Here is a 72089-nt window from a genome sequence, read left to right on the forward strand (position 1 = left end):
CAATGTTCCTATGGAAGCCTTGAGTCAAGGCCGCCATCCGTGCACACATCAGTCCCCTCCACTTGAGAAGGATTTGTCCTCAAATATGGATGGAAATGAATGATACTAGCAAGAGTTGGAGTACGAAACCTCAAATCTAATGCCACCACATATTGGCCCTCTTAGATTGAATGATACTTGCATACGTCATGATTATTATAATGCGGTGCACATGTCTCTTGGTCAGTTTGAAAATGCTCACAGCCAGCCAAGAAAAACTCATGGCTTTACTCCAATGACTCCTCGAAGATAACGCATATAGCTTCGGTTACATCTTTTTGGATCCTCCAAAATGCAACTGATATAATGAAGAGCACTTTGAACACGTTCAACTGCATTAGACTGATCATCACTTGGAACACTTGTTGCAAAAGGGTAAGAAGGCATAGGACAAGATTCAAGCGCAAGAACCCCCATTGAAACTCCATTACTCCTCCCAACAAGCAAAACAGACTCATGGGTGAAGTTAAATACCAATGGATCGTAAAGGGATACAACACTTAAGAGGCAAACTTCATGAAGATTCTGATACTCACCAATGGAGTTAGGGATGGAGCATGCCATGATCAACTCATTCTCTCCTTGCTTAACCTGCGACAAAGCAACTACTCCCGAAGGCAATGCCCTATCGAGTTCATCAACATTCAAGAGTACATGTTTGCAAATCATGAGTAATACAGGCTGATCAGAATTCACACATTTCCTAACTTCCTTAGCCTTGATTATCATGTTTTGCTTCCTAGTGCTTGATTTAATCAGTGTATGACCCTTGGCCGAATGCTCATTTGTGGAAGTGGAGCAATTTCCAGATTCGGCCGTCTTTTGTTTCCTCTTTTGTCGGTCTAAGTCACATTCTCGTTCCATTGTGCAAGAGAGTGTACTTATTAGATCTACCATCAAAAGTGACATGCTTATCAAATTGCCAGGGTCTTCCTAAAATTACATGGGTAGCATGCATGGGGACAACATCACAAACAACTTCGTCAATGTGGTTGCCAATGGAGAAAGGAAGACGTACCTGTTTGTAGACACGTACTTCACCATCTTCGCTTAGCCATTGTAGTCGGTACGGGTGTGGATGTCTAGTCGTTGGAAGTCCCAAGCTCTCTACCATGGGCAAACTTGCTACATTGGTGCAACTACTACCATCAATGATGAGACTGCACACTTTGTCACTTCCAACTCCCGAAAGAACAATTCGGTTGGAAACCTTTTGTACGGTTGGAAGGTAGGCTATTAAAGACCCACCCACGTTAGCCTTAACTTGCAAGCACAAGGTCAAGCTCGGATTTTCTGTTCAAACACACCCAAGGAAGGCAGTTTCGGATGTTTGTTCAAGACAATAGCAACTAGATGGAATCTCAACAACGTGACGCAATCAACCCTCCTCAGGCTCCCCCCCAATGGGTTACCCAAGATATTCCCTAGATAGAAGCAAAGACTCCAAGAAAGCCTTTCACCAATGCTCGAGAGTACAAGAAATTGTTCGCTAGACGGACGAAACAAATTTCCAAGAATCAAGAGGTTCAAGAACTTCAAGAAGTAGTAGTGGACCGAAACTTTTGAAATTTTTTTTTCCTTTTTGTAGTCTTGGATACAAGATGTAATCCGTGATTGATTTTGGCAATAAACTTCGGACTTTCTTTCTTGTTTTTCGTTTCTTTTTTTTTTTTTGACTTATACGAACAACACAACACAAGCTTGGCCGATTGGACTATTTTCCGGATTTGGTTCAGCCAATTCACACGCACAAGGAATCTTCAAGAACTTCAAGATCCTTCAAGAACTTTCAAGGAAGTTATCAAGAACTTCAAGAATTTCAAGATTGTGGTCGAGAAACTCAAGATTCTTGTAGGTTCTCTCAAGATTCACAAATACCAACAAGTTTCACCACAATTCAGATTTGAAAAACCAAGTAAACAAGTTGGATAACTCAAAACAATGATACCAGAAATTATGGACAGCAATAGACAAGCCAACGATGGAATTCAAGGCACTATGGACGGAACTAGAAGACGCACTTGGACAGATTTGTGGACACAATTATGGGGAGATTCAAGACAACGAACCAACACAAGAACGGACAGAATATTGACGACTCGCGACAGGGTACAAACACGGACAGAAATTCGGCGCAACAAGGGAATAAACTCGGACAGATTTGACACATAAGTAAAATCCAACTACGGCCCGATTGCAAAACACAATGATTGAACACAAAACGGACAGAAATTGACGACGCCAATGGCAAAACAACTTCGGACAGATTTGTGAACAACGAAGAAACAACTAGCGATGCAACAAACAAACAAGACAGCGGAAAAATAGGAACCCTAAAACGAACTAGACAAGAACAAGTACGAGGATATAACGACTTGATACCTCAACCAGCTCTGAAGCCAACTGATACGTTCCTCGGTCAACTCGTTCCGAGACACGTAGCACGATTGCCCAAGGACCTAGAGGGATACTCAACCGTTTGGATTACGGAACCTAGAACCAAGAGGGACGACTCAACTCGATTCAAGGCGGTAGAACGGCGACTCCAATTGAGGTGGTTACTCAAGTAGATAGGCCGGATGAACAACCAAGGACGTCACGCGTGATTGCTCAAATAACCCTTGCCAAGCAAGTAGGAATGTACTCTCGAAATTGTAAGAGAACAAATTGAAATTTTATTATCAAAAGTGTCTAACCTTTGCTGGTACAAAAGGCGCCTTTTTATAGGCTAGAAACCTTTGTGGTCAAGGATTGGCGGCCCACCAACCTAAACTAGAAAAGATGCTCACAGCCAGCCAAGAAAAACTCATGGCTTTACTCCAATGACTCCTCGAAGATAACGCATATAGCTTCGGTTACATCTTTTTGGATCCTCCAAAATGCAACTGATATAATGAAGAACACTTTGAACACGTTCAACTGCATTAGACTGATCATCACTTGGAACACTTGTTGCAAAAGGGTAAGAAGGCATAGGACAAGATTCAAGCGCAAGAACCCCCATTGAAACTCCATTACTCCTCCCAACAACCAAAACAGACTCATGGGTGAAGTTAAATACCAATGGATCGTAAAGGGATACAACACTTAAGAGGCAAACTTCATGAAGATTCTGATACTCACCAATGGAGTTAGGGATGGAGCATGCCATGATCAACTCATTCTCTCCTTGCTTAACCTGCGACAAAGCAACTACTCCCGAAGGCAATGCCCTATCGAGTTCATCAACATTCAAGAGTACATGTTTGCAAATCATGAGTAATACAGGCTGATCAGAATTCACACATTTCCTAACTTCCTTAGCCTTGATTATCATGTTTTGCTTCCTAGTGCTTGATTTAATCAGTGTATGACCCTTGGCCGAATGCTCATTTGTGGAAGTGGAGCAATTTCCAGATTCGGCCGTCTTTTGTTTCCTCTTTTGTCGGTCTAAGTCACATTCTCGTTCCATTGTGCAAGAGAGTGTACTTATTAGATCTACCATCAAAAGTGACATGCTTATCAAATTGCCAGGGTCTTCCTAAAATTACATGGGTAGCATGCATGGGGACAACATCACAAACAACTTCGTCAATGTGGTTGCCAATGGAGAAAGGAAGACGTACCTGTTTGTAGACACGTACTTCACCATCTTCGCTTAGCCATTGTAGTCGGTACGGGTGTGGATGTCTAGTCGTTGGAAGTCCCAAGCTCTCTACCATGGGCAAACTTGCTACATTGGTGCAACTACTACCATCAATGATGAGACTGCACACTTTGTCACTTCCAACTCCCGAAAGAACAATTCGGTTGGAAACCTTTTGTACGGTTGGAAGGTAGGCTATTAAAGACCCACCCACGTTAGCCTTAACTTGCAAGCACAAGGTCAAGCTCGGATTTTCTGTTCAAACACACCCAAGGAAGGCAGTTTCGGATGTTTGTTCAAGACAATAGCAACTAGATGGAATCTCAACAACGTGACGCAATCAACCCTCCTCAGGCTCCCCCCCAATGGGTTACCCAAGATATTCCCTAGATAGAAGCAAAGACTCCAAGAAAGCCTTTCACCAATGCTCGAGAGTACAAGAAATTGTTCGCTAGACGGACGAAACAAATTTCCAAGAATCAAGAGGTTCAAGAACTTCAAGAAGTAGTAGTGGACCGAAACTTTTGAAATTTTTTTTTCCTTTTTGTAGTCTTGGATACAAGATGTAATCCGTGATTGATTTTGGCAATAAACTTCGGACTTTCTTTCTTGTTTTTCGTTTCTTTTTTTTTTTTTTGACTTATACGAACAACACAACACAAGCTTGGCCGATTGGACTATTTTCCGGATTTGGTTCAGCCAATTCACACGCACAAGGAATCTTCAAGAACTTCAAGATCCTTCAAGAACTTTCAAGGAAGTTATCAAGAACTTCAAGAATTTCAAGATTGTGGTCGAGAAACTCAAGATTCTTGTAGGTTCTCTCAAGATTCACAAATACCAACAAGTTTCACCACAATTCATATTTGAAAAACCAAGTAAACAAGTTGGATAACTCAAAACAATGATACCAGAAATTATGGACAGCAATAGACAAGCCAACGATGGAACACAAGACAGAATTTCAAGGCACTATGGACGGAACTAGAAGACGCACTTGGACAGATTTGTGGACACAATTATGGGGAGATTCAAGACAACGAACCAACACAAGAACGGACAGAATATTGACGACTCGCGACAGGGTACAAACACGGACAGAAATTCGGCGCAACAAGGGAATAAACTCGGACAGATTTGACACATAAGTAAAATCCAACTACGGCCCGATTGCAAAACACAATGATTGAACACAAAACGGACAGAAATTGACGACGCCAATGGCAAAACAACTTCGGACAGATTTGTGAACAACGAAGAAACAACTAGCGATGCAACAAACAAACAAGACAGCGGAAAAATAGGAACCCTAAAACGAACTAGACAAGAACAAGTAAGAGGATATAACGACTTGATACCTCAACCAGCTCTGAAGCCAACTGATACGTTCCTCGGTCAACTCGTTCCGAGACACGTAGCACGATTGCCCAAGGACCTAGAGGGATACTCAACCGTTTGGATTACGGAACCTAGAACCAAGAGGGACGACTCAACTCGATTCAAGGCGGTAGAACGGCGACTCCAATTGAGGTGGTTACTCAAGTAGATAGGCCGGATGAACAACCAAGGACGTCACGCGTGATTGCTCAAATAACCCTTGCCAAGCAAGTAGGAATGTACTCTCGAAATTGTAAGAGAACAAATTGAAATTTTATTATCAAAAGTGTCTAACCTTTGCTGGTACAAAAGGCGCCTTTTTATAGGCTAGAAACCTTTGTGGTCAAGGATTGGCGGCCCACCAACCTAAACTAGAAAAGGAGCTCGATCCACTCTTGAACATGAGTGGGCCGATTGTTTGACTCCAATAACTAATAAACTATTAATTAAAACACGACTAACAAACCAACTAACAACTAATGACTCGATAATGATCAAAACCAACTAACAACTCATACGACTAACAATGCTAACATTCCTAGTGCTCGGCCCAAGTAGCTAAGGCCGCGCTTGATGCTTCCTTGACTTGGATCAATGTGTAGATGCCTTGATTAGCAACTTCCAAGCCTTCAATGTTCCTATGGAAGCCTTGAGTCAAGGCCGCCATCCGTGCACACATCAGTCCCCTCCACTTGAGAAGGATTTGTCCTCAAATCTGGATGGAAATGAATGATACTAGCAAGAGTTGGAGTACGAAACCTCAAATCTAATGCCACCACATGGGTAAGAAGGCATAGGACAAGATTCAAGCGCAAGAACCCCCATTGAAACTCCATTACTCCTCCCAACAAGCAAAACAGACTCATGGGTGAAGTTAAATACCAATGGATCGTAAAGGGATACAACACTTAAGAGGCAAACTTCATGAAGATTCTGATATTCACCAATGGAGTTAGGGATGGAGCATGCCATGATCAACTCATTCTCTCCTTGCTTAACCTGCGACAAAGCAACTACTCCCGAAGGCAATGCCCTATCGAGTTCATCAACATTCAAGAGTACATGTTTGCAAATCATGAGTAATACAGGCTTATCAGAATTCACACATTTCCTAACTTCCTTAGCCTTGATTATCACGTTTTGCTTCCTAGTGCTTGATTTAATCAGTGTATGACCCTTGGCCGAATGCTCATTTGTGGAAGTGGAGCAATTTCCAGATTCGGCCGTCTTTTGTTTCCTCTTTTGTCGGTCTAAGTCACATTCTCGTTCCATTGTGCAAGAGAGTGTACTTATTAGATCTACCATCAAAAGTGACATGCTTATCAAATTGCCAGGGTCTTCCTAAAATTACATGGGTAGCATGCATGGGGACAACATCACAAACAACTTCGTCAATGTAGTTGCCAATGGAGAAAGGAAGACGTACCTGTTTGTAGACACGTACTTCACCATCTTCGCTTAGCCATTGTAGTCGGTACGGGTGTGGATGTCTAGTCGTTGGAAGTCCCAAGCTCTCTACCATGGGCAAACTTGCTACATTGGTGCAACTACTACCATCAATGATGAGACTGCACACTTTGTCACTTCCAACTCCCGAAAGAACAATTCGGTTGGAAACCTTTTGTACGGTTGGAAGGTAGGCTATTAAAGACCCACCCACGTTAGCCTTAACTTGCAAGCACAAGGTCAAGCTCGGATTTTCTGTTCAAACACACCCAAGGCAGTTTCGGATGTTTGTTCAAGACAATAGCAACTAGATGGAATCTCAACAACGTGACGCAATCAACCCTCCTCAGGCTCCCCCCCAATGGGTTACCCAAGATATTCCCTAGATAGAAGCAAAGACTCCAAGAAAGCCTTTCACCAATGCTCGAGAGTACAAGAAATTGTTCGCTAGACGGACGAAACAAATTTCCAAGAATCAAGAGGTTCAAGAACTTCAAGAAGTAGTAGTGGACCGAAACTTTTGAAATTTTTTTTTCCTTTTTGTAGTCTTGGATACAAGATGTAATCCGTGATTGATTTTGGCAATAAACTTCGGACTTTCTTTCTTGTTTTTCGTTTCTTTTTTTTTTTTTTGACTTATACGAACAACACAACACAAGCTTGGCCGATTGGACTATTTTCCGGATTTGGTTCAGCCAATTCACACGCACAAGGAATCTTCAAGAACTTCAAGATCCTTCAAGAACTTTCAAGGAAGTTATCAAGAACTTCAAGAATTTCAAGATTGTGGTCGAGAAACTCAAGATTCTTGTAGGTTCTCTCAAGATTCACAAATACCAACAAGTTTCACCACAATTCATATTTGAAAAACCAAGTAAACAAGTTGGATAACTCAAAACAATGATACCAGAAATTATGGACAGCAATAGACAAGCCAACGATGGAACACAAGACAGAATTTCAAGGCACTATGGACGGAACTAGAAGACGCACTTGGACAGATTTGTGGACACAATTATGGGGAGATTCAAGACAACGAACCAACACAAGAACGGACAGAATATTGACGACTCGCGACAGGGTACAAACACGGACAGAAATTCGGCGCAACAAGGGAATAAACTCGGACAGATTTGACACATAAGTAAAATCCAACTACGGCCCGATTGCAAAACACAATGATTGAACACAAAACGGACAGAAATTGACGACGCCAATGGCAAAACAACTTCGGACAGATTTGTGAACAACGAAGAAACAACTAGCGATGCAACAAACAAACAAGACAGCGGAAAAATAGGAACCCTAAAACGAACTAGACAAGAACAAGTAAGAGGATATAACGACTTGATACCTCAACCAGCTCTGAAGCCAACTGATACGTTCCTCGGTCAACTCGTTCCGAGACACGTAGCACGATTGCCCAAGGACCTAGAGGGATACTCAACCGTTTGGATTACGGAACCTAGAACCAAGAGGGACGACTCAACTCGATTCAAGGCGGTAGAACGGCGACTCCAATTGAGGTGGTTACTCAAGTAGATAGGCCGGATGAACAACCAAGGACGTCACGCGTGATTGCTCAAATAACCCTTGCCAAGCAAGTAGGAATGTACTCTCGAAATTGTAAGAGAACAAATTGAAATTTTATTATCAAAAGTGTCTAACCTTTGCTGGTACAAAAGGCGCCTTTTTATAGGCTAGAAACCTTTGTGGTCAAGGATTGGCGGCCCACCAACCTAAACTAGAAAAGGAGCTCGATCCACTCTTGAACATGAGTGGGCCGATTGTTTGACTCCAATAACTAATAAACTATTAATTAAAACACGACTAACAAACCAACTAACAACTAATGACTCGATAATGATCAAAACCAACTAACAACTCATACGACTAACAATGCTAACATTCCTAGTGCTCGGCCCAAGTAGCTAAGGCCGCGCTTGATGCTTCCTTGACTTGGATCAATGTGTAGATGCCTTGATTAGCAACTTCCAAGCCTTCAATGTTCCTATGGAAGCCTTGAGTCAAGGCCGCCATCCGTGCACACATCAGTCCCCTCCACTTGAGAAGGATTTGTCCTCAAATCTGGATGGAAATGAATGATACTAGCAAGAGTTGGAGTACGAAACCTCAAATCTAATGCCACCACATATTGGCCCTCTTAGATTGAATGATACTTGCATACGTCATGATTATTATAATGCGGTGCACATGTCTCTTGGTCAGTTTGAAAATGCTCACAGCCAGCCAAGAAAAACTCATGGCTTTACTCCAATGACTCCTCGAAGATAACGCATATAGCTTCGGTTACATCTTTTTGGATCCTCCAAAATGCAACTGATATAATGAAGAACACTTTGAACACGTTCAACTGCATTAGACTGATCATCACTTGGAACACTTGTTGCAAAAGGGTAAGAAGGCATAGGACAAGATTCAACCGCAAGAACCCCCATTGAAACTCCATTACTCCTCCCAACAAGCAAAACAGACTCATGGGTGAAGTTAAATACCAATGGATCGTAAAGGGATACAACACTTAAGAGGCAAACTTCATGAAGATTCTGATATTCACCAATGGAGTTAGGGATGGAGCATGCCATGATCAACTCATTCTCTCCTTGCTTAACCTGCGACAAAGCAACTACTCCCGAAGGCAATGCCCTATCGAGTTCATCAACATTCAAGAGTACATGTTTGCAAATCATGAGTAATACAGGCTTATCAGAATTCACACATTTCCTAACTTCCTTAGCCTTGATTATCACGTTTTGCTTCCTAGTGCTTGATTTAATCAGTGTATGACCCTTGGCCGAATGCTCATTTGTGGAAGTGGAGCAATTTCCAGATTCGGCCGTCTTTTGTTTCCTCTTTTGTCGGTCTAAGTCACATTCTCGTTCCATTGTGCAAGAGAGTGTACTTATTAGATCTACCATCAAAAGTGACATGCTTATCAAATTGCCAGGGTCTTCCTAAAATTACATGGGTAGCATGCATGGGGACAACATCACAAACAACTTCGTCAATGTAGTTGCCAATGGAGAAAGGAAGACGTACCTGTTTGTAGACACGTACTTCACCATCTTCGCTTAGCCATTGTAGTCGGTACGGGTGTGGATGTCTAGTCGTTGGAAGTCCCAAGCTCTCTACCATGGGCAAACTTGCTACATTGGTGCAACTACTACCATCAATGATGAGACTGCACACTTTGTCACTTCCAACTCCCGAAAGAACAATTCGGTTGGAAACCTTTTGTACGGTTGGAAGGTAGGCTATTAAAGACCCACCCACGTTAGCCTTAACTTGCAAGCACAAGGTCAAGCTCGGATTTTCTGTTCAAACACACCCAAGGCAGTTTCGGATGTTTGTTCAAGACAATAGCAACTAGATGGAATCTCAACAACGTGACGCAATCAACCCTCCTCAGGCTCCCCCCCAATGGGTTACCCAAGATATTCCCTAGATAGAAGCAAAGACTCCAAGAAAGCCTTTCACCAATGCTCGAGAGTACAAGAAATTGTTCGCTAGACGGACGAAACAAATTTCCAAGAATCAAGAGGTTCAAGAACTTCAAGAAGTAGTAGTGGACCGAAACTTTTGAAATTTTTTTTTCCTTTTTGTAGTCTTGGATACAAGATGTAATCCGTGATTGATTTTGGCAATAAACTTCGGACTTTCTTTCTTGTTTTTCGTTTCTTTTTTTTTTTTTTGACTTATACGAACAACACAACACAAGCTTGGCCGATTGGACTATTTTCCGGATTTGGTTCAGCCAATTCACACGCACAAGGAATCTTCAAGAACTTCAAGATCCTTCAAGAACTTTCAAGGAAGTTATCAAGAACTTCAAGAATTTCAAGATTGTGGTCGAGAAACTCAAGATTCTTGTAGGTTCTCTCAAGATTCACAAATACCAACAAGTTTCACCACAATTCATATTTGAAAAACCAAGTAAACAAGTTGGATAACTCAAAACAATGATACCAGAAATTATGGACAGCAATAGACAAGCCAACGATGGAACACAAGACAGAATTTCAAGGCACTATGGACGGAACTAGAAGACGCACTTGGACAGATTTGTGGACACAATTATGGGGAGATTCAAGACAACGAACCAACACAAGAACGGACAGAATATTGACGACTCGCGACAGGGTACAAACACGGACAGAAATTCGGCGCAACAAGGGAATAAACTCGGACAGATTTGACACATAAGTAAAATCCAACTACGGCCCGATTGCAAAACACAATGATTGAACACAAAACGGACAGAAATTGACGACGCCAATGGCAAAACAACTTCGGACAGATTTGTGAACAACGAAGAAACAACTAGCGATGCAACAAACAAACAAGACAGCGGAAAAATAGGAACCCTAAAACGAACTAGACAAGAACAAGTAAGAGGATATAACGACTTGATACCTCAACCAGCTCTGAAGCCAACTGATACGTTCCTCGGTCAACTCGTTCCGAGACACGTAGCACGATTGCCCAAGGACCTAGAGGGATACTCAACCGTTTGGATTACGGAACCTAGAACCAAGAGGGACGACTCAACTCGATTCAAGGCGGTAGAACGGCGACTCCAATTGAGGTGGTTACTCAAGTAGATAGGCCGGATGAACAACCAAGGACGTCACGCGTGATTGCTCAAATAACCCTTGCCAAGCAAGTAGGAATGTACTCTCGAAATTGTAAGAGAACAAATTGAAATTTTATTATCAAAAGTGTCTAACCTTTGCTGGTACAAAAGGCGCCTTTTTATAGGCTAGAAACCTTTGTGGTCAAGGATTGGCGGCCCACCAACCTAAACTAGAAAAGGAGCTCGATCCACTCTTGAACATGAGTGGGCCGATTGTTTGACTCCAATAACTAATAAACTATTAATTAAAACACGACTAACAAACCAACTAACAACTAATGACTCGATAATGATCAAAACCAACTAACAACTCATACGACTAACAATGCTAACATTCCTAGTGCTCGGCCCAAGTAGCTAAGGCCGCGCTTGATGCTTCCTTGACTTGGATCAATGTGTAGATGCCTTGATTAGCAACTTCCAAGCCTTCAATGTTCCTATGGAAGCCTTGAGTCAAGGCCGCCATCCGTGCACACATCAGTCCCCTCCACTTGAGAAGGATTTGTCCTCAAATCTGGATGGAAATGAATGATACTAGCAAGAGTTGGAGTACGAAACCTCAAATCTAATGCCACCACATATTGGCCCTCTTAGATTGAATGATACTTGCATACGTCATGATTATTATAATGCGGTGCACATGTCTCTTGGTCAGTTTGAAAATGCTCACAGCCAGCCAAGAAAAACTCATGGCTTTACTCCAATGACTCCTCGAAGATAACGCATATAGCTTCGGTTACATCTTTTTGGATCCTCCAAAATGCAACTGATATAATGAAGAACACTTTGAACACGTTCAACTGCATTAGACTGATCATCACTTGGAACACTTGTTGCAAAAGGGTAAGAAGGCATAGGACAAGATTCAACCGCAAGAACCCCCATTGAAACTCCATTACTCCTCCCAACAAGCAAAACAGACTCATGGGTGAAGTTAAATACCAATGGATCGTAAAGGGATACAACACTTAAGAGGCAAACTTCATGAAGATTCTGATATTCACCAATGGAGTTAGGGATGGAGCATGCCATGATCAACTCATTCTCTCCTTGCTTAACCTGCGACAAAGCAACTACTCCCGAAGGCAATGCCCTATCGAGTTCATCAACATTCAAGAGTACATGTTTGCAAATCATGAGTAATACAGGCTTATCAGAATTCACACATTTCCTAACTTCCTTAGCCTTGATTATCACGTTTTGCTTCCTAGTGCTTGATTTAATCAGTGTATGACCCTTGGCCGAATGCTCATTTGTGGAAGTGGAGCAATTTCCAGATTCGGCCGTCTTTTGTTTCCTCTTTTGTCGGTCTAAGTCACATTCTCGTTCCATTGTGCAAGAGAGTGTACTTATTAGATCTACCATCAAAAGTGACATGCTTATCAAATTGCCAGGGTCTTCCTAAAATTACATGGGTAGCATGCATGGGGACAACATCACAAACAACTTCGTCAATGTAGTTGCCAATGGAGAAAGGAAGACGTACCTGTTTGTAGACACGTACTTCACCATCTTCGCTTAGCCATTGTAGTCGGTACGGGTGTGGATGTCTAGTCGTTGGAAGTCCCAAGCTCTCTACCATGGGCAAACTTGCTACATTGGTGCAACTACTACCATCAATGATGAGACTGCACACTTTGTCACTTCCAACTCCCGAAAGAACAATTCGGTTGGAAACCTTTTGTACGGTTGGAAGGTAGGCTATTAAAGACCCACCCACGTTAGCCTTAACTTGCAAGCACAAGGTCAAGCTCGGATTTTCTGTTCAAACACACCCAAGGCAGTTTCGGATGTTTGTTCAAGACAATAGCAACTAGATGGAATCTCAACAACGTGACGCAATCAACCCTCCTCAGGCTCCCCCCCAATGGGTTACCCAAGATATTCCCTAGATAGAAGCAAAGACTCCAAGAAAGCCTTTCACCAATGCTCGAGAGTACAAGAAATTGTTCGCTAGACGGACGAAACAAATTTCCAAGAATCAAGAGGTTCAAGAACTTCAAGAAGTAGTAGTGGACCGAAACTTTTGAAATTTTTTTTTCCTTTTTGTAGTCTTGGATACAAGATGTAATCCGTGATTGATTTTGGCAATAAACTTCGGACTTTCTTTCTTGTTTTTCGTTTCTTTTTTTTTTTTTTGACTTATACGAACAACACAACACAAGCTTGGCCGATTGGACTATTTTCCGGATTTGGTTCAGCCAATTCACACGCACAAGGAATCTTCAAGAACTTCAAGATCCTTCAAGAACTTTCAAGGAAGTTATCAAGAACTTCAAGAATTTCAAGATTGTGGTCGAGAAACTCAAGATTCTTGTAGGTTCTCTCAAGATTCACAAATACCAACAAGTTTCACCACAATTCATATTTGAAAAACCAAGTAAACAAGTTGGATAACTCAAAACAATGATACCAGAAATTATGGACAGCAATAGACAAGCCAACGATGGAACACAAGACAGAATTTCAAGGCACTATGGACGGAACTAGAAGACGCACTTGGACAGATTTGTGGACACAATTATGGGGAGATTCAAGACAACGAACCAACACAAGAACGGACAGAATATTGACGACTCGCGACAGGGTACAAACACGGACAGAAATTCGGCGCAACAAGGGAATAAACTCGGACAGATTTGACACATAAGTAAAATCCAACTACGGCCCGATTGCAAAACACAATGATTGAACACAAAACGGACAGAAATTGACGACGCCAATGGCAAAACAACTTCGGACAGATTTGTGAACAACGAAGAAACAACTAGCGATGCAACAAACAAACAAGACAGCGGAAAAATAGGAACCCTAAAACGAACTAGACAAGAACAAGTAAGAGGATATAACGACTTGATACCTCAACCAGCTCTGAAGCCAACTGATACGTTCCTCGGTCAACTCGTTCCGAGACACGTAGCACGATTGCCCAAGGACCTAGAGGGATACTCAACCGTTTGGATTACGGAACCTAGAACCAAGAGGGACGACTCAACTCGATTCAAGGCGGTAGAACGGCGACTCCAATTGAGGTGGTTACTCAAGTAGATAGGCCGGATGAACAACCAAGGACGTCACGCGTGATTGCTCAAATAACCCTTGCCAAGCAAGTAGGAATGTACTCTCGAAATTGTAAGAGAACAAATTGAAATTTTATTATCAAAAGTGTCTAACCTTTGCTGGTACAAAAGGCGCCTTTTTATAGGCTAGAAACCTTTGTGGTCAAGGATTGGCGGCCCACCAACCTAAACTAGAAAAGGAGCTCGATCCACTCTTGAACATGAGTGGGCCGATTGTTTGACTCCAATAACTAATAAACTATTAATTAAAACACGACTAACAAACCAACTAACAACTAATGACTCGATAATGATCAAAACCAACTAACAACTCATACGACTAACAATGCTAACATTCCTAGTGCTCGGCCCAAGTAGCTAAGGCCGCGCTTGATGCTTCCTTGACTTGGATCAATGTGTAGATGCCTTGATTAGCAACTTCCAAGCCTTCAATGTTCCTATGGAAGCCTTGAGTCAAGGCCGCCATCCGTGCACACATCAGTCCCCTCCACTTGAGAAGGATTTGTCCTCAAATCTGGATGGAAATGAATGATACTAGCAAGAGTTGGAGTACGAAACCTCAAATCTAATGCCACCACATATTGGCCCTCTTAGATTGAATGATACTTGCATACGTCATGATTATTATAATGCGGTGCACATGTCTCTTGGTCAGTTTGAAAATGCTCACAGCCAGCCAAGAAAAACTCATGGCTTTACTCCAATGACTCCTCGAAGATAACGCATATAGCTTCGGTTACATCTTTTTGGATCCTCCAAAATGCAACTGATATAATGAAGAACACTTTGAACACGTTCAACTGCATTAGACTGATCATCACTTGGAACACTTGTTGCAAAAGGGTAAGAAGGCATAGGACAAGATTCAACCGCAAGAACCCCCATTGAAACTCCATTACTCCTCCCAACAAGCAAAACAGACTCATGGGTGAAGTTAAATACCAATGGATCGTAAAGGGATACAACACTTAAGAGGCAAACTTCATGAAGATTCTGATATTCACCAATGGAGTTAGGGATGGAGCATGCCATGATCAACTCATTCTCTCCTTGCTTAACCTGCGACAAAGCAACTACTCCCGAAGGCAATGCCCTATCGAGTTCATCAACATTCAAGAGTACATGTTTGCAAATCATGAGTAATACAGGCTTATCAGAATTCACACATTTCCTAACTTCCTTAGCCTTGATTATCACGTTTTGCTTCCTAGTGCTTGATTTAATCAGTGTATGACCCTTGGCCGAATGCTCATTTGTGGAAGTGGAGCAATTTCCAGATTCGGCCGTCTTTTGTTTCCTCTTTTGTCGGTCTAAGTCACATTCTCGTTCCATTGTGCAAGAGAGTGTACTTATTAGATCTACCATCAAAAGTGACATGCTTATCAAATTGCCAGGGTCTTCCTAAAATTACATGGGTAGCATGCATGGGGACAACATCACAAACAACTTCGTCAATGTAGTTGCCAATGGAGAAAGGAAGACGTACCTGTTTGTAGACACGTACTTCACCATCTTCGCTTAGCCATTGTAGTCGGTACGGGTGTGGATGTCTAGTCGTTGGAAGTCCCAAGCTCTCTACCATGGGCAAACTTGCTACATTGGTGCAACTACTACCATCAATGATGAGACTGCACACTTTGTCACTTCCAACTCCCGAAAGAACAATTCGGTTGGAAACCTTTTGTACGGTTGGAAGGTAGGCTATTAAAGACCCACCCACGTTAGCCTTAACTTGCAAGCACAAGGTCAAGCTCGGATTTTCTGTTCAAACACACCCAAGGCAGTTTCGGATGTTTGTTCAAGACAATAGCAACTAGATGGAATCTCAACAACGTGACGCAATCAACCCTCCTCAGGCTCCCCCCCAATGGGTTACCCAAGATATTCCCTAGATAGAAGCAAAGACTCCAAGAAAGCCTTTCACCAATGCTCGAGAGTACAAGAAATTGTTCGCTAGACGGACGAAACAAATTTCCAAGAATCAAGAGGTTCAAGAACTTCAAGAAGTAGTAGTGGACCGAAACTTTTGAAATTTTTTTTTCCTTTTTGTAGTCTTGGATACAAGATGTAATCCGTGATTGATTTTGGCAATAAACTTCGGACTTTCTTTCTTGTTTTTCGTTTCTTTTTTTTTTTTTTGACTTATACGAACAACACAACACAAGCTTGGCCGATTGGACTATTTTCCGGATTTGGTTCAGCCAATTCACACGCACAAGGAATCTTCAAGAACTTCAAGATCCTTCAAGAACTTTCAAGGAAGTTATCAAGAACTTCAAGAATTTCAAGATTGTGGTCGAGAAACTCAAGATTCTTGTAGGTTCTCTCAAGATTCACAAATACCAACAAGTTTCACCACAATTCATATTTGAAAAACCAAGTAAACAAGTTGGATAACTCAAAACAATGATACCAGAAATTATGGACAGCAATAGACAAGCCAACGATGGAACACAAGACAGAATTTCAAGGCACTATGGACGGAACTAGAAGACGCACTTGGACAGATTTGTGGACACAATTATGGGGAGATTCAAGACAACGAACCAACACAAGAACGGACAGAATATTGACGACTCGCGACAGGGTACAAACACGGACAGAAATTCGGCGCAACAAGGGAATAAACTCGGACAGATTTGACACATAAGTAAAATCCAACTACGGCCCGATTGCAAAACACAATGATTGAACACAAAACGGACAGAAATTGACGACGCCAATGGCAAAACAACTTCGGACAGATTTGTGAACAACGAAGAAACAACTAGCGATGCAACAAACAAACAAGACAGCGGAAAAATAGGAACCCTAAAACGAACTAGACAAGAACAAGTAAGAGGATATAACGACTTGATACCTCAACCAGCTCTGAAGCCAACTGATACGTTCCTCGGTCAACTCGTTCCGAGACACGTAGCACGATTGCCCAAGGACCTAGAGGGATACTCAACCGTTTGGATTACGGAACCTAGAACCAAGAGGGACGACTCAACTCGATTCAAGGCGGTAGAACGGCGACTCCAATTGAGGTGGTTACTCAAGTAGATAGGCCGGATGAACAACCAAGGACGTCACGCGTGATTGCTCAAATAACCCTTGCCAAGCAAGTAGGAATGTACTCTCGAAATTGTAAGAGAACAAATTGAAATTTTATTATCAAAAGTGTCTAACCTTTGCTGGTACAAAAGGCGCCTTTTTATAGGCTAGAAACCTTTGTGGTCAAGGATTGGCGGCCCACCAACCTAAACTAGAAAAGGAGCTCGATCCACTCTTGAACATGAGTGGGCCGATTGTTTGACTCCAATAACTAATAAACTATTAATTAAAACACGACTAACAAACCAACTAACAACTAATGACTCGATAATGATCAAAACCAACTAACAACTCATACGACTAACAATGCTAACATTCCTAGTGCTCGGCCCAAGTAGCTAAGGCCGCGCTTGATGCTTCCTTGACTTGGATCAATGTGTAGATGCCTTGATTAGCAACTTCCAAGCCTTCAATGTTCCTATGGAAGCCTTGAGTCAAGGCCGCCATCCGTGCACACATCAGTCCCCTCCACTTGAGAAGGATTTGTCCTCAAATCTGGATGGAAATGAATGATACTAGCAAGAGTTGGAGTACGAAACCTCAAATCTAATGCCACCACATATTGGCCCTCTTAGATTGAACGATACTTGCATACGTCATGATTATTATAATGCGGTGCACATGTCTCTTGGTCAGTTTGAAAATGCTCACAGCCAGCCAAGAAAAACTCATGGCTTTACTCCAATGACTCCTCGAAGATAACGCATATAGCTTCGGTTACATCTTTTTGGATCCTCCAAAATGCAACTGATATAATGAAGAACACTTTGAACACGTTCAACTGCATTAGACTGATCATCACTTGGAACACTTGTTGCAAAAGGGTAAGAAGGCATAGGACAAGATTCAAGCGCAAGAACCCCCATTGAAACTCCATTACTCCTCCCAACAAGCAAAACAGACTCATGGGTGAAGTTAAATACCAATGGATCGTAAAGGGATACAACACTTAAGAGGCAAACTTCATGAAGATTCTGATATTCACCAATGGAGTTAGGGATGGAGCATGCCATGATCAACTCATTCTCTCCTTGCTTAACCTGCGACAAAGCAACTACTCCCGAAGGCAATGCCCTATCGAGTTCATCAACATTCAAGAGTACATGTTTGCAAATCATGAGTAATACAGGCTTATCAGAATTCACACATTTCCTAACTTCCTTAGCCTTGATTATCACGTTTTGCTTCCTAGTGCTTGATTTAATCAGTGTATGACCCTTGGCCGAATGCTCATTTGTGGAAGTGGAGCAATTTCCAGATTCGGCCGTCTTTTGTTTCCTCTTTTGTCGGTCTAAGTCACATTCTCGTTCCATTGTGCAAGAGAGTGTACTTATTAGATCTACCATCAAAAGTGACATGCTTATCAAATTGCCAGGGTCTTCCTAAAATTACATGGGTAGCATGCATGGGGACAACATCACAAACAACTTCGTCAATGTAGTTGCCAATGGAGAAAGGAAGACGTACCTGTTTGTAGACACGTACTTCACCATCTTCGCTTAGCCATTGTAGTCGGTACGGGTGTGGATGTCTAGTCGTTGGAAGTCCCAAGCTCTCTACCATGGGCAAACTTGCTACATTGGTGCAACTACTACCATCAATGATGAGACTGCACACTTTGTCACTTCCAACTCCCGAAAGAACAATTCGGTTGGAAACCTTTTGTACGGTTGGAAGGTAGGCTATTAAAGACCCACCCACGTTAGCCTTAACTTGCAAGCACAAGGTCAAGCTCGGATTTTCTGTTCAAACACACCCAAGGCAGTTTCGGATGTTTGTTCAAGACAATAGCAACTAGATGGAATCTCAACAACGTGACGCAATCAACCCTCCTCAGGCTCCCCCCCAATGGGTTACCCAAGATATTCCCTAGATAGAAGCAAAGACTCCAAGAAAGCCTTTCACCAATGCTCGAGAGTACAAGAAATTGTTCGCTAGACGGACGAAACAAATTTCCAAGAATCAAGAGGTTCAAGAACTTCAAGAAGTAGTAGTGGACCGAAACTTTTGAAATTTTTTTTTCCTTTTTGTAGTCTTGGATACAAGATGTAATCCGTGATTGATTTTGGCAATAAACTTCGGACTTTCTTTCTTGTTTTTCGTTTCTTTTTTTTTTTTTTGACTTATACGAACAACACAACACAAGCTTGGCCGATTGGACTATTTTCCGGATTTGGTTCAGCCAATTCACACGCACAAGGAATCTTCAAGAACTTCAAGATCCTTCAAGAACTTTCAAGGAAGTTATCAAGAACTTCAAGAATTTCAAGATTGTGGTCGAGAAACTCAAGATTCTTGTAGGTTCTCTCAAGATTCACAAATACCAACAAGTTTCACCACAATTCATATTTGAAAAACCAAGTAAACAAGTTGGATAACTCAAAACAATGATACCAGAAATTATGGACAGCAATAGACAAGCCAACGATGGAACACAAGACAGAATTTCAAGGCACTATGGACGGAACTAGAAGACGCACTTGGACAGATTTGTGGACACAATTATGGGGAGATTCAAGACAACGAACCAACACAAGAACGGACAGAATATTGACGACTCGCGACAGGGTACAAACACGGACAGAAATTCGGCGCAACAAGGGAATAAACTCGGACAGATTTGACACATAAGTAAAATCCAACTACGGCCCGATTGCAAAACACAATGATTGAACACAAAACGGACAGAAATTGACGACGCCAATGGCAAAACAACTTCGGACAGATTTGTGAACAACGAAGAAACAACTAGCGATGCAACAAACAAACAAGACAGCGGAAAAATAGGAACCCTAAAACGAACTAGACAAGAACAAGTAAGAGGATATAACGACTTGATACCTCAACCAGCTCTGAAGCCAACTGATACGTTCCTCGGTCAACTCGTTCCGAGACACGTAGCACGATTGCCCAAGGACCTAGAGGGATACTCAACCGTTTGGATTACGGAACCTAGAACCAAGAGGGACGACTCAACTCGATTCAAGGCGGTAGAACGGCGACTCCAATTGAGGTGGTTACTCAAGTAGATAGGCCGGATGAACAACCAAGGACGTCACGCGTGATTGCTCAAATAACCCTTGCCAAGCAAGTAGGAATGTACTCTCGAAATTGTAAGAGAACAAATTGAAATTTTATTATCAAAAGTGTCTAACCTTTGCTGGTACAAAAGGCGCCTTTTTATAGGCTAGAAACCTTTGTGGTCAAGGATTGGCGGCCCACCAACCTAAACTAGAAAAGGAGCTCGATCCACTCTTGAACATGAGTGGGCCGATTGTTTGACTCCAATAACTAATAAACTATTAATTAAAACACGACTAACAAACCAACTAACAACTAATGACTCGATAATGATCAAAACCAACTAACAACTCATACGACTAACAATGCTAACATTCCTAGTGCTCGGCCCAAGTAGCTAAGGCCGCGCTTGATGCTTCCTTGACTTGGATCAATGTGTAGATGCCTTGATTAGCAACTTCCAAGCCTTCAATGTTCCTATGGAAGCCTTGAGTCAAGGCCGCCATCCGTGCACACATCAGTCCCCTCCACTTGAGAAGGATTTGTCCTCAAATCTGGATGGAAATGAATGATACTAGCAAGAGTTGGAGTACGAAACCTCAAATCTAATGCCACCACATATTGGCCCTCTTAGATTGAATGATACTTGCATACGTCATGATTATTATAATGCGGTGCACATGTCTCTTGGTCAGTTTGAAAATGCTCACAGCCAGCCAAGAAAAACTCATGGCTTTACTCCAATGACTCCTCGAAGATAACGCATATAGCTTCGGTTACATCTTTTTGGATCCTCCAAAATGCAACTGATATAATGAAGAACACTTTGAACACGTTCAACTGCATTAGACTGATCATCACTTGGAACACTTGTTGCAAAAGGGTAAGAAGGCATAGGACAAGATTCAACCGCAAGAACCCCCATTGAAACTCCATTACTCCTCCCAACAAGCAAAACAGACTCATGGGTGAAGTTAAATACCAATGGATCGTAAAGGGATACAACACTTAAGAGGCAAACTTCATGAAGATTCTGATATTCACCAATGGAGTTAGGGATGGAGCATGCCATGATCAACTCATTCTCTCCTTGCTTAACCTGCGACAAAGCAACTACTCCCGAAGGCAATGCCCTATCGAGTTCATCAACATTCAAGAGTACATGTTTGCAAATCATGAGTAATACAGGCTTATCAGAATTCACACATTTCCTAACTTCCTTAGCCTTGATTATCACGTTTTGCTTCCTAGTGCTTGATTTAATCAGTGTATGACCCTTGGCCGAATGCTCATTTGTGGAAGTGGAGCAATTTCCAGATTCGGCCGTCTTTTGTTTCCTCTTTTGTCGGTCTAAGTCACATTCTCGTTCCATTGTGCAAGAGAGTGTACTTATTAGATCTACCATCAAAAGTGACATGCTTATCAAATTGCCAGGGTCTTCCTAAAATTACATGGGTAGCATGCATGGGGACAACATCACAAACAACTTCGTCAATGTAGTTGCCAATGGAGAAAGGAAGACGTACCTGTTTGTAGACACGTACTTCACCATCTTCGCTTAGCCATTGTAGTCGGTACGGGTGTGGATGTCTAGTCGTTGGAAGTCCCAAGCTCTCTACCATGGGCAAACTTGCTACATTGGTGCAACTACTACCATCAATGATGAGACTGCACACTTTGTCACTTCCAACTCCCGAAAGAACAATTCGGTTGGAAACCTTTTGTACGGTTGGAAGGTAGGCTATTAAAGACCCACCCACGTTAGCCTTAACTTGCAAGCACAAGGTCAAGCTCGGATTTTCTGTTCAAACACACCCAAGGCAGTTTCGGATGTTTGTTCAAGACAATAGCAACTAGATGGAATCTCAACAACGTGACGCAATCAACCCTCCTCAGGCTCCCCCCCAATGGGTTACCCAAGATATTCCCTAGATAGAAGCAAAGACTCCAAGAAAGCCTTTCACCAATGCTCGAGAGTACAAGAAATTGTTCGCTAGACGGACGAAACAAATTTCCAAGAATCAAGAGGTTCAAGAACTTCAAGAAGTAGTAGTGGACCGAAACTTTTGAAATTTTTTTTTCCTTTTTGTAGTCTTGGATACAAGATGTAATCCGTGATTGATTTTGGCAATAAACTTCGGACTTTCTTTCTTGTTTTTCGTTTCTTTTTTTTTTTTTTGACTTATACGAACAACACAACACAATCTTGGCCGATTGGACTATTTTCCGGATTTGGTTCAGCCAATTCACACGCACAAGGAATCTTCAAGAACTTCAAGATCCTTCAAGAACTTTCAAGGAAGTTATCAAGAACTTCAAGAATTTCAAGATTGTGGTCGAGAAACTCAAGATTCTTGTAGGTTCTCTCAAGATTCACAAATACCAACAAGTTTCACCACAATTCATATTTGAAAAACCAAGTAAACAAGTTGGATAACTCAAAACAATGATACCAGAAATTATGGACAGCAATAGACAAGCCAACGATGGAACACAAGACAGAATTTCAAGGCACTATGGACGGAACTAGAAGACGCACTTGGACAGATTTGTGGACACAATTATGGGGAGATTCAAGACAACGAACCAACACAAGAACGGACAGAATATTGACGACTCGCGACAGGGTACAAACACGGACAGAAATTCGGCGCAACAAGGGAATAAACTCGGACAGATTTGACACATAAGTAAAATCCAACTACGGCCCGATTGCAAAACACAATGATTGAACACAAAACGGACAGAAATTGACGACGCCAATGGCAAAACAACTTCGGACAGATTTGTGAACAACGAAGAAACAACTAGCGATGCAACAAACAAACAAGACAGCGGAAAAATAGGAACCCTAAAACGAACTAGACAAGAACAAGTAAGAGGATATAACGACTTGATACCTCAACCAGCTCTGAAGCCAACTGATACGTTCCTCGGTCAACTCGTTCCGAGACACGTAGCACGATTGCCCAAGGACCTAGAGGGATACTCAACCGTTTGGATTACGGAACCTAGAACCAAGAGGGACGACTCAACTCGATTCAAGGCGGTAGAACGGCGACTCCAATTGAGGTGGTTACTCAAGTAGATAGGCCGGATGAACAACCAAGGACGTCACGCGTGATTGCTCAAATAACCCTTGCCAAGCAAGTAGGAATGTACTCTCGAAATTGTAAGAGAACAAATTGAAATTTTATTATCAAAAGTGTCTAACCTTTGCTGGTACAAAAGGCGCCTTTTTATAGGCTAGAAACCTTTGTGGTCAAGGATTGGCGGCCCACCAACCTAAACTAGAAAAGGAGCTCGATCCACTCTTGAACATGAGTGGGCCGATTGTTTGACTCCAATAACTAATAAACTATTAATTAAAACACGACTAACAAACCAACTAACAACTAATGACTCGATAATGATCAAAACCAACTAACAACTCATACGACTAACAATGCTAACATTCCTAGTGCTCGGCCCAAGTAGCTAAGGCCGCGCTTGATGCTTCCTTGACTTGGATCAATGTGTAGATGCCTTGATTAGCAACTTCCAAGCCTTCAATGTTCCTATGGAAGCCTTGAGTCAAGGCCGCCATCCGTGCACACATCAGTCCCCTCCACTTGAGAAGGATTTGTCCTCAAATCTGGATGGAAATGAATGATACTAGCAAGAGTTGGAGTACGAAACCTCAAATCTAATGCCACCACATATTGGCCCTCTTAGATTGAATGATACTTGCATACGTCATGATTATTATAATGCGGTGCACATGTCTCTTGGTCAGTTTGAAAATGCTCACAGCCAGCCAAGAAAAACTCATGGCTTTACTCCAATGACTCCTCGAAGATAACGCATATAGCTTCGGTTACATCTTTTTGGATCCTCCAAAATGCAACTGATATAATGAAGAACACTTTGAACACGTTCAACTGCATTAGACTGATCATCACTTGGAACACTTGTTGCAAAAGGGTAAGAAGGCATAGGACAAGATTCAACCGCAAGAACCCCCATTGAAACTCCATTACTCCTCCCAACAAGCAAAACAGACTCATGGGTGAAGTTAAATACCAATGGATCGTAAAGGGATACAACACTTAAGAGGCAAACTTCATGAAGATTCTGATATTCACCAATGGAGTTAGGGATGGAGCATGCCATGATCAACTCATTCTCTCCTTGCTTAACCTGCGACAAAGCAACTACTCCCGAAGGCAATGCCCTATCGAGTTCATCAACATTCAAGAGTACATGTTTGCAAATCATGAGTAATACAGGCTTATCAGAATTCACACATTTCCTAACTTCCTTAGCCTTGATTATCACGTTTTGCTTCCTAGTGCTTGATTTAATCAGTGTATGACCCTTGGCCGAATGCTCATTTGTGGAAGTGGAGCAATTTCCAGATTCGGCCGTCTTTTGTTTCCTCTTTTGTCGGTCTAAGTCACATTCTCGTTCCATTGTGCAAGAGAGTGTACTTATTAGATCTACCATCAAAAGTGACATGCTTATCAAATTGCCAGGGTCTTCCTAAAATTACATGGGTAGCATGCATGGGGACAACATCACAAACAACTTCGTCAATGTAGTTGCCAATGGAGAAAGGAAGACGTACCTGTTTGTAGACACGTACTTCACCATCTTCGCTTAGCCATTGTAGTCGGTACGGGTGTGGATGTCTAGTCGTTGGAAGTCCCAAGCTCTCTACCATGGGCAAACTTGCTACATTGGTGCAACTACTACCATCAATGATGAGACTGCACACTTTGTCACTTCCAACTCCCGAAAGAACAATTCGGTTGGAAACCTTTTGTACGGTTGGAAGGTAGGCTATTAAAGACCCACCCACGTTAGCCTTAACTTGCAAGCACAAGGTCAAGCTCGGATTTTCTGTTCAAACACACCCAAGGCAGTTTCGGATGTTTGTTCAAGACAATAGCAACTAGATGGAATCTCAACAACGTGACGCAATCAACCCTCCTCAGGCTCCCCCCCAATGGGTTACCCAAGATATTCCCTAGATAGAAGCAAAGACTCCAAGAAAGCCTTTCACCAATGCTCGAGAGTACAAGAAATTGTTCGCTAGACGGACGAAACAAATTTCCAAGAATCAAGAGGTTCAAGAACTTCAAGAAGTAGTAGTGGACCGAAACTTTTGAAATTTTTTTTTCCTTTTTGTAGTCTTGGATACAAGATGTAATCCGTGATTGATTTTGGCAATAAACTTCGGACTTTCTTTCTTGTTTTTCGTTTCTTTTTTTTTTTTTTGACTTATACGAACAACACAACACAATCTTGGCCGATTGGACTATTTTCCGGATTTGGTTCAGCCAATTCACACGCACAAGGAATCTTCAAGAACTTCAAGATCCTTCAAGAACTTTCAAGGAAGTTATCAAGAACTTCAAGAATTTCAAGATTGTGGTCGAGAAACTCAAGATTCTTGTAGGTTCTCTCAAGATTCACAAATACCAACAAGTTTCACCACAATTCATATTTGAAAAACCAAGTAAACAAGTTGGATAACTCAAAACAATGATACCAGAAATTATGGACAGCAATAGACAAGCCAACGATGGAACACAAGACAGAATTTCAAGGCACTATGGACGGAACTAGAAGACGCACTTGGACAGATTTGTGGACACAATTATGGGGAGATTCAAGACAACGAACCAACACAAGAACGGACAGAATATTGACGACTCGCGACAGGGTACAAACACGGACAGAAATTCGGCGCAACAAGGGAATAAACTCGGACAGATTTGACACATAAGTAAAATCCAACTACGGCCCGATTGCAAAACACAATGATTGAACACAAAACGGACAGAAATTGACGACGCCAATGGCAAAACAACTTCGGACAGATTTGTGAACAACGAAGAAACAACTAGCGATGCAACAAACAAACAAGACAGCGGAAAAATAGGAACCCTAAAACGAACTAGACAAGAACAAGTAAGAGGATATAACGACTTGATACCTCAACCAGCTCTGAAGCCAACTGATACGTTCCTCGGTCAACTCGTTCCGAGACACGTAGCACGATTGCCCAAGGACCTAGAGGGATACTCAACCGTTTGGATTACGGAACCTAGAACCAAGAGGGACGACTCAACTCGATTCAAGGCGGTAGAACGGCGACTCCAATTGAGGTGGTTACTCAAGTAGATAGGCCGGATGAACAACCAAGGACGTCACGCGTGATTGCTCAAATAACCCTTGCCAAGCAAGTAGGAATGTACTCTCGAAATTGTAAGAGAACAAATTGAAATTTTATTATCAAAAGTGTCTAACCTTTGCTGGTACAAAAGGCGCCTTTTTATAGGCTAGAAACCTTTGTGGTCAAGGATTGGCGGCCCACCAACCTAAACTAGAAAAGGAGCTCGATCCACTCTTGAACATGAGTGGGCCGATTGTTTGACTCCAATAACTAATAAACTATTAATTAAAACACGACTAACAAACCAACTAACAACTAATGACTCGATAATGATCAAAACCAACTAACAACTCATACGACTAACAATGCTAACATTCCTAGTGCTCGGCCCAAGTAGCTAAGGCCGCGCTTGATGCTTCCTTGACTTGGATCAATGTGTAGATGCCTTGATTAGCAACTTCCAAGCCTTCAATGTTCCTATGGAAGCCTTGAGTCAAGGCCGCCATCCGTGCACACATCAGTCCCCTCCACTTGAGAAGGATTTGTCCTCAAATCTGGATGGAAATGAATGATACTAGCAAGAGTTGGAGTACGAAACCTCAAATCTAATGCCACCACATATTGGCCCTCTTAGATTGAATGATACTTGCATACGTCATGATTATTATAATGCGGTGCACATGTCTCTTGGTCAGTTTGAAAATGCTCACAGCCAGCCAAGAAAAACTCATGGCTTTACTCCAATGACTCCTCGAAGATAACGCATATAGCTTCGGTTACATCTTTTTGGATCCTCCAAAATGCAACTGATATAATGAAGAACACTTTGAACACGTTCAACTGCATTAGACTGATCATCACTTGGAACACTTGTTGCAAAAGGGTAAGAAGGCATAGGACAAGATTCAACCGCAAGAACCCCCATTGAAACTCCATTACTCCTCCCAACAAGCAAAACAGACTCATGGGTGAAGTTAAATACCAATGGATCGTAAAGGGATACAACACTTAAGAGGCAAACTTCATGAAGATTCTGATATTCACCAATGGAGTTAGGGATGGAGCATGCCATGATCAACTCATTCTCTCCTTGCTTAACCTGCGACAAAGCAACTACTCCCGAAGGCAATGCCCTATCGAGTTCATCAACATTCAAGAGTACATGTTTGCAAATCATGAGTAATACAGGCTTATCAGAATTCACACATTTCCTAACTTCCTTAGCCTTGATTATCACGTTTTGCTTCCTAGTGCTTGATTTAATCAGTGTATGACCCTTGGCCGAATGCTCATTTGTGGAAGTGGAGCAATTTCCAGATTCGGCCGTCTTTTGTTTCCTCTTTTGTCGGTCTAAGTCACATTCTCGTTCCATTGTGCAAGAGAGTGTACTTATTAGATCTACCATCAAAAGTGACATGCTTATCAAATTGCCAGGGTCTTCCTAAAATTACATGGGTAGCATGCATGGGGACAACATCACAAACAACTTCGTCAATGTAGTTGCCAATGGAGAAAGGAAGACGTACCTGTTTGTAGACACGTACTTCACCATCTTCGCTTAGCCATTGTAGTCGGTACGGGTGTGGATGTCTAGTCGTTGGAAGTCCCAAGCTCTCTACCATGGGCAAACTTGCTACATTGGTGCAACTACTACCATCAATGATGAGACTGCACACTTTGTCACTTCCAACTCCCGAAAGAACAATTCGGTTGGAAACCTTTTGTACGGTTGGAAGGTAGGCTATTAAAGACCCACCCACGTTAGCCTTAACTTGCAAGCACAAGGTCAAGCTCGGATTTTCTGTTCAAACACACCCAAGGCAGTTTCGGATGTTTGTTCAAGACAATAGCAACTAGATGGAATCTCAACAACGTGACGCAATCAACCCTCCTCAGGCTCCCCCCCAATGGGTTACCCAAGATATTCCCTAGATAGAAGCAAAGACTCCAAGAAAGCCTTTCACCAATGCTCGAGAGTACAAGAAATTGTTCGCTAGACGGACGAAACAAATTTCCAAGAATCAAGAGGTTCAAGAACTTCAAGAAGTAGTAGTGGACCGAAACTTTTGAAATTTTTTTTTCCTTTTTGTAGTCTTGGATACAAGATGTAATCCGTGATTGATTTTGGCAATAAACTTCGGACTTTCTTTCTTGTTTTTCGTTTCTTTTTTTTTTTTTTGACTTATACGAACAACACAACACAATCTTGGCCGATTGGACTATTTTCCGGATTTGGTTCAGCCAATTCACACGCACAAGGAATCTTCAAGAACTTCAAGATCCTTCAAGAACTTTCAAGGAAGTTATCAAGAACTTCAAGAATTTCAAGATTGTGGTCGAGAAACTCAAGATTCTTGTAGGTTCTCTCAAGATTCACAAATACCAACAAGTTTCACCACAATTCATATTTGAAAAACCAAGTAAACAAGTTGGATAACTCAAAACAATGATACCAGAAATTATGGACAGCAATAGACAAGCCAACGATGGAACACAAGACAGAATTTCAAGGCACTATGGACGGAACTAGAAGACGCACTTGGACAGATTTGTGGACACAATTATGGGGAGATTCAAGACAACGAACCAACACAAGAACGGACAGAATATTGACGACTCGCGACAGGGTACAAACACGGACAGAAATTCGGCGCAACAAGGGAATAAACTCGGACAGATTTGACACATAAGTAAAATCCAACTACGGCCCGATTGCAAAACACAATGATTGAACACAAAACGGACAGAAATTGACGACGCCAATGGCAAAACAACTTCGGACAGATTTGTGAACAACGAAGAAACAACTAGCGATGCAACAAACAAACAAGACAGCGGAAAAATAGGAACCCTAAAACGAACTAGACAAGAACAAGTAAGAGGATATAACGACTTGATACCTCAACCAGCTCTGAAGCCAACTGATACGTTCCTCGGTCAACTCGTTCCGAGACACGTAGCACGATTGCCCAAGGACCTAGAGGGATACTCAACCGTTTGGATTACGGAACCTAGAACCAAGAGGGACGACTCAACTCGATTCAAGGCGGTAGAACGGCGACTCCAATTGAGGTGGTTACTCAAGTAGATAGGCCGGATGAACAACCAAGGACGTCACGCGTGATTGCTCAAATAACCCTTGCCAAGCAAGTAGGAATGTACTCTCGAAATTGTAAGAGAACAAATTGAAATTTTATTATCAAAAGTGTCTAACCTTTGCTGGTACAAAAGGCGCCTTTTTATAGGCTAGAAACCTTTGTGGTCAAGGATTGGCGGCCCACCAACCTAAACTAGAAAAGGAGCTCGATCCACTCTTGAACATGAGTGGGCCGATTGTTTGACTCCAATAACTAATAAACTATTAATTAAAACACGACTAACAAACCAACTAACAACTAATGACTCGATAATGATCAAAACCAACTAACAACTCATACGACTAACAATGCTAACATTCCTAGTGCTCGGCCCAAGTAGCTAAGGCCGCGCTTGATGCTTCCTTGACTTGGATCAATGTGTAGATGCCTTGATTAGCAACTTCCAAGCCTTCAATGTTCCTATGGAAGCCTTGAGTCAAGGCCGCCATCCGTGCACACATCAGTCCCCTCCACTTGAGAAGGATTTGTCCTCAAATCTGGATGGAAATGAATGATACTAGCAAGAGTTGGAGTACGAAACCTCAAATCTAATGCCACCACATATTGGCCCTCTTAGATTGAATGATACTTGCATACGTCATGATTATTATAATGCGGTGCACATGTCTCTTGGTCAGTTTGAAAATGCTCACAGCCAGCCAAGAAAAACTCATGGCTTTACTCCAATGACTCCTCGAAGATAACGCATATAGCTTCGGTTACATCTTTTTGGATCCTCCAAAATGCAACTGATATAATGAAGAACACTTTGAACACGTTCAACTGCATTAGACTGATCATCACTTGGAACACTTGTTGCAAAAGGGTAAGAAGGCATAGGACAAGATTCAACCGCAAGAACCCCCATTGAAACTCCATTACTCCTCCCAACAAGCAAAACAGACTCATGGGTGAAGTTAAATACCAATGGATCGTAAAGGGATACAACACTTAAGAGGCAAACTTCATGAAGATTCTGATATTCACCAATGGAGTTAGGGATGGAGCATGCCATGATCAACTCATTCTCTCCTTGCTTAACCTGCGACAAAGCAACTACTCCCGAAGGCAATGCCCTATCGAGTTCATCAACATTCAAGAGTACATGTTTGCAAATCATGAGTAATACAGGCTTATCAGAATTCACACATTTCCTAACTTCCTTAGCCTTGATTATCACGTTTTGCTTCCTAGTGCTTGATTTAATCAGTGTATGACCCTTGGCCGAATGCTCATTTGTGGAAGTGGAGCAATTTCCAGATTCGGCCGTCTTTTGTTTCCTCTTTTGTCGGTCTAAGTCACATTCTCGTTCCATTGTGCAAGAGAGTGTACTTATTAGATCTACCATCAAAAGTGACATGCTTATCAAATTGCCAGGGTCTTCCTAAAATTACATGGGTAGCATGCATGGGGACAACATCACAAACAACTTCGTCAATGTAGTTGCCAATGGAGAAAGGAAGACGTACCTGTTTGTAGACACGTACTTCACCATCTTCGCTTAGCCATTGTAGTCGGTACGGGTGTGGATGTCTAGTCGTTGGAAGTCCCAAGCTCTCTACCATGGGCAAACTTGCTACATTGGTGCAACTACTACCATCAATGATGAGACTGCACACTTTGTCACTTCCAACTCCCGAAAGAACAATTCGGTTGGAAACCTTTTGTACGGTTGGAAGGTAGGCTATTAAAGACCCACCCACGTTAGCCTTAACTTGCAAGCACAAGGTCAAGCTCGGATTTTCTGTTCAAACACACCCAAGGCAGTTTCGGATGTTTGTTCAAGACAATAGCAACTAGATGGAATCTCAACAACGTGACGCAATCAACCCTCCTCAGGCTCCCCCCCAATGGGTTACCCAAGATATTCCCTAGATAGAAGCAAAGACTCCAAGAAAGCCTTTCACCAATGCTCGAGAGTACAAGAAATTGTTCGCTAGACGGACGAAACAAATTTCCAAGAATCAAGAGGTTCAAGAACTTCAAGAAGTAGTAGTGGACCGAAACTTTTGAAATTTTTTTTTCCTTTTTGTAGTCTTGGATACAAGATGTAATCCGTGATTGATTTTGGCAATAAACTTCGGACTTTCTTTCTTGTTTTTCGTTTCTTTTTTTTTTTTTTGACTTATACGAACAACACAACACAATCTTGGCCGATTGGACTATTTTCCGGATTTGGTTCAGCCAATTCACACGCACAAGGAATCTTCAAGAACTTCAAGATCCTTCAAGAACTTTCAAGGAAGTTATCAAGAACTTCAAGAATTTCAAGATTGTGGTCGAGAAACTCAAGATTCTTGTAGGTTCTCTCAAGATTCACAAATACCAACAAGTTTCACCACAATTCATATTTGAAAAACCAAGTAAACAAGTTGGATAACTCAAAACAATGATACCAGAAATTATGGACAGCAATAGACAAGCCAACGATGGAACACAAGACAGAATTTCAAGGCACTATGGACGGAACTAGAAGACGCACTTGGACAGATTTGTGGACACAATTATGGGGAGATTCAAGACAACGAACCAACACAAGAACGGACAGAATATTGACGACTCGCGACAGGGTACAAACACGGACAGAAATTCGGCGCAACAAGGGAATAAACTCGGACAGATTTGACACATAAGTAAAATCCAACTACGGCCCGATTGCAAAACACAATGATTGAACACAAAACGGACAGAAATTGACGACGCCAATGGCAAAACAACTTCGGACAGATTTGTGAACAACGAAGAAACAACTAGCGATGCAACAAACAAACAAGACAGCGGAAAAATAGGAACCCTAAAACGAACTAGACAAGAACAAGTAAGAGGATATAACGACTTGATACCTCAACCAGCTCTGAAGCCAACTGATACGTTCCTCGGTCAACTCGTTCCGAGACACGTAGCACGATTGCCCAAGGACCTAGAGGGATACTCAACCGTTTGGATTACGGAACCTAGAACCAAGAGGGACGACTCAACTCGATTCAAGGCGGTAGAACGGCGACTCCAATTGAGGTGGTTACTCAAGTAGATAGGCCGGATGAACAACCAAGGACGTCACGCGTGATTGCTCAAATAACCCTTGCCAAGCAAGTAGGAATGTACTCTCGAAATTGTAAGAGAACAAATTGAAATTTTATTATCAAAAGTGTCTAACCTTTGCTGGTACAAAAGGCGCCTTTTTATAGGCTAGAAACCTTTGTGGTCAAGGATTGGCGGCCCACCAACCTAAACTAGAAAAGGAGCTCGATCCACTCTTGAACATGAGTGGGCCGATTGTTTGACTCCAATAACTAATAAACTATTAATTAAAACACGACTAACAAACCAACTAACAACTAATGACTCGATAATGATCAAAACCAACTAACAACTCATACGACTAACAATGCTAACATTCCTAGTGCTCGGCCCAAGTAGCTAAGGCCGCGCTTGATGCTTCCTTGACTTGGATCAATGTGTAGATGCCTTGATTAGCAACTTCCAAGCCTTCAATGTTCCTATGGAAGCCTTGAGTCAAGGCCGCCATCCGTGCACACATCAGTCCCCTCCACTTGAGAAGGATTTGTCCTCAAATCTGGATGGAAATGAATGATACTAGCAAGAGTTGGAGTACGAAACCTCAAATCTAATGCCACCACATATTGGCCCTCTTAGATTGAATGATACTTGCATACGTCATGATTATTATAATGCGGTGCACATGTCTCTTGGTCAGTTTGAAAATGCTCACAGCCAGCCAAGAAAAACTCATGGCTTTACTCCAATGACTCCTCGAAGATAACGCATATAGCTTCGGTTACATCTTTTTGGATCCTCCAAAATGCAACTGATATAATGAAGAACACTTTGAACACGTTCAACTGCATTAGACTGATCATCACTTGGAACACTTGTTGCAAAAGGGTAAGAAGGCATAGGACAAGATTCAACCGCAAGAACCCCCATTGAAACTCCATTACTCCTCCCAACAAGCAAAACAGACTCATGGGTGAAGTTAAATACCAATGGATCGTAAAGGGATACAACACTTAAGAGGCAAACTTCATGAAGATTCTGATATTCACCAATGGAGTTAGGGATGGAGCATGCCATGATCAACTCATTCTCTCCTTGCTTAACCTGCGACAAAGCAACTACTCCCGAAGGCAATGCCCTATCGAGTTCATCAACATTCAAGAGTACATGTTTGCAAATCATGAGTAATACAGGCTTATCAGAATTCACACATTTCCTAACTTCCTTAGCCTTGATTATCACGTTTTGCTTCCTAGTGCTTGATTTAATCAGTGTATGACCCTTGGCCGAATGCTCATTTGTGGAAGTGGAGCAATTTCCAGATTCGGCCGTCTTTTGTTTCCTCTTTTGTCGGTCTAAGTCACATTCTCGTTCCATTGTGCAAGAGAGTGTACTTATTAGATCTACCATCAAAAGTGACATGCTTATCAAATTGCCAGGGTCTTCCTAAAATTACATGGGTAGCATGCATGGGGACAACATCACAAACAACTTCGTCAATGTAGTTGCCAATGGAGAAAGGAAGACGTACCTGTTTGTAGACACGTACTTCACCATCTTCGCTTAGCCATTGTAGTCGGTACGGGTGTGGATGTCTAGTCGTTGGAAGTCCCAAGCTCTCTACCATGGGCAAACTTGCTACATTGGTGCAACTACTACCATCAATGATGAGACTGCACACTTTGTCACTTCCAACTCCCGAAAGAACAATTCGGTTGGAAACCTTTTGTACGGTTGGAAGGTAGGCTATTAAAGACCCACCCACGTTAGCCTTAACTTGCAAGCACAAGGTCAAGCTCGGATTTTCTGTTCAAACACACCCAAGGCAGTTTCGGATGTTTGTTCAAGACAATAGCAACTAGATGGAATCTCAACAACGTGACGCAATCAACCCTCCTCAGGCTCCCCCCCAATGGGTTACCCAAGATATTCCCTAGATAGAAGCAAAGACTCCAAGAAAGCCTTTCACCAATGCTCGAGAGTACAAGAAATTGTTCGCTAGACGGACGAAACAAATTTCCAAGAATCAAGAGGTTCAAGAACTTCAAGAAGTAGTAGTGGACCGAAACTTTTGAAATTTTTTTTTCCTTTTTGTAGTCTTGGATACAAGATGTAATCCGTGATTGATTTTGGCAATAAACTTCGGACTTTCTTTCTTGTTTTTCGTTTCTTTTTTTTTTTTTTGACTTATACGAACAACACAACACAATCTTGGCCGATTGGACTATTTTCCGGATTTGGTTCAGCCAATTCACACGCACAAGGAATCTTCAAGAACTTCAAGATCCTTCAAGAACTTTCAAGGAAGTTATCAAGAACTTCAAGAATTTCAAGATTGTGGTCGAGAAACTCAAGATTCTTGTAGGTTCTCTCAAGATTCACAAATACCAACAAGTTTCACCACAATTCATATTTGAAAAACCAAGTAAACAAGTTGGATAACTCAAAACAATGATACCAGAAATTATGGACAGCAATAGACAAGCCAACGATGGAACACAAGACAGAATTTCAAGGCACTATGGACGGAACTAGAAGACGCACTTGGACAGATTTGTGGACACAATTATGGGGAGATTCAAGACAACGAACCAACACAAGAACGGACAGAATATTGACGACTCGCGACAGGGTACAAACACGGACAGAAATTCGGCGCAACAAGGGAATAAACTCGGACAGATTTGACACATAAGTAAAATCCAACTACGGCCCGATTGCAAAACACAATGATTGAACACAAAACGGACAGAAATTGACGACGCCAATGGCAAAACAACTTCGGACAGATTTGTGAACAACGAAGAAACAACTAGCGATGCAACAAACAAACAAGACAGCGGAAAAATAGGAACCCTAAAACGAACTAGACAAGAACAAGTAAGAGGATATAACGACTTGATACCTCAACCAGCTCTGAAGCCAACTGATACGTTCCTCGGTCAACTCGTTCCGAGACACGTAGCACGATTGCCCAAGGACCTAGAGGGATACTCAACCGTTTGGATTACGGAACCTAGAACCAAGAGGGACGACTCAACTCGATTCAAGGCGGTAGAACGGCGACTCCAATTGAGGTGGTTACTCAAGTAGATAGGCCGGATGAACAACCAAGGACGTCACGCGTGATTGCTCAAATAACCCTTGCCAAGCAAGTAGGAATGTACTCTCGAAATTGTAAGAGAACAAATTGAAATTTTATTATCAAAAGTGTCTAACCTTTGCTGGTACAAAAGGCGCCTTTTTATAGGCTAGAAACCTTTGTGGTCAAGGATTGGCGGCCCACCAACCTAAACTAGAAAAGGAGCTCGATCCACTCTTGAACATGAGTGGGCCGATTGTTTGACTCCAATAACTAATAAACTATTAATTAAAACACGACTAACAAACCAACTAACAACTAATGACTCGATAATGATCAAAACCAACTAACAACTCATACGACTAACAATGCTAACATTCCTAGTGCTCGGCCCAAGTAGCTAAGGCCGCGCTTGATGCTTCCTTGACTTGGATCAATGTGTAGATGCCTTGATTAGCAACTTCCAAGCCTTCAATGTTCCTATGGAAGCCTTGAGTCAAGGCCGCCATCCGTGCACACATCAGTCCCCTCCACTTGAGAAGGATTTGTCCTCAAATCTGGATGGAAATGAATGATACTAGCAAGAGTTGGAGTACGAAACCTCAAATCTAATGCCACCACATATTGGCCCTCTTAGATTGAATGATACTTGCATACGTCATGATTATTATAATGCGGTGCACATGTCTCTTGGTCAGTTTGAAAATGCTCACAGCCAGCCAAGAAAAACTCATGGCTTTACTCCAATGACTCCTCGAAGATAACGCATATAGCTTCGGTTACATCTTTTTGGATCCTCCAAAATGCAACTGATATAATGAAGAACACTTTGAACACGTTCAACTGCATTAGACTGATCATCACTTGGAACACTTGTTGCAAAAGGGTAAGAAGGCATAGGACAAGATTCAACCGCAAGAACCCCCATTGAAACTCCATTACTCCTCCCAACAAGCAAAACAGACTCATGGGTGAAGTTAAATACCAATGGATCGTAAAGGGATACAACACTTAAGAGGCAAACTTCATGAAGATTCTGATATTCACCAATGGAGTTAGGGATGGAGCATGCCATGATCAACTCATTCTCTCCTTGCTTAACCTGCGACAAAGCAACTACTCCCGAAGGCAATGCCCTATCGAGTTCATCAACATTCAAGAGTACATGTTTGCAAATCATGAGTAATACAGGCTTATCAGAATTCACACATTTCCTAACTTCCTTAGCCTTGATTATCACGTTTTGCTTCCTAGTGCTTGATTTAATCAGTGTATGACCCTTGGCCGAATGCTCATTTGTGGAAGTGGAGCAATTTCCAGATTCGGCCGTCTTTTGTTTCCTCTTTTGTCGGTCTAAGTCACATTCTCGTTCCATTGTGCAAGAGAGTGTACTTATTAGATCTACCATCAAAAGTGACATGCTTATCAAATTGCCAGGGTCTTCCTAAAATTACATGGGTAGCATGCATGGGGACAACATCACAAACAACTTCGTCAATGTAGTTGCCAATGGAGAAAGGAAGACGTACCTGTTTGTAGACACGTACTTCACCATCTTCGCTTAGCCATTGTAGTCGGTACGGGTGTGGATGTCTAGTCGTTGGAAGTCCCAAGCTCTCTACCATGGGCAAACTTGCTACATTGGTGCAACTACTACCATCAATGATGAGACTGCACACTTTGTCACTTCCAACTCCCGAAAGAACAATTCGGTTGGAAACCTTTTGTACGGTTGGAAGGTAGGCTATTAAAGACCCACCCACGTTAGCCTTAACTTGCAAGCACAAGGTCAAGCTCGGATTTTCTGTTCAAACACACCCAAGGCAGTTTCGGATGTTTGTTCAAGACAATAGCAACTAGATGGAATCTCAACAACGTGACGCAATCAACCCTCCTCAGGCTCCCCCCCAATGGGTTACCCAAGATATTCCCTAGATAGAAGCAAAGACTCCAAGAAAGCCTTTCACCAATGCTCGAGAGTACAAGAAATTGTTCGCTAGACGGACGAAACAAATTTCCAAGAATCAAGAGGTTCAAGAACTTCAAGAAGTAGTAGTGGACCGAAACTTTTGAAATTTTTTTTTCCTTTTTGTAGTCTTGGATACAAGATGTAATCCGTGATTGATTTTGGCAATAAACTTCGGACTTTCTTTCTTGTTTTTCGTTTCTTTTTTTTTTTTTTGACTTATACGAACAACACAACACAATCTTGGCCGATTGGACTATTTTCCGGATTTGGTTCAGCCAATTCACACGCACAAGGAATCTTCAAGAACTTCAAGATCCTTCAAGAACTTTCAAGGAAGTTATCAAGAACTTCAAGAATTTCAAGATTGTGGTCGAGAAACTCAAGATTCTTGTAGGTTCTCTCAAGATTCACAAATACCAACAAGTTTCACCACAATTCATATTTGAAAAACCAAGTAAACAAGTTGGATAACTCAAAACAATGATACCAGAAATTATGGACAGCAATAGACAAGCCAACGATGGAACACAAGACAGAATTTCAAGGCACTATGGACGGAACTAGAAGACGCACTTGGACAGATTTGTGGACACAATTATGGGGAGATTCAAGACAACGAACCAACACAAGAACGGACAGAATATTGACGACTCGCGACAGGGTACAAACACGGACAGAAATTCGGCGCAACAAGGGAATAAACTCGGACAGATTTGACACATAAGTAAAATCCAACTACGGCCCGATTGCAAAACACAATGATTGAACACAAAACGGACAGAAATTGACGACGCCAATGGCAAAACAACTTCGGACAGATTTGTGAACAACGAAGAAACAACTAGCGATGCAACAAACAAACAAGACAGCGGAAAAATAGGAACCCTAAAACGAACTAGACAAGAACAAGTAAGAGGATATAACGACTTGATACCTCAACCAGCTCTGAAGCCAACTGATACGTTCCTCGGTCAACTCGTTCCGAGACACGTAGCACGATTGCCCAAGGACCTAGAGGGATACTCAACCGTTTGGATTACGGAACCTAGAACCAAGAGGGACGACTCAACTCGATTCAAGGCGGTAGAACGGCGACTCCAATTGAGGTGGTTACTCAAGTAGATAGGCCGGATGAACAACCAAGGACGTCACGCGTGATTGCTCAAATAACCCTTGCCAAGCAAGTAGGAATGTACTCTCGAAATTGTAAGAGAACAAATTGAAATTTTATTATCAAAAGTGTCTAACCTTTGCTGGTACAAAAGGCGCCTTTTTATAGGCTAGAAACCTTTGTGGTCAAGGATTGGCGGCCCACCAACCTAAACTAGAAAAGGAGCTCGATCCACTCTTGAACATGAGTGGGCCGATTGTTTGACTCCAATAACTAATAAACTATTAATTAAAACACGACTAACAAACCAACTAACAACTAATGACTCGATAATGATCAAAACCAACTAACAACTCATACGACTAACAATGCTAACATTCCTAGTGCTCGGCCCAAGTAGCTAAGGCCGCGCTTGATGCTTCCTTGACTTGGATCAATGTGTAGATGCCTTGATTAGCAACTTCCAAGCCTTCAATGTTCCTATGGAAGCCTTGAGTCAAGGCCGCCATCCGTGCACACATCAGTCCCCTCCACTTGAGAAGGATTTGTCCTCAAATCTGGATGGAAATGAATGATACTAGCAAGAGTTGGAGTACGAAACCTCAAATCTAATGCCACCACATATTGGCCCTCTTAGATTGAATGATACTTGCATACGTCATGATTATTATAATGCGGTGCACATGTCTCTTGGTCAGTTTGAAAATGCTCACAGCCAGCCAAGAAAAACTCATGGCTTTACTCCAATGACTCCTCGAAGATAACGCATATAGCTTCGGTTACATCTTTTTGGATCCTCCAAAATGCAACTGATATAATGAAGAACACTTTGAACACGTTCAACTGCATTAGACTGATCATCACTTGGAACACTTGTTGCAAAAGGGTAAGAAGGCATAGGACAAGATTCAACCGCAAGAACCCCCATTGAAACTCCATTACTCCTCCCAACAAGCAAAACAGACTCATGGGTGAAGTTAAATACCAATGGATCGTAAAGGGATACAACACTTAAGAGGCAAACTTCATGAAGATTCTGATATTCACCAATGGAGTTAGGGATGGAGCATGCCATGATCAACTCATTCTCTCCTTGCTTAACCTGCGACAAAGCAACTACTCCCGAAGGCAATGCCCTATCGAGTTCATCAACATTCAAGAGTACATGTTTGCAAATCATGAGTAATACAGGCTTATCAGAATTCACACATTTCCTAACTTCCTTAGCCTTGATTATCACGTTTTGCTTCCTAGTGCTTGATTTAATCAGTGTATGACCCTTGGCCGAATGCTCATTTGTGGAAGTGGAGCAATTTCCAGATTCGGCCGTCTTTTGTTTCCTCTTTTGTCGGTCTAAGTCACATTCTCGTTCCATTGTGCAAGAGAGTGTACTTATTAGATCTACCATCAAAAGTGACATGCTTATCAAATTGCCAGGGTCTTCCTAAAATTACATGGGTAGCATGCATGGGGACAACATCACAAACAACTTCGTCAATGTAGTTGCCAATGGAGAAAGGAAGACGTACCTGTTTGTAGACACGTACTTCACCATCTTCGCTTAGCCATTGTAGTCGGTACGGGTGTGGATGTCTAGTCGTTGGAAGTCCCAAGCTCTCTACCATGGGCAAACTTGCTACATTGGTGCAACTACTACCATCAATGATGAGACTGCACACTTTGTCACTTCCAACTCCCGAAAGAACAATTCGGTTGGAAACCTTTTGTACGGTTGGAAGGTAGGCTATTAAAGACCCACCCACGTTAGCCTTAACTTGCAAGCACAAGGTCAAGCTCGGATTTTCTGTTCAAACACACCCAAGGCAGTTTCGGATGTTTGTTCAAGACAATAGCAACTAGATGGAATCTCAACAACGTGACGCAATCAACCCTCCTCAGGCTCCCCCCCAATGGGTTACCCAAGATATTCCCTAGATAGAAGCAAAGACTCCAAGAAAGCCTTTCACCAATGCTCGAGAGTACAAGAAATTGTTCGCTAGACGGACGAAACAAATTTCCAAGAATCAAGAGGTTCAAGAACTTCAAGAAGTAGTAGTGGACCGAAACTTTTGAAATTTTTTTTTCCTTTTTGTAGTCTTGGATACAAGATGTAATCCGTGATTGATTTTGGCAATAAACTTCGGACTTTCTTTCTTGTTTTTCGTTTCTTTTTTTTTTTTTTGACTTATACGAACAACACAACACAATCTTGGCCGATTGGACTATTTTCCGGATTTGGTTCAGCCAATTCACACGCACAAGGAATCTTCAAGAACTTCAAGATCCTTCAAGAACTTTCAAGGAAGTTATCAAGAACTTCAAGAATTTCAAGATTGTGGTCGAGAAACTCAAGATTCTTGTAGGTTCTCTCAAGATTCACAAATACCAACAAGTTTCACCACAATTCATATTTGAAAAACCAAGTAAACAAGTTGGATAACTCAAAACAATGATACCAGAAATTATGGACAGCAATAGACAAGCCAACGATGGAACACAAGACAGAATTTCAAGGCACTATGGACGGAACTAGAAGACGCACTTGGACAGATTTGTGGACACAATTATGGGGAGATTCAAGACAACGAACCAACACAAGAACGGACAGAATATTGACGACTCGCGACAGGGTACAAACACGGACAGAAATTCGGCGCAACAAGGGAATAAACTCGGACAGATTTGACACATAAGTAAAATCCAACTACGGCCCGATTGCAAAACACAATGATTGAACACAAAACGGACAGAAATTGACGACGCCAATGGCAAAACAACTTCGGACAGATTTGTGAACAACGAAGAAACAACTAGCGATGCAACAAACAAACAAGACAGCGGAAAAATAGGAACCCTAAAACGAACTAGACAAGAACAAGTAAGAGGATATAACGACTTGATACCTCAACCAGCTCTGAAGCCAACTGATACGTTCCTCGGTCAACTCGTTCCGAGACACGTAGCACGATTGCCCAAGGACCTAGAGGGATACTCAACCGTTTGGATTACGGAACCTAGAACCAAGAGGGACGACTCAACTCGATTCAAGGCGGTAGAACGGCGACTCCAATTGAGGTGGTTACTCAAGTAGATAGGCCGGATGAACAACCAAGGACGTCACGCGTGATTGCTCAAATAACCCTTGCCAAGCAAGTAGGAATGTACTCTCGAAATTGTAAGAGAACAAATTGAAATTTTATTATCAAAAGTGTCTAACCTTTGCTGGTACAAAAGGCGCCTTTTTATAGGCTAGAAACCTTTGTGGTCAAGGATTGGCGGCCCACCAACCTAAACTAGAAAAGGAGCTCGATCCACTCTTGAACATGAGTGGGCCGATTGTTTGACTCCAATAACTAATAAACTATTAATTAAAACACGACTAACAAACCAACTAACAACTAATGACTCGATAATGATCAAAACCAACTAACAACTCATACGACTAACAATGCTAACATTCCTAGTGCTCGGCCCAAGTAGCTAAGGCCGCGCTTGATGCTTCCTTGACTTGGATCAATGTGTAGATGCCTTGATTAGCAACTTCCAAGCCTTCAATGTTCCTATGGAAGCCTTGAGTCAAGGCCGCCATCCGTGCACACATCAGTCCCCTCCACTTGAGAAGGATTTGTCCTCAAATCTGGATGGAAATGAATGATACTAGCAAGAGTTGGAGTACGAAACCTCAAATCTAATGCCACCACATATTGGCCCTCTTAGATTGAATGATACTTGCATACGTCATGATTATTATAATGCGGTGCACATGTCTCTTGGTCAGTTTGAAAATGCTCACAGCCAGCCAAGAAAAACTCATGGCTTTACTCCAATGACTCCTCGAAGATAACGCATATAGCTTCGGTTACATCTTTTTGGATCCTCCAAAATGCAACTGATATAATGAAGAACACTTTGAACACGTTCAACTGCATTAGACTGATCATCACTTGGAACACTTGTTGCAAAAGGGTAAGAAGGCATAGGACAAGATTCAACCGCAAGAACCCCCATTGAAACTCCATTACTCCTCCCAACAAGCAAAACAGACTCATGGGTGAAGTTAAATACCAATGGATCGTAAAGGGATACAACACTTAAGAGGCAAACTTCATGAAGATTCTGATATTCACCAATGGAGTTAGGGATGGAGCATGCCATGATCAACTCATTCTCTCCTTGCTTAACCTGCGACAAAGCAACTACTCCCGAAGGCAATGCCCTATCGAGTTCATCAACATTCAAGAGTACATGTTTGCAAATCATGAGTAATACAGGCTTATCAGAATTCACACATTTCCTAACTTCCTTAGCCTTGATTATCACGTTTTGCTTCCTAGTGCTTGATTTAATCAGTGTATGACCCTTGGCCGAATGCTCATTTGTGGAAGTGGAGCAATTTCCAGATTCGGCCGTCTTTTGTTTCCTCTTTTGTCGGTCTAAGTCACATTCTCGTTCCATTGTGCAAGAGAGTGTACTTATTAGATCTACCATCAAAAGTGACATGCTTATCAAATTGCCAGGGTCTTCCTAAAATTACATGGGTAGCATGCATGGGGACAACATCACAAACAACTTCGTCAATGTAGTTGCCAATGGAGAAAGGAAGACGTACCTGTTTGTAGACACGTACTTCACCATCTTCGCTTAGCCATTGTAGTCGGTACGGGTGTGGATGTCTAGTCGTTGGAAGTCCCAAGCTCTCTACCATGGGCAAACTTGCTACATTGGTGCAACTACTACCATCAATGATGAGACTGCACACTTTGTCACTTCCAACTCCCGAAAGAACAATTCGGTTGGAAACCTTTTGTACGGTTGGAAGGTAGGCTATTAAAGACCCACCCACGTTAGCCTTAACTTGCAAGCACAAGGTCAAGCTCGGATTTTCTGTTCAAACACACCCAAGGCAGTTTCGGATGTTTGTTCAAGACAATAGCAACTAGATGGAATCTCAACAACGTGACGCAATCAACCCTCCTCAGGCTCCCCCCCAATGGGTTACCCAAGATATTCCCTAGATAGAAGCAAAGACTCCAAGAAAGCCTTTCACCAATGCTCGAGAGTACAAGAAATTGTTCGCTAGACGGACGAAACAAATTTCCAAGAATCAAGAGGTTCAAGAACTTCAAGAAGTAGTAGTGGACCGAAACTTTTGAAATTTTTTTTTCCTTTTTGTAGTCTTGGATACAAGATGTAATCCGTGATTGATTTTGGCAATAAACTTCGGACTTTCTTTCTTGTTTTTCGTTTCTTTTTTTTTTTTTTGACTTATACGAACAACACAACACAATCTTGGCCGATTGGACTATTTTCCGGATTTGGTTCAGCCAATTCACACGCACAAGGAATCTTCAAGAACTTCAAGATCCTTCAAGAACTTTCAAGGAAGTTATCAAGAACTTCAAGAATTTCAAGATTGTGGTCGAGAAACTCAAGATTCTTGTAGGTTCTCTCAAGATTCACAAATACCAACAAGTTTCACCACAATTCATATTTGAAAAACCAAGTAAACAAGTTGGATAACTCAAAACAATGATACCAGAAATTATGGACAGCAATAGACAAGCCAACGATGGAACACAAGACAGAATTTCAAGGCACTATGGACGGAACTAGAAGACGCACTTGGACAGATTTGTGGACACAATTATGGGGAGATTCAAGACAACGAACCAACACAAGAACGGACAGAATATTGACGACTCGCGACAGGGTACAAACACGGACAGAAATTCGGCGCAACAAGGGAATAAACTCGGACAGATTTGACACATAAGTAAAATCCAACTACGGCCCGATTGCAAAACACAATGATTGAACACAAAACGGACAGAAATTGACGACGCCAATGGCAAAACAACTTCGGACAGATTTGTGAACAACGAAGAAACAACTAGCGATGCAACAAACAAACAAGACAGCGGAAAAATAGGAACCCTAAAACGAACTAGACAAGAACAAGTAAGAGGATATAACGACTTGATACCTCAACCAGCTCTGAAGCCAACTGATACGTTCCTCGGTCAACTCGTTCCGAGACACGTAGCACGATTGCCCAAGGACCTAGAGGGATACTCAACCGTTTGGATTACGGAACCTAGAACCAAGAGGGACGACTCAACTCGATTCAAGGCGGTAGAACGGCGACTCCAATTGAGGTGGTTACTCAAGTAGATAGGCCGGATGAACAACCAAGGACGTCACGCGTGATTGCTCAAATAACCCTTGCCAAGCAAGTAGGAATGTACTCTCGAAATTGTAAGAGAACAAATTGAAATTTTATTATCAAAAGTGTCTAACCTTTGCTGGTACAAAAGGCGCCTTTTTATAGGCTAGAAACCTTTGTGGTCAAGGATTGGCGGCCCACCAACCTAAACTAGAAAAGGAGCTCGATCCACTCTTGAACATGAGTGGGCCGATTGTTTGACTCCAATAACTAATAAACTATTAATTAAAACACGACTAACAAACCAACTAACAACTAATGACTCGATAATGATCAAAACCAACTAACAACTCATACGACTAACAATGCTAACATTCCTAGTGCTCGGCCCAAGTAGCTAAGGCCGCGCTTGATGCTTCCTTGACTTGGATCAATGTGTAGATGCCTTGATTAGCAACTTCCAAGCCTTCAATGTTCCTATGGAAGCCTTGAGTCAAGGCCGCCATCCGTGCACACATCAGTCCCCTCCACTTGAGAAGGATTTGTCCTCAAATCTGGATGGAAATGAATGATACTAGCAAGAGTTGGAGTACGAAACCTCAAATCTAATGCCACCACATATTGGCCCTCTTAGATTGAATGATACTTGCATACGTCATGATTATTATAATGCGGTGCACATGTCTCTTGGTCAGTTTGAAAATGCTCACAGCCAGCCAAGAAAAACTCATGGCTTTACTCCAATGACTCCTCGAAGATAACGCATATAGCTTCGGTTACATCTTTTTGGATCCTCCAAAATGCAACTGATATAATGAAGAACACTTTGAACACGTTCAACTGCATTAGACTGATCATCACTTGGAACACTTGTTGCAAAAGGGTAAGAAGGCATAGGACAAGATTCAACCGCAAGAACCCCCATTGAAACTCCATTACTCCTCCCAACAAGCAAAACAGACTCATGGGTGAAGTTAAATACCAATGGATCGTAAAGGGATACAACACTTAAGAGGCAAACTTCATGAAGATTCTGATATTCACCAATGGAGTTAGGGATGGAGCATGCCATGATCAACTCATTCTCTCCTTGCTTAACCTGCGACAAAGCAACTACTCCCGAAGGCAATGCCCTATCGAGTTCATCAACATTCAAGAGTACATGTTTGCAAATCATGAGTAATACAGGCTTATCAGAATTCACACATTTCCTAACTTCCTTAGCCTTGATTATCACGTTTTGCTTCCTAGTGCTTGATTTAATCAGTGTATGACCCTTGGCCGAATGCTCATTTGTGGAAGTGGAGCAATTTCCAGATTCGGCCGTCTTTTGTTTCCTCTTTTGTCGGTCTAAGTCACATTCTCGTTCCATTGTGCAAGAGAGTGTACTTATTAGATCTACCATCAAAAGTGACATGCTTATCAAATTGCCAGGGTCTTCCTAAAATTACATGGGTAGCATGCATGGGGACAACATCACAAACAACTTCGTCAATGTAGTTGCCAATGGAGAAAGGAAGACGTACCTGTTTGTAGACACGTACTTCACCATCTTCGCTTAGCCATTGTAGTCGGTACGGGTGTGGATGTCTAGTCGTTGGAAGTCCCAAGCTCTCTACCATGGGCAAACTTGCTACATTGGTGCAACTACTACCATCAATGATGAGACTGCACACTTTGTCACTTCCAACTCCCGAAAGAACAATTCGGTTGGAAACCTTTTGTACGGTTGGAAGGTAGGCTATTAAAGACCCACCCACGTTAGCCTTAACTTGCAAGCACAAGGTCAAGCTCGGATTTTCTGTTCAAACACACCCAAGGCAGTTTCGGATGTTTGTTCAAGACAATAGCAACTAGATGGAATCTCAACAACGTGACGCAATCAACCCTCCTCAGGCTCCCCCCCAATGGGTTACCCAAGATATTCCCTAGATAGAAGCAAAGACTCCAAGAAAGCCTTTCACCAATGCTCGAGAGTACAAGAAATTGTTCGCTAGACGGACGAAACAAATTTCCAAGAATCAAGAGGTTCAAGAACTTCAAGAAGTAGTAGTGGACCGAAACTTTTGAAATTTTTTTTTCCTTTTTGTAGTCTTGGATACAAGATGTAATCCGTGATTGATTTTGGCAATAAACTTCGGACTTTCTTTCTTGTTTTTCGTTTCTTTTTTTTTTTTTTGACTTATACGAACAACACAACACAAGCTTGGCCGATTGGACTATTTTCCGGATTTGGTTCAGCCAATTCACACGCACAAGGAATCTTCAAGAACTTCAAGATCCTTCAAGAACTTTCAAGGAAGTTATCAAGAACTTCAAGAATTTCAAGATTGTGGTCGAGAACCAACACAAGAACGGACAGAATATTGACGACTCGCGACAGGGTACAAACACGGACAGAAATTCGGCGCAACAAGGGAATAAACTCGGACAGATTTGACACATAAGTAAAATCCAACTACGGCCCGATTGCAAAACACAATGATTGAACACAAAACGGACAGAAATTGACGACGCCAATGGCAAAACAACTTCGGACAGATTTGTGAACAACGAAGAAACAACTAGCGATGCAACAAACAAACAAGACAGCGGAAAAATAGGAACCCTAAAACGAACTAGACAAGAACAAGTAAGAGGATATAACGACTTGATACCTCAACCAGCTCTGAAGCCAACTGATACGTTCCTCGGTCAACTCGTTCCGAGACACGTAGCACGATTGCCCAAGGACCTAGAGGGATACTCAACCGTTTGGATTACGGAACCTAGAACCAAGAGGGACGACTCAACTCGATTCAAGGCGGTAGAACGGCGACTCCAATTGAGGTGGTTACTCAAGTAGATAGGCCGGATGAACAACCAAGGACGTCACGCGTGATTGCTCAAATAACCCTTGCCAAGCAAGTAGGAATGTACTCTCGAAATTGTAAGAGAACAAATTGAAATTTTATTATCAAAAGTGTCTAACCTTTGCTGGTACAAAAGGCGCCTTTTTATAGGCTAGAAACCTTTGTGGTCAAGGATTGGCGGCCCACCAACCTAAACTAGAAAAGGAGCTCGATCCACTCTTGAACATGAGTGGGCCGATTGTTTGACTCCAATAACTAATAAACTATTAATTAAAACACGACTAACAAACCAACTAACAACTAATGACTCGATAATGATCAAAACCAACTAACAACTCATACGACTAACAATGCTAACATTCCTAGTGCTCGGCCCAAGTAGCTAAGGCCGCGCTTGATGCTTCCTTGACTTGGATCAATGTGTAGATGCCTTGATTAGCAACTTCCAAGCCTTCAATGTTCCTATGGAAGCCTTGAGTCAAGGCCGCCATCCGTGCACACATCAGTCCCCTCCACTTGAGAAGGATTTGTCCTCAAATCTGGATGGAAATGAATGATACTAGCAAGAGTTGGAGTACGAAACCTCAAATCTAATGCCACCACATATTGGCCCTCTTAGATTGAATGATACTTGCATACGTCATGATTATTATAATGCGGTGCACATGTCTCTTGGTCAGTTTGAAAATGCTCACAGCCAGCCAAGAAAAACTCATGGCTTTACTCCAATGACTCCTCGAAGATAACGCATATAGCTTCGGTTACATCTTTTTGGATCCTCCAAAATGCAACTGATATAATGAAGAACACTTTGAACACGTTCAACTGCATTAGACTGATCATCACTTGGAACACTTGTTGCAAAAGGGTAAGAAGGCATAGGACAAGATTCAACCGCAAGAACCCCCATTGAAACTCCATTACTCCTCCCAACAAGCAAAACAGACTCATGGGTGAAGTTAAATACCAATGGATCGTAAAGGGATACAACACTTAAGAGGCAAACTTCATGAAGATTCTGATATTCACCAATGGAGTTAGGGATGGAGCATGCCATGATCAACTCATTCTCTCCTTGCTTAACCTGCGACAAAGCAACTACTCCCGAAGGCAATGCCCTATCGAGTTCATCAACATTCAAGAGTACATGTTTGCAAATCATGAGTAATACAGGCTTATCAGAATTCACACATTTCCTAACTTCCTTAGCCTTGATTATCACGTTTTGCTTCCTAGTGCTTGATTTAATCAGTGTATGACCCTTGGCCGAATGCTCATTTGTGGAAGTGGAGCAATTTCCAGATTCGGCCGTCTTTTGTTTCCTCTTTTGTCGGTCTAAGTCACATTCTCGTTCCATTGTGCAAGAGAGTGTACTTATTAGATCTACCATCAAAAGTGACATGCTTATCAAATTGCCAGGGTCTTCCTAAAATTACATGGGTAGCATGCATGGGGACAACATCACAAACAACTTCGTCAATGTAGTTGCCAATGGAGAAAGGAAGACGTACCTGTTTGTAGACACGTACTTCACCATCTTCGCTTAGCCATTGTAGTCGGTACGGGTGTGGATGTCTAGTCGTTGGAAGTCCCAAGCTCTCTACCATGGGCAAACTTGCTACATTGGTGCAACTACTACCATCAATGATGAGACTGCACACTTTGTCACTTCCAACTCCCGAAAGAACAATTCGGTTGGAAACCTTTTGTACGGTTGGAAGGTAGGCTATTAAAGACCCACCCACGTTAGCCTTAACTTGCAAGCACAAGGTCAAGCTCGGATTTTCTGTTCAAACACACCCAAGGCAGTTTCGGATGTTTGTTCAAGACAATAGCAACTAGATGGAATCTCAACAACGTGACGCAATCAACCCTCCTCAGGCTCCCCCCCAATGGGTTACCCAAGATATTCCCTAGATAGAAGCAAAGACTCCAAGAAAGCCTTTCACCAATGCTCGAGAGTACAAGAAATTGTTCGCTAGACGGACGAAACAAATTTCCAAGAATCAAGAGGTTCAAGAACTTCAAGAAGTAGTAGTGGACCGAAACTTTTGAAATTTTTTTTTCCTTTTTGTAGTCTTGGATACAAGATGTAATCCGTGATTGATTTTGGCAATAAACTTCGGACTTTCTTTCTTGTTTTTCGTTTCTTTTTTTTTTTTTTGACTTATACGAACAACACAACACAAGCTTGGCCGATTGGACTATTTTCCGGATTTGGTTCAGCCAATTCACACGCACAAGGAATCTTCAAGAACTTCAAGATCCTTCAAGAACTTTCAAGGAAGTTATCAAGAACTTCAAGAATTTCAAGATTGTGGTCGAGAAACTCAAGATTCTTGTAGGTTCTCTCAAGATTCACAAATACCAACAAGTTTCACCACAATTCATATTTGAAAAACCAAGTAAACAAGTTGGATAACTCAAAACAATGATACCAGAAATTATGGACAGCAATAGACAAGCCAACGATGGAACACAAGACAGAACTATGGACGGAACTAGAAGACGCACTTGGACAGATTTGTGGACACAATTATGGGGAGATTCAAGACAACGAACCAACACAAGAACGGACAGAATATTGACGACTCGCGACAGGGTACAAACACGGACAGAAATTCGGCGCAACAAGGGAATAAACTCGGACAGATTTGACACATAAGTAAAATCCAACTACGGCCCGATTGCAAAACACAATGATTGAACACAAAACGGACAGAAATTGACGACGCCAATGGCAAAACAACTTCGGACAGATTTGTGAACAACGAAGAAACAACTAGCGATGCAACAAACAAACAAGACAGCGGAAAAATAGGAACCCTAAAACGAACTAGACAAGAACAAGTAAGAGGATATAACGACTTGATACCTCAACCAGCTCTGAAGCCAACTGATACGTTCCTCGGTCAACTCGTTCCGAGACACGTAGCACGATTGCCCAAGGACCTAGAGGGATACTCAACCGTTTGGATTACGGAACCTAGAACCAAGAGGGACGACTCAACTCGATTCAAGGCGGTAGAACGGCGACTCCAATTGAGGTGGTTACTCAAGTAGATAGGCCGGATGAACAACCAAGGACGTCACGCGTGATTGCTCAAATAACCCTTGCCAAGCAAGTAGGAATGTACTCTCGAAATTGTAAGAGAACAAATTGAAATTTTATTATCAAAAGTGTCTAACCTTTGCTGGTACAAAAGGCGCCTTTTTATAGGCTAGAAACCTTTGTGGTCAAGGATTGGCGGCCCACCAACCTAAACTAGAAAAGGAGCTCGATCCACTCTTGAACATGAGTGGGCCGATTGTTTGACTCCAATAACTAATAAACTATTAATTAAAACACGACTAACAAACCAACTAACAACTAATGACTCGATAATGATCAAAACCAACTAACAACTCATACGACTAACAATGCTAACATTCCTAGTGCTCGGCCCAAGTAGCTAAGGCCGCGCTTGATGCTTCCTTGACTTGGATCAATGTGTAGATGCCTTGATTAGCAACTTCCAAGCCTTCAATGTTCCTATGGAAGCCTTGAGTCAAGGCCGCCATCCGTGCACACATCAGTCCCCTCCACTTGAGAAGGATTTGTCCTCAAATCTGGATGGAAATGAATGATACTAGCAAGAGTTGGAGTACGAAACCTCAAATCTAATGCCACCACATATTGGCCCTCTTAGATTGAATGATACTTGCATACGTCATGATTATTATAATGCGGTGCACATGTCTCTTGGTCAGTTTGAAAATGCTCACAGCCAGCCAAGAAAAACTCATGGCTTTACTCCAATGACTCCTCGAAGATAACGCATATAGCTTCGGTTACATCTTTTTGGATCCTCCAAAATGCAACTGATATAATGAAGAACACTTTGAACACGTTCAACTGCATTAGACTGATCATCACTTGGAACACTTGTTGCAAAAGGGTAAGAAGGCATAGGACAAGATTCAAACGCAAGAACCCCCATTGAAACTCCATTACTCCTCCCAACAAGCAAAACAGACTCATGGGTGAAGTTAAATACCAATGGATCGTAAAGGGATACAACACTTAAGAGGCAAACTTCATGAAGATTCTGATATTCACCAATGGAGTTAGGGATGGAACATGCCATGATCAACTCATTCTCTCCTTGCTTAACCTGCGACAAAGCAACTACTCCCGAAGGCAATGCCCTATCGAGTTCATCAACATTCAAGAGTACATGTTTGCAAATCATGAGTAATACAGGCTGATACGAACCAAGAGACACCATTGCGAACTATTCGAGTTCCCCTAGGACCCGTAACTCGAGCACGAGCTAAGAAGATGAGGGAGGAACTCCAAGGACTTGTTCATGAGATACAAGGCCAAGAAATTGTCCCAAGGTCATTGAGGGACTTGAGCATGAAGGAATGAAAGCCATCCATGTAGTGCACGTCAAAGAGAACCATGTGTGACCCTTCTCTAGTCACATTTGCTGTTTTAATTAAGTCATTGTAATAAGGGCTTAATGGTCCATAGCATTGCTTATTTACCTAAGCGATGACCTCATAAGGTTATTTACCTAAGCGATGACCTCATAAGGTTGTTTACCTAAGGGATGACCTCATAAGGTTTGGTCAAGCCCACAATTCTTAGTCTTATGGAAATAGTCAAGCCTACAATTGTTAGTCTTAGTCAAGACCACAACTCTAGACTAGTTCCACATTTAGTTGTTCATCTCTATGTAAGGCTATAAATAGCCCACACTTCCAATGGATTTAGGCATTCAATCAATAAATCAGATTTTGAGAGTTTTCTTGGTTTCTCCAAGGCTTCTTGAATACCTTAGAATTTCTCTAGGTGTTCGTGACTTATCAATCTAGAATCGCACTAGGTTGTGGCGTCTTCTACCATTATACCAAGGTTCGTTAACCACGTGATTAACGGGTTGAGGTCATCCGCTCCAAACTTGGTGTCCTCTTGTCGATCCTGAAACTAATCTTTTACGGGTTTCGTCACAAGGTTGGCGACGTTCGTATCAGTTGGTAATCAGAGCTAGTTAAGAGGTATCACGTTATATCCCTTTATTTATTTCCTTTCGAGTCAAGTTGTCCAAAATTCTGTTTTCGTGTTCTAAGTTTGCTGTCCGCAATTTCCAGATTTGTTGCATCGTGTTCTTGCGTTATTTTTCCAGATTTGTTGCATCGTAAACTTGCGTCTAGTTGTTGTTAATTGCTGTGGTTAGCCTTGTTTGGTCCAGCCTTTTTTTTTGTGTCTTATTCTTGATTCTTTGTTTGTGTTTGTGTCTTGTTTCTATCCTGTTATATCCATTTAATTCCAGTCTTTTGTTCTATTTGATCATTCGAGGTTACTGTTCATCCGAAAAAAAAAAAAATCAATTTGTAGCAAGGGTTTTAGAGTCCTATCTAGTTATTACCTTGTGTTCTTGTTTACATACAAAAAAAAAAAATAGCTAGCTAACCTTACAAAAATTCCTGGAAATCTGTCTTGATCAAAACTTGGGTTTCTTGAAGTTCCTGATTGTTTAAAACCACAATCTTGAAGTTCTTGGAACTTTAGTTGGGATTCTTGAAGCCAACCAAAATCTGTCTTGATCAAATCGTGAAATCTTGGATTGTTTGGGGAGGAAATCATCTTCAATTTTGTGTTTCTTGAATTCTGGAAATTAACATCTTGAATTCTTGAAAGAATCTTGAAGTTTCTGGGTTTTGGGAACCAAATCTTGGTAAACAACAAGGCTGCAAAATTTCAGCTGCCAAAATCCTTGTCTTCACTACAACAATCTTCTTTCTTGACTAAGAACATTTTAGCCACGAAATTTGACTCTTCTTGGCTGATTAGAAAACAAAAACAAAGGAAGAAGAAGAATATTCAGCCTATTCAAGTCAAATTTCCCAACCTATTCAAGTCAAATTTTCCAACCTGTTCAAAGTCAAATTTTCCACCCTTGTTCCCAAAAACAACCAAATCAGTTCCAATCTTGAACTTGACCTTAGAATTTATGGGAACCAGCAAATAGGAAGACTAATCCTTGTTTCCAAAGGATTAAGGAAGAAAAGTCAGCCTTGGGTTTCCAAAACAGTCCTACCGCAACACAAATTCATCTTCCATTCGGATTCCATCTTTGCAACCATTGGGGAATTTCTGTCCAATCATTAATTCTGGAAATTTTTGTGCATCATTAGGTCAGTTTTAAGTGTCATTCTGAATCCTCTAAGTGTCCATTTACCTACCAAAACACTGACCAGAAATGCAGCAACCAGCAGCTCAAAATTCCAGTTTTGGGTAGAGTTTTGTCTAGGATCCTTAAAATTCAACTCTGAGTCATTCATTGAGTCGTGGTCAGTCTCTTCATCTTTTGTTTTTTTTTTCGTTCAAAGTGCTACAATCTTGTGACCCTGGTTGGTAAGTCGATCCACACTAGAAGGAGTTCTAACTTCTTCGAGGAGTTGACCGAGGAGCCTTGAAAATACCTTGGTGAGTTCATTAGAGTGTTCAAACACGAGAGCGAGAGTAAACACGTGAGGAAGTGTGCGAGATAAACTTTGCTTCTTTCCATTATTATTTTTTTTACCCTACCATGGCTAACGAGGGGGGAGCAAGCTCCCAAGCTTTTGATCTTAAACTTTTCACAGAAGCAATCAAAGGCGAATTGGGACGCATGATGGACCAAAAACTTGAACTAATGCACCAACGCATTGACAGCTTAGAGTTGTCTCATGGAAGCTCCAAAGGCAGCCGTGGAAAGGCTTATGCACATGAGTCTACCGACTCTAACTCAGACAACAACTATGAGCATAAGCAAAGTAGGTCCAAGCGTGAAGCTAGGCCTTCAAATGACCACATTCCGGGCATAAAGATGAAAATTCCGCCTTTCCAAGGACGATCAGACCCCGATGCCTACTTAGAGTGGGAGAAGCGGATTGAACTTGTCTTCGATTGCAATACTTACTCGGAGGAGCAAAAGGTCAAGTTGGCCGTGGTCGAATTCACCGACTACGCCGTTGTGTGGTGGGATCAACTCTCTACTAGTCGAAGGAGGAGTCGTGAACCTACCATACAAACTTGGACGGAGCTAAGACGACTAATGAGGAAGCGTTTCGTACCAAGTCACTACTACCGTGACTTGTACCAAAAGCTTCAAACCCTCAACCAAGGAGCACGAAGTGTCGAGGACTATCACAAGGAAATGGAAATACTCATGCTACGGGCAGACATCATGGAGGATCGAGAAGCAACAATGGCACGCTTCTTGAACGGATTAAGGCCCGAAATTGCTGATCAAGTGGAGTTACACCACTATGTGGAACTTGGGGACTTGGTGGAGAAGGCCATCAAGATTGAAAGGAGGATTAAGAGGAAGGGTTCAACTCGGAGTTACTCCAACTTTTCACCCTCTTATCCCCGAACTACACCACCAAAGAAAGAGGATAAAGGGCCGAGTAATTCCATCCCTTCAAGACCGAGGCCGGATACGACTAAGTGGGAGTCTAAAGCAACACCAAAGACTGCCATTGAGTTGAGCTTGGGGCGAAATCGAGATACTAGATGCTTCAAATGCCAAGGCCGAGGGCATATTGCTAGCCAATGCCCGAACCAACGCACTATGATCATCTTACCCAATGGTGAGTTTCTCACTGATGATGAAGATGAGAAGGAGGAGTTGCCATCCCTTGAGGAAGAAGAGGAAGAAGAGGAAGCATTGCCCATCGATGAACGAGTTGGACTCGTTGTCAGACGAGCCTTAGCAACCCAAGTGAAAGCCGCTGACCATGCACAAAGGGAGAACATTTTCTACACCCGTTGCTATATCAAAGGCAAGGTATGTAGTTTGATCATAGATGGAGGTAGTTGTGCTAATGTTGCTAGTGCCTTGATGGTGGAGAAACTAGCACTACCCACTCTACGACATCCAACACCGTATCGTTTGCAATGGTTGAACGATAGCGGGGATGTTCGTGTGACCAAGCAAGTCCAAGTACCTTTCCGAATTGGAAAGTATGAGGACGTGGTGTTATGCGACGTGGTCCCTATGCAAGCATGTCACATACTATTGGGGAGACCATGGCAATTCGACAAGGGAGTTACATTCGATGGCATTACTAATAAATACTCTTTCAAGCAAGGCGAGAAGAGGATTGTGCTTGTGCCACTCACTCCTATTCAAGTTCGTGAAGATCAAGAAAGCTTGATCAAGGAAAGTGAGCTCGAGAATGAGAAGAAAAAAATAGAAAAAGCCGAGAGCTCAACAGAAAATGATAAGGCCGAGAAAATTGAGAGGAAAAAAACATATGGTGAGCCGGCCAAAATTGAAAAGAGAGAGAAAAGGCAAAATCTATTGATAAAAGCCAATGCAGTAAGAAAAGTTTTGAGTGTTAATACACCCATCTTTGTACTTTTGTGCAAAGAGGTGTTGGTTGTTACAAGTGATCTTACTAACACTCTACCATCTAGTATTGTCTCTCTTTTGCAGGATTATGAGGATGTCTTTCCCGATGAGATTCCAAATGGACTACCACCAATAAGGGGAATTGAGCATCAAATTGACTTGGTTCCAGGTGCCCCACTTCCTAACAGACCAGCCTACAAAATGGGTCCAGATGAGACAAAGGAGCTCCAACGCCAAATCGAAGAGCTTCTAACAAAGGGATGGGCACGAGAAAGCTTGAGCCCATGTGCGGTTCCCGTCATCTTGGTGCCTAAAAAGGATGGAAGTTGGCGAATGTGCACTGACTGTAGGGCCGTTAATGCAATAACGGTAAAATATCGTCACCCTATTCCTAGACTTGATGATATGTTAGATGAGCTATATGGTGCTGTGATTTTCACTAAAATTGATCTAAAAAGCGGTTATCATCAAATTAGGATGAAAGAGGGGGATGAATGGAAAACGGCCTTTAAAACCAAACATGGCTTGTACGAGTGGTTAGTTATGCCATTTGGACTAACTAATGCACCTAGTACGTTCATGAGATTGATGAACCATGTACTTCGTCCATTCCTTGGAAAATTTGTAGTTGTATATTTTGACGATATCCTGATTTATAGTAGGAGCTTAGATGAGCATGTTGAACATGTGAAGCTTGTTCTTGATGTACTTCGAAGGGAAAAGCTCTATGCTAACCTTAAGAAGTGCTCCTTTTGTACTGATCAACTTGTCTTCCTAGGCTTTGTTGTGAGTAAACAGGGAATCAAAGTGGACGAGGAGAAGGTTAAAGCAATTCGAGAATGGCCTACTCCAAGCACGGTGGGTGAGGTACGTAGCTTCCATGGTCTTGCTAGTTTTTATAGACGATTTGTTAAAGATTTTAGTACCATTGCTGCACCTCTAACTGCTGTAATTAAGAAAAATGAGCCATTTGTGTGGAGAGATGCTCAAGTACGTGCTTTCCAAATGCTTAAACATCAACTCACACATGCACCACTACTTGCATTACCATGCTTTGACAAGATGTTTGAAATAGAGTGTGATGCATCTGGGGTGGGTATTGGAGCTGTCCTAATGCAAGAGGGCAAACCAATTGCATACTTTAGTGAAAAACTCAATGGGGCAGTTTTGAACTATTCCACTTATGATAAGGAGTTGTACTCCTTAATCCGTGCTTTAGAAACTTGGCAACATTACTTGAGACCAAGGGAATTTGTCATACACACTGACCATGAGTCGCTTAAGCACATTAAGTCACAATACAAGTTGAATAAGCGTCATGTTAGGTGGATTGCATTTATTGAAACCTTCCCTTATGTGATTAAGTACAAAGTGGGGAAAACTAATGTTGTTGCTGATGCATTATCACGTCGGTACTCTTTGCTTACTCAACTTGATGCAAGGTTGTTAGGATTTGAATTAGTTAAAGAGTTATACACCAATGACCCAGATTTCTCAGGTATTTATGACTCTTGTGGTTCAGCAACTCAAGGTAAATTCTACATCCTTGATGGATTTCTTTTCTACCTCAATCGACTATGTATACCTAACTGCTCTATTCGCTCTTTACTTGTTAGGGAAGCACACGGAGGTGGCTTGATGGGACACTTTGGCGTGGCTAAAACCTTAGCTATCCTTCAAGAGCACTTCCATTGGCCAAGGATGAAACGAGATGTGGAGCGAATGGTGGCTAAATGCATTACTTGCCACAAAGCTAAGTCTAAACTTCAACCCTATGGCCTTTATAGTCCTTTACCTGTACCTAAGGAACCTTGGACCGACATTTCCATGGATTTTGTTTTAGGGTTGCCTAGGTCAAAGAGGGGAAATGATAGCATCTTTGTTATTGTTGACAGATTTTCAAAAATGGCACATTTTATACCATGTCACAAAACAGATGATGCATCGCACATTGCTGATTTATTTTTCAAAGAAATCATTAGATTGCATGGCATGCCTAGGACAATTGTCTCTGATAGGGATGTCAAATTTTTGAGTTACTTTTGGAAAACTTTGTGGGGAAAATTGGGTACCAAATTGCTATTTTCTACTACTAGTCACCCACAAACTGATGGCCAAACTGAGGTTGTCAATCGTACACTATCTACACTCTTGCGTGCCATCATTAGAAAAAACATTAGAACCTGGGAAGAGTGTTTACCCCATGTTGAGTTTGCATACAATCGTACGGTGCATAGTTCTACTCATTTTTCACCATTTGAAATAGTCTATGGTTTTAACCCTTTAACACCACTAGACTTATCACCTTTACCTTCTTCTGAGCACATTAACATGGATGGTGCTAAACGAGCAGATTTTGTCAAGAAATTACACCAGCAGGTACGCCTAAACATTGAGCGAAGGATGGACCAAGTTGCTCAACGGGTTAACAAGGGACGCCAACGCGTTGTGTTTGAACCTGGTGACTGGGTGTGGTTACATCTACGCAAGGAAAGGTTCCCAGTCCAAAGGCGCAATAAATTACTTCTCCGAGGAGATGGGCCGTTCCAAGTCATCAAGCGCATCAATGACAATGCTTACAAACTGGACCTACCCGGTGAGTACAATGTGAGCGCTACATTCAATGTCTCTGATCTATCTCCTTTTCTTGCAGACGATGAAGCTGATTTGAGGACAAATCCTTTTGAAGAGGAGGGGGATGATACGAACCAAGAGACACCATTGCGAACTATTCGAGTTCCCCTAGGACCCGTAACTCGAGCACGAGCTAAGAAGATGAGGGAGGAACTCCAAGGACTTGTTCATGAGATACAAGGCCAAGAAATTGTCCCCAAGGTCATTGAGGGACTTGAGCATGAAGGAATGAAAGCCATCCATGTAGTGCACGTCAAAGAGAACCATGTGTGACCCTTCTCTAGTCACATTTGCTGTTTTAATTAAGTCATTGTAATAAGGGCTTAATGGTCCATAGCATTGCTTATTTACCTAAGCGATGACCTCATAAGGTTATTTACCTAAGCGATGACCTCATAAGGTTGTTTACCTAAGGGATGACCTCATAAGGTTTGGTCAAGCCCACAATTCTTAGTCTTATGGAAATAGTCAAGCCTACAATTGTTAGTTTTAGTCAAGACCACAACTCTAGACTAGTTCCACATTTAGTTGTTCATCTCTATGTAAGGCTATAAATAGCCCACACTTCCAATGGATTTAGGCATTCAATCAATAAATCAGATTTTGAGAGTTTTCTTGGTTTCTCCAAGGCTTCTTGAATACCTTAGAATTTCTCTAGGTGTTCGTGACTTATCAATCTAGAATCGCACTAGGTTGTGGCGTCTTCTACCATTATACCAAGGTTCGTTAACCACGTGATTAACGGGTTGAGGTCATCCGCTCCAAACTTGGTGTCCTCTTGTCGATCCTGAATCTAATCTTTTACGGGTTTCGTCACAAGGTTGGCGACGTTCGTATCACAGGCTGATCAGAATTCACACATTTCCTAACTTCCTTAGCCTTGATTATCATGTTTTGCTTCCTAGTGCTTGATTTAATCAGTGTATGACCCTTGGCCGAATGCTCATTTGTGGAAGTGGAGCAATTTCCAGATTCGGCCGTCTTTTGTTTCCTCTTTTGTCGGTCTAAGTCACATTCTCGTTCCATTGTGCAAGAGAGTGTACTTATTAGATCTACCATCAAAAGTGACATGCTTATCAAATTGCCAGGGTCTTCCTAAAATTACATGGGTAGCATGCATGGGGACAACATCACAAACAACTTCGTCAATGTAGTTGCCAATGGAGAAAGGAAGACGTACCTGTTTGTAGACACGTACTTCACCATCTTCGCTTAGCCATTGTAGTCGGTACGGGTGTGGATGTCTAGTCGTTGGAAGTCCCAAGCTCTCTACCATGGGCAAACTTGCTACATTGGTGCAACTACTACCATCAATGATGAGACTGCACACTATGTCACTTCCAACTCCCGAAAGAACAATTCGGTTGGAAACCTTTTGTACGGTTGGAAGGTAGGCTATTAAAGACCCACCCACGTTAGCCTTAACTTGCAAGCACAAGGTCAAGCTCGGATTTTTTGTTCAAACACACCCAAGGCAGTTTCGGATGTTTGTTCAAGACAAAAGCAACTAGATGGAATCTCAACAACGTGACGCAATCAACCCTCCTCAGGCTCCCCCCCAATGGGTTACCCAAGATATTCCCTAGATAGAAGCAAAGACTCCAAGAAAGCCTTTCACCAATGCTCGAGAGTACAAGAAATGGTTCGCTAGACGGACGAAACAAATTTCCAAGAATCAAGAGGTTCAAGAACTTCAAGAAGTAGTAGTGGACCGAAACTTTTGAAATTTTTTTTTCCTTTTTGTAGTCTTGGATACAAGATGTAATCCGTGATTGATTTTGGCAATAAACTTCGGACTTTCTTTCTTGTTTTTCGTTTCTTTTTTTTTTTTTTGACTTATACGAACAACACAACACAAGCTTGGCCGATTGGACTATTTTCCGGATTTGGTTCAGCCAATTCACACGCACAAGGAATCTTCAAGAACTTCAAGATCCTTCAAGAACTTTCAAGGAAGTTATCAAGAACTTCAAGAATTTCAAGATTGTGGTCGAGAAACTCAAGATTCTTGTAGGTTTTCTCAAGATTCACAAATACCAACAAGTTTCACCACAATTCAGATTTGAAAAACCAAGTAAACAAGTTGGATAACTCAAAACAATGATACCAGAAATTATGGACAGCAATAGACAAGCCAACGATGGAACACAAGACAGAATTTCAAGGCACTATGGACGGAACTAGAAGACGCACTTGGACAGATTTGTGGACACAATTATGGGGAGATTCAAGACAACGAACCAACACAAGAACGGACAGAATATTGACGACTCGCGACAGGGTACAAACACGGACAGAAATTCGGCGCAACAAGGGAATAAACTCGGACAGATTTGACACATAAGTAAAATCCAACTACGGCCCGATTGCAAAACACAATGATTGAACACAAAACGGACAGAAATTGACGACGCCAATGGCAAAACAACTTCGGACAGATTTGTGAACAACGAAGAAACAACTAGCGATGCAACAAACAAACAAGACAGCGGAAAAATAGGAACCCTAAAACGAACTAGACAAGAACAAGTAAGAGGATATAACGACTTGATACCTCAACCAGCTCTGAAGCCAACTGATACGTTCCTCGGTCAACTCGTTCCGAGACACGTAGCACGATTGCCCAAGGACCTAGAGGGATACTCAACCGTTTGGATTACGGAACCTAGAACCAAGAGGGACGACTCAACTCGATTCAAGGCGGTAGAACGGCGACTCCAATTGAGGTGGTTACTCAAGTAGATAGGCCGGATGAACAACCAAGGACGTCACGCGTGATTGCTCAAATAACCCTTGCCAAGCAAGTAGGAATGTACTCTCGAAATTGTAAGAGAACAAATTGAAATTTTATTATCAAAAGTGTCTAACCTTTGCTGGTACAAAAGGCGCCTTTTTATAGGCTAGAAACCTTTGTGGTCAAGGATTGGCGGCCCACCAACCTAAACTAGAAAAGGAGCTCGATCCACTCTTGAACATGAGTGGGCCGATTGTTTGACTCCAATAACTAATAAACTATTAATTAAAACACGACTAACAAACCAACTAACAACTAATGACTCGATAATGATCAAAACCAACTAACAACTCATACGACTAACAATGCTAACATTCCTAGTGCTCGGCCCAAGTAGCTAAGGCCGCGCTTGATGCTTCCTTGACTTGGATCAATGTGTAGATGCCTTGATTAGCAACTTCCAAGCCTTCAATGTTCCTATGGAAGCCTTGAGTCAAGGCCGCCATCCGTGCACACATCAGTCCCCTCCACTTGAGAAGGATTTGTCCTCAAATCTGGATGGAAATGAATGATACTAGCAAGAGTTGGAGTACGAAACCTCAAATCTAATGCCACCACATATTGGCCCTCTTAGATTGAATGATACTTGCATACGTCATGATTATTATAATGCGGTGCACATGTCTCTTGGTCAGTTTGAAAATGCTCACAGCCAGCCAAGAAAAACTCATGGCTTTACTCCAATGACTCCTCGAAGATAACGCATATAGCTTCGGTTACATCTTTTTGGATCCTCCAAAATGCAACTGATATAATGAAGAACACTTTGAACACGTTCAACTGCATTAGACTGATCATCACTTGGAACACTTGTTGCAAAAGGGTAAGAAGGCATAGGACAAGATTCAAACGCAAGAACCCCCATTGAAACTCCATTACTCCTCCCAACAAGCAAAACAGACTCATGGGTGAAGTTAAATACCAATGGATCGTAAAGGGATACAAAACTTAAGAGGCAAACTTCATGAAGATTCTGATATTCACCAATGGAGTTAGGGATGGAGCATGCCATGATCAACTCATTCTCTCCTTGCTTAACCTGCGACAAAGCAACTACTCCCGAAGGCAATGCCCTATCGAGTTCATCAACATTCAAGAGTACATGTTTGCAAATCATGAGTAATACAGGCTGATCAGAATTCACACATTTCCTAACTTCCTTAGCCTTGATTATCATGTTTTGCTTCCTAGTGCTTGATTTAATCAGTGTATGACCCTTGGCCGAATGCTCATTTGTGGAAGTGGAGCAATTTCCAGATTCGGCTGTCTTTTGTTTCCTCTTTTGTCGGTCTAAGTCACATTCTCGTTCCATTGTGCAAGAGAGTGTACTTATTAGATCTACCATCAAAAGTGTCATGCTTATCAAATTGCCAGGGTCTTCCTAAAATTACATGGGTAGCATGCATGGGGACAACATCACAAACAACTTCGTCAATGTGGTTGCCAATGGAGAAAGGAAGACGTACCTGTTTGTAGACACGTACTTCACCATCTTCGCTTAGCCATTGTAGTCGGTACGGGTGTGGATGTCTAGTCGTTGGAAGTCCCAAGCTCTCTACCATGGGCAAACTTGCTACATTGGTTCAACTACTACCATCAATGATGAGACTGCACACTTTGTCACTTCCAACTCCCGAAAGAACAATTCGGTTGGAAACCTTTTGTACGGTTGGAAGGTAGGCTATTAAAGACCCACCCACGTTAGCCTTAACTTGCAAGCACAAGGTCAAGCTCGGATTTTCTGTTCAAACACACCCAAGGAAGGCAGTTTCGGATGTTTGTTCAAGACAATAGCAACTAGATGGAATCTCAACAACGTGACGCAATCAACCCTCCTCAGGCTCCCTCCCAATGGGTTACCCAAGATATTCCCTAGATAGAAGCAAAGACTCCAAGAAAGCCTTTCACCAATGCTCGAGAGTACAAGAAATTGTTCGCTAGACGGACGAAACAAATTTCCAAGAATCAAGAGGTTCAAGAACTTCAAGAAGTAGTAGTGGACCGAAACTTTTGAAATTTTTTTTTCCTTTTTGTAGTCTTGGATACAAGATGTAATCCGTGATTGATTTTGGCAATAAACTTCGGACTTTCTTTCTTGTTTTTCGTTTCTTTTTTTTTTTTTTGACTTATACGAACAACACAACACAAGCTTGGCCGATTGGACTATTTTCCGGATTTGGTTCAGCCAATTCACACGCACAAGGAATCTTCAAGAACTTCAAGATCCTTCAAGAACTTTCAAGGAAGTTATCAAGAACTTCAAGAATTTCAAGATTGTGGTCGAGAAACTCAAGATTCTTGTAGGTTCTCTCAAGATTCACAAATACCAACAAGTTTCACCACAATTCAGATTTGAAAAACCAAGTAAACAAGTTGGATAACTCAAAACAATGATACCAGAAATTATGGACAGCAATAGACAAGCCAACGATGGAACACAAGACAGAATTTCAAGGCACTATGGACGGAACTAGAAGACGCACTTGGACAGATTTGTGGACACAATTATGGGGAGATTCAAGACAACGAACCAACACAAGAACGGACAGAATATTGACGACTCGCGACAGGGTACAAACACGGACAGAAATTCGGCGCAACAAGGGAATAAACTCGGACAGATTTGACACATAAGTAAAATCCAACTACGGCCCGATTGCAAAACACAATGATTGAACACAAAACGGACAGAAATTGACGACGCCAATGGCAAAACAACTTCGGACAGATTTGTGAACAACGAAGAAACAACTAGCGATGCAACAAACAAACAAGACAGCGGAAAAATAGGAACCCTAAAACGAACTAGACAAGAACAAGTAAGAGGATATAACGACTTGATACCTCAACCAGCTCTGAAGCCAACTGATACGTTCCTCGGTCAACTCGTTCCGAGACACGTAGCACGATTGCCCAAGGACCTAGAGGGATACTCAACCGTTTGGATTACGGAACCTAGAACCAAGAGGGACGACTCAACTCGATTCAAGGCGGTAGAACGGCGACTCCAATTGAGGTGGTTACTCAAGTAGATAGGCCGGATGAACAACCAAGGACGTCACGCGTGATTGCTCAAATAACCCTTGCCAAGCAAGTAGGAATGTACTCTCGAAATTGTAAGAGAACAAATTGAAATTTTATTATCAAAAGTGTCTAACCTTTGCTGGTACAAAAGGCGCCTTTTTATAGGCTAGAAACCTTTGTGGTCAAGGATTGGCGGCCCACCAACCTAAACTAGAAAAGGAGCTCGATCCACTCTTGAACATGAGTGGGCCGATTGTTTGACTCCAATAACTAATAAACTATTAATTAAAACACGACTAACAAACCAACTAACAACTAATGACTCGATAATGATCAAAACCAACTAACAACTCATACGACTAACAATGCTAACATTCCTAGTGCTCGGCCCAAGTAGCTAAGGCCGCGCTTGATGCTTCCTTGACTTGGATCAATGTGTAGATGCCTTGATTAGCAACTTCCAAGCCTTCAATGTTCCTATGGAAGCCTTGAGTCAAGGCCGCCATCCGTGCACACATCAGTCCCCTCCACTTGAGAAGGATTTGTCCTCAAATCTGGATGGAAATGAATGATACTAGCAAGAGTTGGAGTACGAAACCTCAAATCTAATGCCACCACATATTGGCCCTCTTAGATTGAATGATACTTGCATACGTCATGATTATTATAATGCGGTGCACATGTCTCTTGGTCAGTTTGAAAATGCTCACAGCCAGCCAAGAAAAACTCATGGCTTTACTCCAATGACTCCTCGAAGATAACGCATATAGCTTCGGTTACATCTTTTTGGATCCTCCAAAATGCAACTGATATAATGAAGAACACTTTGAACACGTTCAACTGCATTAGACTGATCATCACTTGGAACACTTGTTGCAAAAGGGTAAGAAGGCATAGGACAAGATTCAAACGCAAGAACCCCCATTGAAACTCCATTACTCCTCCCAACAAGCAAAACAGACTCATGGGTGAAGTTAAATACCAATGGATCGTAAAGGGATACAAAACTTAAGAGGCAAACTTCATGAAGATTCTGATATTCACCAATGGAGTTAGGGATGGAGCATGCCATGATCAACTCATTCTCTCCTTGCTTAACCTGCGACAAAGCAACTACTCCCGAAGGCAATGCCCTATCGAGTTCATCAACATTCAAGAGTACATGTTTGCAAATCATGAGTAATACAGGCTGATCAGAATTCACACATTTCCTAACTTCCTTAGCCTTGATTATCATGTTTTGCTTCCTAGTGCTTGATTTAATCAGTGTATGACCCTTGGCCGAATGCTCATTTGTGGAAGTGGAGCAATTTCCAGATTCGGCTGTCTTTTGTTTCCTCTTTTGTCGGTCTAAGTCACATTCTCGTTCCATTGTGCAAGAGAGTGTACTTATTAGATCTACCATCAAAAGTGTCATGCTTATCAAATTGCCAGGGTCTTCCTAAAATTACATGGGTAGCATGCATGGGGACAACATCACAAACAACTTCGTCAATGTGGTTGCCAATGGAGAAAGGAAGACGTACCTGTTTGTAGACACGTACTTCACCATCTTCGCTTAGCCATTGTAGTCGGTACGGGTGTGGATGTCTAGTCGTTGGAAGTCCCAAGCTCTCTACCATGGGCAAACTTGCTACATTGGTTCAACTACTACCATCAATGATGAGACTGCACACTTTGTCACTTCCAACTCCCGAAAGAACAATTCGGTTGGAAACCTTTTGTACGGTTGGAAGGTAGGCTATTAAAGACCCACCCACGTTAGCCTTAACTTGCAAGCACAAGGTCAAGCTCGGATTTTCTGTTCAAACACACCCAAGGAAGGCAGTTTCGGATGTTTGTTCAAGACAATAGCAACTAGATGGAATCTCAACAACGTGACGCAATCAACCCTCCTCAGGCTCCCTCCCAATGGGTTACCCAAGATATTCCCTAGATAGAAGCAAAGACTCCAAGAAAGCCTTTCACCAATGCTCGAGAGTACAAGAAATTGTTCGCTAGACGGACGAAACAAATTTCCAAGAATCAAGAGGTTCAAGAACTTCAAGAAGTAGTAGTGGACCGAAACTTTTGAAATTTTTTTTTCCTTTTTGTAGTCTTGGATACAAGATGTAATCCGTGATTGATTTTGGCAATAAACTTCGGACTTTCTTTCTTGTTTTTCGTTTCTTTTTTTTTTTTTTGACTTATACGAACAACACAACACAAGCTTGGCCGATTGGACTATTTTCCGGATTTGGTTCAGCCAATTCACACGCACAAGGAATCTTCAAGAACTTCAAGATCCTTCAAGAACTTTCAAGGAAGTTATCAAGAACTTCAAGAATTTCAAGATTGTGGTCGAGAAACTCAAGATTCTTGTAGGTTCTCTCAAGATTCACAAATACCAACAAGTTTCACCACAATTCAGATTTGAAAAACCAAGTAAACAAGTTGGATAACTCAAAACAATGATACCAGAAATTATGGACAGCAATAGACAAGCCAACGATGGAACACAAGACAGAATTTCAAGGCACTATGGACGGAACTAGAAGACGCACTTGGACAGATTTGTGGACACAATTATGGGGAGATTCAAGACAACGAACCAACACAAGAACGGACAGAATATTGACGACTCGCGACAGGGTACAAACACGGACAGAAATTCGGCGCAACAAGGGAATAAACTCGGACAGATTTGACACATAAGTAAAATCCAACTACGGCCCGATTGCAAAACACAATGATTGAACACAAAACGGACAGAAATTGACGACGCCAATGGCAAAACAACTTCGGACAGATTTGTGAACAACGAAGAAACAACTAGCGATGCAACAAACAAACAAGACAGCGGAAAAATAGGAACCCTAAAACGAACTAGACAAGAACAAGTAAGAGGATATAACGACTTGATACCTCAACCAGCTCTGAAGCCAACTGATACGTTCCTCGGTCAACTCGTTCCGAGACACGTAGCACGATTGCCCAAGGACCTAGAGGGATACTCAACCGTTTGGATTACGGAACCTAGAACCAAGAGGGACGACTCAACTCGATTCAAGGCGGTAGAACGGCGACTCCAATTGAGGTGGTTACTCAAGTAGATAGGCCGGATGAACAACCAAGGACGTCACGCGTGATTGCTCAAATAACCCTTGCCAAGCAAGTAGGAATGTACTCTCGAAATTGTAAGAGAACAAATTGAAATTTTATTATCAAAAGTGTCTAACCTTTGCTGGTACAAAAGGCGCCTTTTTATAGGCTAGAAACCTTTGTGGTCAAGGATTGGCGGCCCACCAACCTAAACTAGAAAAGGAGCTCGATCCACTCTTGAACATGAGTGGGCCGATTGTTTGACTCCAATAACTAATAAACTATTAATTAAAACACGACTAACAAACCAACTAACAACTAATGACTCGATAATGATCAAAACCAACTAACAACTCATACGACTAACAATGCTAACATTCCTAGTGCTCGGCCCAAGTAGCTAAGGCCGCGCTTGATGCTTCCTTGACTTGGATCAATGTGTAGATGCCTTGATTAGCAACTTCCAAGCCTTCAATGTTCCTATGGAAGCCTTGAGTCAAGGCCGCCATCCGTGCACACATCAGTCCCCTCCACTTGAGAAGGATTTGTCCTCAAATCTGGATGGAAATGAATGATACTAGCAAGAGTTGGAGTACGAAACCTCAAATCTAATGCCACCACATATTGGCCCTCTTAGATTGAATGATACTTGCATACGTCATGATTATTATAATGCGGTGCACATGTCTCTTGGTCAGTTTGAAAATGCTCACAGCCAGCCAAGAAAAACTCATGGCTTTACTCCAATGACTCCTCGAAGATAACGCATATAGCTTCGGTTACATCTTTTTGGATCCTCCAAAATGCAACTGATATAATGAAGAACACTTTGAACACGTTCAACTGCATTAGACTGATCATCACTTGGAACACTTGTTGCAAAAGGGTAAGAAGGCATAGGACAAGATTCAAACGCAAGAACCCCCATTGAAACTCCATTACTCCTCCCAACAAGCAAAACAGACTCATGGGTGAAGTTAAATACCAATGGATCGTAAAGGGATACAAAACTTAAGAGGCAAACTTCATGAAGATTCTGATATTCACCAATGGAGTTAGGGATGGAGCATGCCATGATCAACTCATTCTCTCCTTGCTTAACCTGCGACAAAGCAACTACTCCCGAAGGCAATGCCCTATCGAGTTCATCAACATTCAAGAGTACATGTTTGCAAATCATGAGTAATACAGGCTGATCAGAATTCACACATTTCCTAACTTCCTTAGCCTTGATTATCATGTTTTGCTTCCTAGTGCTTGATTTAATCAGTGTATGACCCTTGGCCGAATGCTCATTTGTGGAAGTGGAGCAATTTCCAGATTCGGCTGTCTTTTGTTTCCTCTTTTGTCGGTCTAAGTCACATTCTCGTTCCATTGTGCAAGAGAGTGTACTTATTAGATCTACCATCAAAAGTGTCATGCTTATCAAATTGCCAGGGTCTTCCTAAAATTACATGGGTAGCATGCATGGGGACAACATCACAAACAACTTCGTCAATGTGGTTGCCAATGGAGAAAGGAAGACGTACCTGTTTGTAGACACGTACTTCACCATCTTCGCTTAGCCATTGTAGTCGGTACGGGTGTGGATGTCTAGTCGTTGGAAGTCCCAAGCTCTCTACCATGGGCAAACTTGCTACATTGGTTCAACTACTACCATCAATGATGAGACTGCACACTTTGTCACTTCCAACTCCCGAAAGAACAATTCGGTTGGAAACCTTTTGTACGGTTGGAAGGTAGGCTATTAAAGACCCACCCACGTTAGCCTTAACTTGCAAGCACAAGGTCAAGCTCGGATTTTCTGTTCAAACACACCCAAGGAAGGCAGTTTCGGATGTTTGTTCAAGACAATAGCAACTAGATGGAATCTCAACAACGTGACGCAATCAACCCTCCTCAGGCTCCCTCCCAATGGGTTACCCAAGATATTCCCTAGATAGAAGCAAAGACTCCAAGAAAGCCTTTCACCAATGCTCGAGAGTACAAGAAATTGTTCGCTAGACGGACGAAACAAATTTCCAAGAATCAAGAGGTTCAAGAACTTCAAGAAGTAGTAGTGGACCGAAACTTTTGAAATTTTTTTTTCCTTTTTGTAGTCTTGGATACAAGATGTAATCCGTGATTGATTTTGGCAATAAACTTCGGACTTTCTTTCTTGTTTTTCGTTTCTTTTTTTTTTTTTTGACTTATACGAACAACACAACACAAGCTTGGCCGATTGGACTATTTTCCGGATTTGGTTCAGCCAATTCACACGCACAAGGAATCTTCAAGAACTTCAAGATCCTTCAAGAACTTTCAAGGAAGTTATCAAGAACTTCAAGAATTTCAAGATTGTGGTCGAGAAACTCAAGATTCTTGTAGGTTCTCTCAAGATTCACAAATACCAACAAGTTTCACCACAATTCAGATTTGAAAAACCAAGTAAACAAGTTGGATAACTCAAAACAATGATACCAGAAATTATGGACAGCAATAGACAAGCCAACGATGGAACACAAGACAGAATTTCAAGGCACTATGGACGGAACTAGAAGACGCACTTGGACAGATTTGTGGACACAATTATGGGGAGATTCAAGACAACGAACCAACACAAGAACGGACAGAATATTGACGACTCGCGACAGGGTACAAACACGGACAGAAATTCGGCGCAACAAGGGAATAAACTCGGACAGATTTGACACATAAGTAAAATCCAACTACGGCCCGATTGCAAAACACAATGATTGAACACAAAACGGACAGAAATTGACGACGCCAATGGCAAAACAACTTCGGACAGATTTGTGAACAACGAAGAAACAACTAGCGATGCAACAAACAAACAAGACAGCGGAAAAATAGGAACCCTAAAACGAACTAGACAAGAACAAGTAAGAGGATATAACGACTTGATACCTCAACCAGCTCTGAAGCCAACTGATACGTTCCTCGGTCAACTCGTTCCGAGACACGTAGCACGATTGCCCAAGGACCTAGAGGGATACTCAACCGTTTGGATTACGGAACCTAGAACCAAGAGGGACGACTCAACTCGATTCAAGGCGGTAGAACGGCGACTCCAATTGAGGTGGTTACTCAAGTAGATAGGCCGGATGAACAACCAAGGACGTCACGCGTGATTGCTCAAATAACCCTTGCCAAGCAAGTAGGAATGTACTCTCGAAATTGTAAGAGAACAAATTGAAATTTTATTATCAAAAGTGTCTAACCTTTGCTGGTACAAAAGGCGCCTTTTTATAGGCTAGAAACCTTTGTGGTCAAGGATTGGCGGCCCACCAACCTAAACTAGAAAAGGAGCTCGATCCACTCTTGAACATGAGTGGGCCGATTGTTTGACTCCAATAACTAATAAACTATTAATTAAAACACGACTAACAAACCAACTAACAACTAATGACTCGATAATGATCAAAACCAACTAACAACTCATACGACTAACAATGCTAACATTCCTAGTGCTCGGCCCAAGTAGCTAAGGCCGCGCTTGATGCTTCCTTGACTTGGATCAATGTGTAGATGCCTTGATTAGCAACTTCCAAGCCTTCAATGTTCCTATGGAAGCCTTGAGTCAAGGCCGCCATCCGTGCACACATCAGTCCCCTCCACTTGAGAAGGATTTGTCCTCAAATCTGGATGGAAATGAATGATACTAGCAAGAGTTGGAGTACGAAACCTCAAATCTAATGCCACCACATATTGGCCCTCTTAGATTGAATGATACTTGCATACGTCATGATTATTATAATGCGGTGCACATGTCTCTTGGTCAGTTTGAAAATGCTCACAGCCAGCCAAGAAAAACTCATGGCTTTACTCCAATGACTCCTCGAAGATAACGCATATAGCTTCGGTTACATCTTTTTGGATCCTCCAAAATGCAACTGATATAATGAAGAACACTTTGAACACGTTCAACTGCATTAGACTGATCATCACTTGGAACACTTGTTGCAAAAGGGTAAGAAGGCATAGGACAAGATTCAAACGCAAGAACCCCCATTGAAACTCCATTACTCCTCCCAACAAGCAAAACAGACTCATGGGTGAAGTTAAATACCAATGGATCGTAAAGGGATACAAAACTTAAGAGGCAAACTTCATGAAGATTCTGATATTCACCAATGGAGTTAGGGATGGAGCATGCCATGATCAACTCATTCTCTCCTTGCTTAACCTGCGACAAAGCAACTACTCCCGAAGGCAATGCCCTATCGAGTTCATCAACATTCAAGAGTACATGTTTGCAAATCATGAGTAATACAGGCTGATCAGAATTCACACATTTCCTAACTTCCTTAGCCTTGATTATCATGTTTTGCTTCCT

Source organism: Coffea arabica, chromosome 2e (assembly GCF_036785885.1).
Source record: "Coffea arabica cultivar ET-39 chromosome 2e, Coffea Arabica ET-39 HiFi, whole genome shotgun sequence".
NCBI classification, from domain to species: Eukaryota; Viridiplantae; Streptophyta; class Magnoliopsida; order Gentianales; family Rubiaceae; genus Coffea; species Coffea arabica.